This window comes from Lycium ferocissimum, chromosome 5, assembly GCF_029784015.1.
Source record: "Lycium ferocissimum isolate CSIRO_LF1 chromosome 5, AGI_CSIRO_Lferr_CH_V1, whole genome shotgun sequence".
Taxonomy (NCBI): domain Eukaryota; kingdom Viridiplantae; phylum Streptophyta; class Magnoliopsida; order Solanales; family Solanaceae; genus Lycium; species Lycium ferocissimum.
This window is the reverse complement of record NC_081346.1, coordinates 3380940-3451064: the sequence shown is the minus strand read 5'-3', so window position 1 is coordinate 3451064 and position 70125 is coordinate 3380940. Positions and strand designations below refer to the sequence as shown.

The 70125-nt window shown below is 35.3% G+C and overlaps 8 protein-coding genes and 1 pseudogene across 13 annotated transcripts in view; 7 read left to right on the top strand and 2 right to left on the bottom strand.

Annotated features, from left to right (window-relative positions):
• Positions 1 to 2806, top strand: part of LOC132055478 (periodic tryptophan protein 2) — a 7515-nt gene extending 4709 nt beyond the window's left edge. Inside the window, exons 6-9 of the mRNA XM_059447324.1 lie at positions 1050 to 1394; positions 1569 to 1796; positions 1891 to 2089; positions 2259 to 2806. Of these exons, the coding sequence (XP_059303307.1) occupies positions 1050 to 1394; positions 1569 to 1796; positions 1891 to 2061 (744 nt within the window). The 3' untranslated portion in view covers positions 2062 to 2089; positions 2259 to 2806. The remainder of the gene's footprint in view (positions 1 to 1049; positions 1395 to 1568; positions 1797 to 1890; positions 2090 to 2258) is intronic.
• A 977-nt stretch (positions 2807 to 3783) lies between these two features.
• LOC132055479 (pyridoxal 5'-phosphate synthase-like subunit PDX1.2) lies at positions 3784 to 5940 on the top strand. The gene is made up of 2 exons (XM_059447325.1): positions 3784 to 4569; positions 5264 to 5940. Exons 1-2 carry the CDS (start codon positions 4077 to 4079, stop codon positions 5689 to 5691), a joined length of 921 nt encoding a protein of 306 aa, XP_059303308.1. The 5' UTR covers positions 3784 to 4076; the 3' UTR covers positions 5692 to 5940.
• Positions 5941 to 8749: 2809 nt separating this feature from the next.
• On the bottom strand, positions 8750 to 12328 carry LOC132058090 (mitochondrial arginine transporter BAC2-like). Its single transcript, XM_059450655.1, has 2 exons — positions 11848 to 12328; positions 8750 to 9825 (listed from the first exon to the last, which is right to left on the bottom strand). The coding sequence occupies exons 1-2, from the start codon at positions 12079 to 12081 to the stop codon at positions 9145 to 9147; spliced, it is 915 nt and encodes a 304-aa protein (XP_059306638.1). The 5' UTR covers positions 12082 to 12328; the 3' UTR covers positions 8750 to 9144.
• Positions 12329 to 13048: 720 nt separating this feature from the next.
• Positions 13049 to 16572, bottom strand: LOC132055477 (G-type lectin S-receptor-like serine/threonine-protein kinase CES101; annotated as a pseudogene).
• Positions 16573 to 23838: 7266 nt separating this feature from the next.
• Positions 23839 to 27372, top strand: LOC132055476 (uncharacterized). The gene is made up of 6 exons (XM_059447323.1): positions 23839 to 24322; positions 24422 to 24554; positions 25128 to 25231; positions 25650 to 25794; positions 25890 to 26030; positions 26285 to 27372. The coding sequence occupies exons 1-6, from the start codon at positions 24282 to 24284 to the stop codon at positions 27176 to 27178; spliced, it is 1458 nt and encodes a 485-aa protein (XP_059303306.1). The 5' UTR covers positions 23839 to 24281; the 3' UTR covers positions 27179 to 27372.
• Positions 27373 to 28189: 817 nt separating this feature from the next.
• LOC132055475 (uncharacterized) lies at positions 28190 to 34435 on the top strand. Of its 3 annotated transcripts, XM_059447322.1 has the most exons (10): positions 28195 to 28354; positions 28412 to 28502; positions 29493 to 29603; positions 30238 to 30311; positions 30641 to 30743; positions 31723 to 31773; positions 32826 to 32976; positions 33125 to 33263; positions 33931 to 34036; positions 34133 to 34435. In XM_059447322.1, the coding sequence occupies exons 1-10, from the start codon at positions 28337 to 28339 to the stop codon at positions 34288 to 34290; spliced, it is 1002 nt and encodes a 333-aa protein (XP_059303305.1). In that variant the 5' UTR covers positions 28195 to 28336; the 3' UTR covers positions 34291 to 34435. The 3 variants fall into 3 exon arrangements, with proteins under 3 accessions (XP_059303303.1, XP_059303302.1, XP_059303305.1); XM_059447319.1 differs by having other exon boundaries at positions 28192 to 28502; XM_059447320.1 differs by lacking the exon at positions 31723 to 31773 and having other exon boundaries at positions 28190 to 28502.
• Positions 34436 to 36382: 1947 nt separating this feature from the next.
• Positions 36383 to 42608, top strand: LOC132055474 (protein ALTERED PHOSPHATE STARVATION RESPONSE 1). Of its 2 annotated transcripts, none has more exons than XM_059447318.1 (5): positions 36383 to 37046; positions 37463 to 38024; positions 38342 to 38517; positions 40807 to 41030; positions 41449 to 42608. In XM_059447318.1, the coding sequence occupies exons 1-5, from the start codon at positions 36519 to 36521 to the stop codon at positions 42239 to 42241; spliced, it is 2283 nt and encodes a 760-aa protein (XP_059303301.1). In that variant the 5' UTR covers positions 36383 to 36518; the 3' UTR covers positions 42242 to 42608. The 2 variants fall into 2 exon arrangements, with proteins under 2 accessions (XP_059303301.1, XP_059303300.1); XM_059447317.1 differs by having other exon boundaries at positions 37460 to 38024.
• A 1360-nt stretch (positions 42609 to 43968) lies between these two features.
• On the top strand, positions 43969 to 47320 carry LOC132055472 (uncharacterized). The gene is made up of 3 exons (XM_059447316.1): positions 43969 to 44541; positions 46666 to 46737; positions 47014 to 47320. The coding sequence occupies exons 1-3, from the start codon at positions 43984 to 43986 to the stop codon at positions 47014 to 47016; spliced, it is 633 nt and encodes a 210-aa protein (XP_059303299.1). The 5' UTR covers positions 43969 to 43983; the 3' UTR covers positions 47017 to 47320.
• Positions 47321 to 51007: 3687 nt separating this feature from the next.
• LOC132055471 (uncharacterized) lies at positions 51008 to 53262 on the top strand. Of its 3 annotated transcripts, none has more exons than XR_009414581.1 (3): positions 51008 to 51124; positions 51390 to 51451; positions 52138 to 52438. XR_009414581.1 is itself a non-coding variant. In XM_059447315.1 (3 exons), the coding sequence occupies exons 2-3, from the start codon at positions 52235 to 52237 to the stop codon at positions 53260 to 53262; spliced, it is 423 nt and encodes a 140-aa protein (XP_059303298.1). In that variant the 5' UTR covers positions 51014 to 51124; positions 52138 to 52234. The 3 variants fall into 3 exon arrangements, 1 of the variants encoding a protein (XP_059303298.1); XM_059447315.1 differs by lacking the exon at positions 51390 to 51451 and adding an exon at positions 52858 to 53262 and having other exon boundaries at positions 51014 to 51124; positions 52138 to 52252; XR_009414582.1 differs by lacking the exons at positions 51008 to 51124; positions 51390 to 51451 and adding an exon at positions 52858 to 53262 and having other exon boundaries at positions 52135 to 52202.
• The last annotated feature ends 16863 nt before the right edge of the window (positions 53263 to 70125 follow it).

Here is a 70125-nt window from a genome sequence, read left to right as displayed (position 1 = left end):
GACACCCAAAAAAATTATTGGGTGTAAAATGTGCTCAAATTCAAATACGTTGATTTGGTAGTGAGTTAGTGTGTTCTTCATCTCGTAAGTAGGTTCGTTTTACTTTGAGCTTGAACTCAAAAGTTTGTAAATTCTTTGATTATATGGGGCATGTATACTTGGTGTTTTTTAGTAAAATCTACCCTAGTTTGCTGACCTCCTGTAATTTTCCATGTCTCCCTGCTGCAGCTAGATTACAAAAGGTAGATAATTCCCCTATGAATCATTTTGGTATTGCTCCGAAATAATGAATAAGAGTACATGGGGATAGTTCTTTATATTTTTTTCTGGTCATTGAAAACTGGCAGACTGACCGAGATAAGCCCAATTGAAGAAAATGCATGCAGGGTCTTTAAAACATGTTCTCTCTGCAATGCCCCAAATAATGGTCCAGTGTACATGGGGCTATTTCCTTATCTCTTTTCTTTTAAAAAAGAGGCAGACTCCTCAAAATAAAGAAGAGGCAGACTGTCTAGTTTAAGAAGGCAGAATGTTACTGATCTTCTTCCCAGGACAAATTCTGGGGTTTGTAATTGTTTGATGGACTCGTGAATGAGTTTTTCAAGGACCCTGACCAACTTGAAACATTTCTTAGCTGTCGTCAGATTTAGCTTATTGTATAATTAAGAGTAATGGCCTCACTCGAAATAGTCTGTTTGTTATTTGAAATAATCTTTGGAACTTCATAAATTAGGATGATATAATGCAACAATATTTCTACAGATCTGTACTCAAAAATCAATTAGGTCCCTGAAATCATAAAGCTTGTGAATCATCACAATGTTCTGGTTGTTCATATTTTGTGTACAACTAATTTCCTTTCCCTTATTAAAAAAATGTAGTTTCCTTTCATTGATTAGAGATGGATGGAATGTTTCCTTATAAATTTCATTGATTGGTCCCGCTGTTCTCTTGCTGATTTGAGATTTTTGTGCCATGAAGCTGTAAAAGTTATTTTTTGCTTTAGACTGTTGTTTCTTGACCCAAATAAATAACCTATTACCTTGCAGGTGTTGCTGCGTCGCTTCCAGATAACCCACAATCTTTCCTTGGATGGGGTGCTGGACATTTTGAACTCTAAAAACATGACAGAGAGTGGTCCGCTCAATCTAATTGATGATGAAAATAGTGATACAGAAGAAGGCGTTGATAAGCAAGTGAGAAATAAATTGGCATATGACTTGCCCGGGTCAATGCCCAATCATGGAAGACCAGTTATTCGAACAAAATGCCTGAGAATTGCCCCAACTGGCAGGAGTTGGGCAGCTGCAACTACAGAAGGAGTCTTGATTTATTCTATGGATGAGTCTTTTATCTTCGACCCCACTGATCTAGACATTGATGTTACTCCAGAAGTAAGTCCTTGTTTAAAATAAAGTTCTGAAACCATCATTACATGGTTATGGAATGAGATTGAAGGAAATAAAGTTCAGATTTCTTGTATCTTGACTTTCCCAAATTTAAATACATCATGGCATCAGTGCATAGACACATTTCCATTACACTTATGTATGTACTTTGCTTTACAGGCTGTTGATGCAGCACTAAAGGAAAATCAGACTAGTCGAGCATTGATTCTCAGCCTACGCTTGAATGAAGATAGTTTGATTAAGAAGTGCATTACTGGTGTCAGTCCTGCAGATATACCAGCAGTAGCATCCTCAGTCCCTGTTAAATATATTCAGAGATTAGTTGAGGCATTAGCATATCTGCTGGAGAACTGCCCGTATTTGGAGTTCATTCTCAGATGGTGTCAGGTTTCCTATCAAATACGAACTCCTCTAGCTCTTTCTTACCTTGACTAGTGTTATACGCATTTGTCAGTTTTTAATCCTTTTGCATGTCTTGTAGGAACTTTGCAAAATCCATGGCCATTCTATTCAGCAAAATTCCAGAAAGTTGCTTCCTGCTCTAAAATCCTTGCAGAAGTCAATTACCAGGTTGCATCAAGATTTGGCTGATACATGTAACTCTAATGAATATTTGCTTCGATATTTGTGCTCTGCAAGTGATGCTAAGTGACAGTTCTTTTGGCATTGTTGGCTCTTTGGTAAGCTCTTTCTCGGATTTTTGCTTTTGTTTGTCAACTAGTATAGGACTGTTTGACATTTGTTTTTATGAGATACCATAGCTTTAGAAACTTAAATCCTGAGATGCTCACTAGTTTCAGGATATTTCAATAGCTAGCTTACATATGATTATTTTTGCCTCCGTTCCAGTTATTTGGCCAATCTCGATGCTTCCTGAATCTCTGTTGGTTTGAAACCATTGCGAACATGTTCTTGCGACCACTGCAGGATTAATATGGAAGTTTGGTTGTAACAATTTCATCATGCGTCCAAGAGTTGAGCGACACACTTATGAAGACAACTGATTCCGCACAGTCATCTTATACTGCTGACAGATGTATGTACTTGAGACAGTAATTGGGGCTAGCAATTCTTCAGCACTCATTAGCTATTGCAAAACCAAGCTTCAGACAATGAGATTACTAACGGTGAATAATTCATTGGACCTAGATGGTAAGAGCATTGCTTCTGTTTATGTCTTAAAAAGACGGTCTCTGTTATTACCGGCTTGCCAAAGCAGGCTACTATTTACATGTCATTTTAGGTTTTGGTTAGAAATGGAAGTTTTGGGCTTGTATTTGTATGTCATTTTTGGCTTTGGTTTAGATATGGAAGTTCTTGTTTCAAGTATAGGATGTGGAATGAGTCATTGTATCCTTGAATAGGACAGTTTTGAAATGCCTAATCCAATTCGTATTCATTCTCTCGTTAATAGTAATCTTATTTCTTTAAGGCAAATGACATCTATAATTCGTTCTCTTTTGTGAAGGACAATCTGAAATGTTGATTCCAAATTTGGGGTCCATAACTCATCACTGCTATTTTTATTGGAAACAAATGACTGAATCATCGAAATTGAAGCCTAAGGGTCATCGAAGGCCAGATGATGGGATACAAAGATGTAGCTCTAGAATACATGAATCACAGTCTATATATACTGATATATATAAGTTTCAGCTAAACTGTGATCTTCTATGTTCTTTAAAATTTGGACGGTACAAAATCCAAGGCAATTTTTAGTTGACATAGGGACCATCATGATGAAATTCTCACTAGGAAAAAAAATGTAGTAATAAATAGATTCAATATCAAAGAAAACAAACAATTAAATTTAACAAAAACTGCAGCACAGAATTGGAGTATATAATTTAGTTGATATCAAAATTTCGGACCCATTTTGATTGAAAAAATATATTGCGTATGTCATAGACATGGTAATTTTATCAAAAACTATTAAATTTTTAACCAATATTTTTCCAAAAGATAAGTGCTCCCATATAATGATTGGCAATCATTACTTTAAACTAAGAAACTTTGACACTCATTTAACTCTAGTTCATCATAATTCATAACTGCTCCATGGAGATCTTTTTCCTCAAAACAGCATTTGGTCATACATCAATTTCTTGATTTTTAAAAAAAATATAATTTTGACTAGATTTTCACGTAACTTTTCTTTCACACACAAAATTTTAATTTTTTCATAAATGCATGTCTACATAAAATTTCAATTTTTAATTCCACTTTTTTTTAAAATTTTTTTTTTAGTTGAAATAATATTTCTTTTAAAATTTTACATTTTTTTTTATGTCCAAATGCCTTTATACAATAAATTATTTTGAGTTCGATCCCAAACGTTATTTTCTTCTGCCCTTTTTCTCACGTCCCCTTTTTTCTCCTCTAGCGACATATTACAGCCTTTACCCCAACAAGACAAGTACCAAAATGCGTAAAACAGCCTAGATTTAATCCCCTGTAATCGAAACCATCAGAACTTTCTACATTTTCCACCAAAACACGATACAGACACAGCTCCTCGAAGTTTCTCGAACAATCTAAATCACACCGAAACTCCTCTTCTCCCCTTTATATCAACAATCTCCACCATCAATTCTCAATAGATTCAAATCTAGCCGTTCAAACCTTACATTTTTGGTTCAGGCATTTTCACAAACAGTTTGCAAACAAATGGAAGAAGACGGTGCCGTTACACTCTACAGTGGCAGCGCCACCATTACTGATACAAAGAAAAATCCGTTCTCAATCAAAGTAGGAATTGCTCAAATGCTACGTGGCGGTGCCATTGCTGACGTCACCACCGTCAATCAAGCAAAGATTTCTGAGTCAGCAGGCGCTTGTTGTATCGTAGTTTCGGATCCTAAAGGACCCGGAATCTCGCGAATGCCCGACCCGACTCTAATTAAAGAGATCAAACAGGGAGTTTCAATTCCTGTAATGGCGAAGACACGTGTCGGTCATTTTGTTGAAGCACAGATCCTTGAAGCTATTGGTGTTGATTATATAGATGAGAATGAGGTATTAGCCCTAGCTGATGAGGATAATTTCGTCAATAAACATAATTTTAGGGCGCCATTTGTATGTGGATGTAGAGATCTTGGAGAAGCTTTGAGAAGAGTTAGAGAAGGTGCTGCTATGATTAGGACACAAGGGGATCTATCAGGTATGTTGGAAAAATATTTCAAAGTTGTAGGAATCAAAATTGGTTATGATTTGATATTTTGATTCGCGTATAGTTAAGATTTATAGTCAAATTCATATAGAAATAATTTTTCCTGTTTTGAGGTAAAGTAAGTTTCATACTCCCTCCGTCCCAATTTAAAGGCTCGTTTGGTTGGGGAACAAGTTATTCAGGATTAATTATTCTGGGATTAGTTATCTTGGGATGTTTTTCCACTTTCATTGTGGGATAAAAATGACACTAAAATCTCAGGGTTAGTTATCTTGAGATTTTATCTAATCTCATCCCAAATTTTATCCCGAAATCAATTATCCCTCATAATCCCTCGTACCAAACGAGCAGTAAGTGTTTTGGTTTGAGTAGGCTTAGAGTTTAAGAAATAGCGAGATTTTTGGATCTTGTGGTCCTAAATTAAAAATGTGTTTAATGTACTAAATGTTTTTTGAATCTTGTGGTTTTAAACTTGTCAGGTATGATATTTGAATTGTCAGCTTACTAAACATATAATGAGGCACTCTTTTGGGACAGACCAAAGAGTAAGACACTTAAATTGGGATGGAGGGAGTATTATAAATAGAACTGCTGCTAGCTATTTTCATATAGTAGAGAGAGTTTAGGAGATTGTAGAGAGCATTTAGAGTGACCATTGAGTTTCTGAATAACATATTTCCTTCAGGTACTGGTGATATTGTTGAGACAGTTCGGAATGTGAGGAAAGTGATGGGAGGTATTAGAATTCTCTCAAACATGGATGATGATGAGGTTTTCACTTTCTCAAAAAAGATTGGTGCACCTTATGATATTGTTGCACAAACGAAGCAGATGGGTAGGCTTCCGGTAGTTCATTTTGCATCTGGTGGAATCGTTACCCCTGCAGATGCGGCGCTTATGATGCAGCTGGGTTGTGATGGTGTATTTATCGGATCGGATATATTCAATTGCTCTGATCCTTATAAAAAAGTTAGGGCAATTGTGCAGGCTGTTAGGAACTATAACGATCCCCATATTTTGGCTGCGGCGAGTAGTGGTTTGGAGGAAGCAATGGGTGGTCTAAATCTGAACGAAAACAGGGTCGAGCAATTTGTTAATGCAGAGACTTACTGATGATACCAAGCTGGCAAGCTTAGTCTGTTCTTTGTGTGTTGTTGATCATAGTATTATGTATTTTTGCAGTCGAGTATTTGTGAACAACGTTTATCTTTTCTTGGTTTACTTTTTGCAATAACATGATGATGGGTTAGCACTCCGTATGTTGTGGCGCCAAAAGAAAAATTTGTATGGGTAACTTGTACTCTAAACTTAAGTACTTGAGTAAATAAAAGTGTGATGCTAATTGAGCATATCTACAAACAACTTCATATTTTGGAGAATGAATCACTACGTGGGTATAATCCTCCTAATGTCCAATATCTTCAAGGGAAAGGTAAGCTGCAAATCCATACTTACGGCAGAGCTCATATTGAGCTGAACTTGTAATTTGGTGGTGGCCAAAACGCAAGGCGTAAAAGAACTAAAAAATTGTCCAGATAATCTAGCAGAATTTTAACCAATTGTTAAACGGGTGTTGGCACTGTATTAGCGCAGTGATTCATTTGAGCGGCACAAGTACAGATAACAAAATAGAGCGGCAGAACTTTTGAACTAATACTTGTTTAACAACCGGAGAAAGTTCTGCTAAATTATCTAGACAACATTTTGGTTCTTTTAGGTCTTGTTTTGGCTACCACCAAAAAGTTACCAGTTACAAGTTCCACTAAAAAATATGTTATCCGCCGTAAGCATGGGTTTGCAACCTACCTTTCCCTTGAAGAGATTGATTATATTATACCCGCGTAGTGATTCATTATCCAAAACATGAAGTTGTTCATAGGTTTCAATTAACATCACGCTTCTATTTACGTAAGTATTTAAGTTAAGAGCTCAAGTTACATCTACATGAAATGTCTTTGGCTGTTACATTGTGAAGGCACGTTGATCTATTTGTTTTCAGTTATGCTTTACATGTTTATAGCTGTGTGTAATCTTATATATATATATATATATATATATATATATATATATATATAAAAGCAGTACATCGGCCTACTAACGTAGCGCAACATAAATGTATGGTTTTTATTTATCTTTTTTCTCATAATTTTGGCCTTTTAATCCATTTTAACTTCTATTAATTAATTAGTTCAAAAAAAAAAAAAAAAGAAAAACCAGACATACATTTCGGCATATTTTTGTGATGTTTCCATACGCTGCCTTTTCAAAACAATAGTGTCAAAAATTTGCCTCTGTCTCTCACTTCATTATTACTCCCTCCGGATCAAAAAAAAAAAATTCACTTAATCATTTGCACATTTCTTAAGAAAATATTGACTCTTAGATAAAAATAGTAATTTAACTAAACTATCCCTAATTAAATAGTCATTGAGATTTAATCATATAACACTTAATAGGGAAAAATATGAAAAAATAAGATTAATTCTTTTCTGATTTGCTAAGTGATTTTTTTTTTTATTCAAGAAAAAGAAGGATAAGTGGACTCTTTTTTGTTCCGGAGGAAGTACTAAATAAACCCAGAGGCTACACCTCGTTCTTGTCGCCGTTCCTTTCTCCAATTAATATCCTTGGTATTTCTTACCTCTATAATGATCTGTTTCAATATACGTACAGTTGCTTTGCCTTTCTGATTTTACACTGTCATTTTTTTTTTTTTTTGCATTACTGAGATATTAATATAGAGTTTCTTCCCCTTTATTTATCCTTATTATTAATTTACTTTTTGAATTTTAACAGTACTCTAGCTTCTATTTTGGGGTATGCTTTAGTGTCTTTTAAAATTTTCTCTATTTTGCATATATGATGATGTCACTTAATTATTGTTTGCCCTCTTTAAATTTTTATAATTATTATAGGAAAGATCGGAAAGTTAACCGAGGAAAAAAAAAGGCATTTATCATAAGAATGACAATTTTACAAACGAGATTCGAGGAGGAAAACTGAGAATTTAATTGGTGCGGAGAGGAAAGTAAATGTTCTATTAATATGTTTTCTCCATTATTTTTAGAGAAATTTTCAACTGTAAAAACAGAAATCTTTATTATCTTTTACCTCAATGTTTTTGCTTTTTATTCCTTTTATTTGAACCCACTTATTTCCTATGATTAGCATTGTTGAAGATGATACATACCTTCACATAATTCCCCCAAAAATCACCCAACTCTTTAATTAAAGAGATAATGTATTCATTCAAAATTCTCTTATAAATCCATCTAATTTCCTTATTCTATGTTACTTTATCATTAATTACTTTTATTTTATCTCACTTTCTTTTAATTTTGTGAATAAATCATATACAATTGTGGGCAATTGAAAAGTGACGTGGCACCCATAAGACATTTAAAGCAAGTGTTTTTTTCTTTTATTTTTTTTTTAATTTTTTTTAATTTTATAGGGGGCAGGGGAAGGAGAAATGGGGAGAGAGAGAGAGAGAGAGAGAGAGAGAGAGACTCTCACCAACAAGCGTGAAAGTTCGAGGTCAACTAAGCTACTAGATCACTACCATTTAAAGCAAGCTTATGTTTGATAACCTTGAATTATAGTTCAAAAGAAACGTTGGAATCTCCACACATATATGTATTCCTTAGTAGTTTTTTTTTCTTTTTTTTTTCATTCAATTAATTTGAATATTGGTGCTTAGGTTTCATTCTTTTTTCTGAATTTCATTTTCTTATGTTTATGGGGACGGAATCTTAGAAGATGAAAGTGTATGAGAAATGGTTGAATGTATTTTGAAGGATGGTAGAGATAAGAAGATCAATGGAAGATTTAAGGAGAATGAAGAAAGATATATATTGAATGTTGTTGTAGTATTACAGCTTATTGGAAAATAGATTTAATTTTCATTGTTACATGTTCGTCTCAATTGGAAGTGTTTATCAAACAAAAGTGTATATAAATTTTTTTGTGCTTATTTCTCTTTTGTTGCTAGCTTTTTGTGTAGTTCTCTCCTTTCTGTTAATCTAAGGCTTATGCTTATTACCGCTTAGTTCAATTTTCATGCATAGTAGGATTGTATTATGCATTTTCTTTATTGAAAAAATTATTTAAGCTAAATGTAGGGATTAATTTCAAAATTTTAATAAGATTTTAACTACCGCGCGAAGCGCGAGTCAATTTGTTAGTGATGAATATAGAGACAACAAATGACAAAATTCAATACAGTCAATTCTTGCATTTGGATAGCAGTTTTTTTTTTTTAAAGAGTTCATTAGTCCTGTTTTATAGTAATGTATTAGTCTGCATTAGTCATTCTTTGATAAATGATCACTTACGAGTCAAATTCAATAGAACTTGATCAATCCTATTTTCTATCCGAAAGTCATTCGATGTGAATGTTACATGAAGAACATAAGTCAGATGACGGAATGGGAGATGTAGAAGATCATAACATGAATGATTCGGCATATTTGGATTCATATATATATCCACCTTCCTATATGTTTTTTCAAAACTGACCAAGTAATGTGAGCAGTACAAAGTTCATGATGCAGAATTCTGTTTGGTTCATCGATCATTGTCATTGTGACTGCAAAGGAGCCTCAGGGCAGTTTCATAGGCAGTGAATATAGCCCCATTCACTAGAAATGCTCTGCCAACTGTAGTTCCCACACCTCGCCAGAGCACACTGTGTCCCTCTTCTCTCACACTTCGCCTGAAACAATCAACAATACCACGATATTTTGCAGATTTAGACTGTGATTGAGCTTGGAGTCTTGTCTTAACAACATCTAAGGGATAACAGCTTATCCAGCTAACAGCTCCTGCAAGACCACCCGCTGCGAGCATTGTTTGGAAGCTCTCTTGACCGTTCTTGCGACAACCAGGGTGAAGTTTCTCCTTAGTGTATTCGTATACCCAGAAATATAGACCGTGAGAGTGTGCATCTCTGAGGACAGTAACGGTCAGTCCACGATAGATTCCTATCCAACCTTCCTGTCTGAATATTCTTCTTGTGACATCAATTGGACCATGGAGACTAGTTGTTTGATTGCTGCATTGCTTGGTTTTGCTTTGCAATTGAAGTTGGATTTTCACTAATTCTACAGGGCTGATAATTAGGCTCTGAATTGCTCCTGCTGCAGTGCCACCCAAAGCTACTCCTTTATATGAGGGTGGGTCGCTTGCTGGGATATTTTTGTCAAATGTTCGCGATAGCATTGCATAGATCTGAAATACCATGGCATTCTACAAGAGGGAGAAGAGCAATTTATTCATGCTGTAAGAACGAAAATTGAAACTCGATTGATTCAGATTTTGCCAGATTTGAAATCAAATTTATTCTTGCATAAGGAGAGACATCGGAGAGCTAGCTTCGGGTAGAAAATGTGTCAGAGATTCAGCAAAAACTTAGAGACTGTTTATAGAAGGAAAAATATTATTAAATATGACTATATAAGAATAATTGAATCCAGATAAAACCTCTGGACATAATCAATAATCTAGAGTCTAACGATATGTTCTTTTTATTATCGCAAATTACTTTTTGTTATTTTTGGGTCAGTACTCCATGTCTGAGGTTTGCAATTGTTACCAACTCTTTACGGAATCTCAAAACAAATGGATATATATTAGACCAGCTATATTCAATTAATGCACCCAACTACTAGCTGGTAAAATTTATTTAGCTGGTAAAATTTATTACTTTTATATTGTCTTTCTTTATTCTATTTCATCTTTTGTAGTTTGATTTCTCACTCAAATTCAATAATAATATTCTAAAATCTATTTTAGTTCAAACAAAATTTAAACTTTTTATAAATTGAATTTTGGTACTCTGTTTCATTGTTTTTAGTTACAACATGCAACTATACTCGTTGAAACTATATATAGCTTGTAGTTTATTTTAGTTTAATTAATTTTTATATTATTTTTGTTTTGTTTAAAACATTTTGGTATTGTCTTTCGTTCATAAATAACATTGATAATTATAAATGATTTTGTTTAATTACATAGAGCTATTAAATTTTAAATTCTTGTTGAAGTAATTTTTTTATGTTAGATAGATTTGTTTAATAATGAATGTAATTTTTATTTTATTTTTGTGATTCTTTTCAAAAATTATTTTTCAACTTTGTTAAATGAAAAAGGGTGGAGTTTAAATTAACTTTATTTTTATGTTGCATTACTAACAAAAAAGAACAAATAAAACAAATCGGGCAAATTCTATATATGACACGTTTACGTTATTAGTTATCACCATTGATCCTATTCATTAATTGACTTTATATAAAATCGCAGGGAGTATTTGATTTTTTATTATGCTTTGGTAGAAAATGTTGAGAGATTTGTCAGCAAAAACTTAAAGACTTGTTCTTGGCTCTATGGCTGTAAAGAAAATCAGTATTAAAATGTGGACATATCAAAATCTAGAGTCTGACGCATATGTTCTATTATGGTCATTATATTTCCTTCAATTTTTTCCCTCTAGACGGCCATTCTGATGGTTTGCCTTGTTAAACACTCTCTGTGAATCTCAAAACAAGTGGTTATATATCTAGTAACTTAGCATAGGTTTCGTGCATGCCAAATTTGTTTGTCATCTGCGATAATGCACAGAGCATACACCTTTTTATCTCCTACATTATTCAATTATTTGTGGCCCGTGTTTCGGACCAATGACTAAAGGGCTGCTGATGGACGAAGTGAGGATGCAGGTCAATATAATAAAAATGACATTTGTATTGGCAACCAAAATCACTTCAAAGGTTCAAAGCATACTGAATTACTTATCATCTTGATAGTATTTTACCCTTCTCTTCCTTCTAAATTAGTAATACTCGTGGAAATTAACATAACAGCAAGGGTAACTAACGATTGCCACTTCCAAGGAAGTATACGTATTAGCACGGTGACGACTGGAGATTTGCAGAATAAATTATGGCAATACTCAAATTTATGTATCAAGAAATCCCTTTACTAGGATAAGCAAAATTCATATGGGGCTCTTCTCGTGTCTCTCTTTTTTTGTTAGGTGACAATTAGCTGGATTGATGATTTCAACCTCATAAATCATCACTTTTGACATGATAAATGAAAATCATGTCCATATTAAAAGGGGTAATTAGAACATGTTATGCGGGGTTTTAAGTTAGACGAGGAATAGTGTTTATTCATACAAATTTTACCCGCATTTCAAAATTTTTTCAGCGTAACCCCGAACCCGATGACTTTTTTGTCGCAGCAAATTTTAGAGAAGCATAAACTGACCTGAAAGGTGACGGAGGCTAGAGGTGCAGCCATGCCCCTGTAGAGAGACAAGAGACCTTCCGTGGCGACTACATGCCGGAAAACGTTGAAAGCAGAGCCACTCTTAGAATTTTGCTGGCGAACTCTAATGCTGTCGAGTGGATAACCAGAAACAAGACCAGCTATTCCTCCAAATCCACCAGCCACAAATTCCTTACCCCAACTACTCGCAAGAAATTCTGGCCAAAAATCCATTCCCCCTTCATTCCCCAATCAATAAAACATTTTTTCCTGCTTTAATTCTCCACCTCATTACCTATTCCTATTTTATATCTATTCAAGATGTGTTTTTTGCCAACTTTTGCCATAAAAAATGACCTGCTTAAATATCTGTGATATAAAAAATGACCAGCTCCAGCATTGCACCTTTTGTTTGGTAGTTAAAGAAAGGAGGAAGTATGCACGGCCTTGAATCTTGAAAATGTGCGATACTGCAAACTAATTTTTCTTTCTTTTATTGCCCATAGAAGCCAAGAATGCTATTTTATTGGGAGGGAACTAATGTAAGAAACGTCCAACCAAACCGTCCAACTACCTCTTTCCTGGGAGCCACCCATATGCCATGTGGACCAATCAAAAGTTAGCAGTTACCAACAGTATACTGGGCTGTCTCGGGTCATTTATCAGCCCAACTTTTTGAGGAGAAATTTTCACACAGTTTAGCAAATGACCTTTTTTTAAACAACTTCTGGACCTTTTGGATTACGTCTAAAAATCTCTTTTGAGCGAACTTAAAATAATATGAGAAAGTGTATTGACACAAATTGCAGCGTTGAAGTTCCAGATCAAGAGGGGACAGAAGAATACGTCTATCTACAGGAAAATATAAATCATATTTATGACATTAGGTATGATAACTAAACTATGATTTCTGAATTCTGTTACATCTGATATTTGAATCTTCATTTGCGTCCAAAATAGATGATATAAAATGAATTAAGTTGCTGAAGGCGTAAAACTTGTTTAGACACAATATAATCTTTAAAGACGCTAACAAGCTTGCTTACTTTCTTTTGTCAAACAACTCATACTTAATATAGACACTTGGGTGCAATTAAAATTTAGGCAGCACCTAATAATCAGTAATCCTCTGGAAGGAGGATAATGAGGAGGAAGATATGTAAGAGGTAAAGGAGGAATATCTTGAAAAAGTAAATTCAGATGAAGGAGACAAGCAATAGTATTTATTTTGTTTCATTAAGGAGATTACATATCACCTTTTGACAATTGACAATTTGAGTTGTACAAGTTCGTGATACATGAGATCCATACAACAACACAATTCATCTAGCTACCATATCCGAAATTGTTAGCCCATTTGCGGAACAATTTCCAAGTTCTTCATGAATTTCAGTCTCTGCTGCCATAGCCGTGTCAATGAAGAATGCTGGTTGCTTAGGAATGGGTAGTTGCAAGTTATCATTAGCGAGCATCATAACCACATTTGACATTGATGGCCTGTCATTAGGATTAGCTTGAACACAGAGTAATCCTACATGAATGCATCTCATTACCTCGTTCGTTGGTGTTGATTCATTTGACAACACTGGATCCGTTAGTTCTTCAAGGACTCTGCCTGCTTTCCACAATTCCCATGCCTGAGACAAATTTTAACATATCAATCAAGTACGAAATTTCCATGTTCAACTCAGCGATCATGCCAGGGCGGATCCAAAAGAATGTAAAGTTGACAGGTTGAACATTTAAAGTTTTTAGCACTGGACTCATTGCACTTTAGAATTATGGGTTCAGAATTTTAAAATTCGAGTAATTTTCGTATTGGGCTTAGTTGAACCCATTGAATAAACGCTACATCTGCCTCTTGATCATGCTATATTGATTTTTAATGAGAGGAGCTTACATAGCCGATGAGGTTCAGTGGTCGTTCTAAGTGATAGCAACTGTTGTTTCTCATGCCACTCAAAATCTCGAGTACTAGAACTCCAAAACTGAAAACGTCTGTCTTCGTCGACACAATGCCATTCATGGCATATTCCGGAGACATGTAGCCACTGAAAAGGAAGCAACTTAGGACATAAAAAACGCGACACAATGAATCACCATTGTTAGATATTAAGGACTTACTAGGTACCAACAATCCGCTCCGTGTTAGCTTCAAATTCTTGCCTCCCAAATATCCTGGCCAAACCAAAATCTGAGATTTTGGGGTTCATATTGTCATCTAGTAAGATATTGCTGGCTTTTAGATCTCTGTGAATCACCCTCAGCCTTGAATACTTGTGGAGATAAAGTAGTCCTTGAGCAACTCCTTCAATAATGTTCAAACGGGTATTCCATTTTAGTGAATCCTTTCTGCTAGGATCTGTTCAATGACAAATGGGAAGGGGGTATTAGTTATCAAACAAAATTAATTAAGCAAATTAGGCATGAAAAGAAATCCATACCAAATAGGAAGAAGTCTAGGCTTTTGTTCATCATGTATTCATAAACTAATATCTTCTCTTCCTCTTCAATGCAACATCCTAAAAGCCTAACAAGATTAGTGTGCTGGAGTTTAGCAATCAGCATAATTTCATTTTGGAACTCAACCAATCCTTGCCCTGAACTTCTTGAAAGTCTCTTTATGGCTATCTCTTGCCCGTCAAGCAACATCCCCTGAAATTTTGGCTACTTAGCAAATCTAAAAATCAGCTTTAGCTAAAAAGCTTTTAAACTTTTACCTTATAAACGGGTCCATAGCCTCCCTGTCCTAACTTATTGGCAGACGAGAAATTGTTTGTGGCCATGTCTATAGTTTCAAGGCTGAAAATTTGTATATCATGCCTGAACTTCTTGCTTATTCTAGCAGTCTTCTTTTTATTATACTGGCGAGAAATGGCCTTAGGACCTCCTTGCTCATATAACACTTTCTCCATTTCTCTGACTTTGCCTAGTTGGCAAATGCAAAATTGAAGATCAGAGACAATAAGTATATCATTGTGGACTAGTGCTAGGGTGAATGTATTGCTCACCTCTTGCTCTGAGTTTTCTTTGTATCAGACAGAATAAGGAGCAAACAAATGCAAATACCATTAGGGACACAGGTATCGTCAGCCATATCCACCATCTTCGCTTCCCATCTGTCAAAACCTGTTAAGTCAATGCTTCTGACAAAAATTCCCCATAATTTTTGAGAATACACTAGGATGCTATCATTAATTATCGGTACTCTAGAAATCCAAAAAATTTAGTAGCCTTCAAATCAAGATTCTGTATGGTATGGTTGCATTTGCACGAGCGCATTTTTGAAATGAAGATGACGCTCTCTGAAATTAAATTCTGCAGCATCATGATCGGAGAAAATTGCTTGGTTCTAGTACTAGTAAATTTTGAAATGATGAGCAAATGAGACTAAAGAAGATAGGTGATATTAGTGTTGTGCCCTCTCAAAACAATATATCTTGAGCTGGATAAAGTAATCATAAAATAAGTTGCAACATGTCTTTTGATGCAAGGATAAGAAACCGCAAGTTTTTCTAAGTCTGTAACTGTATTGAATAATTTTGGTCTCAATAATTACCTTTACTCATAAGAAAGAACACCTATGCCTAGACTGTTTTCTGCTGGCACAAAACTCGTGCTGTTCCCCCAAATTTGACAGCCAGTCCCATCGTCCCTATCGACTGAGGCATAGGCAACACACGAGCAATTATTCTCACACTTGGCCTTGCAATCTGAGAGGCTCAAGGTATAGTTCTCATCAAAGTTAAAGCTGTATCCATAGCTGTAAACTTGTCTAAGCTCAAACCAATATTTTTTAGCTGCCCTGCACTGGGGCAAGACCTGTTTCATGCAGCGAGCATTGGGATTCTCATTATTGCAATTATCAAACACATCATTTTTGTCAAAACCACTATCTATGTCAAAACTATTCTGTATTAATCAAGATGGACTCACGGTGTACCTACCATAAGAAATATCATCAGTGTTATTGAAGTATTTCTCTTCCTCGTTTGAGACATATTCTAGAGTAGAATCGTTGGTGAGCCATGGGCCACTCTTCCAATAGACGTTGCCCATCCACAAGATTATCAGCTGATTTGTACCATTAGGGTCAGTACTTAAGGTAAAAGACCCTGAGGCAGGTGATTGATCGTTTACCCATGAAGTCAAAGACCATGTATGCCCAGTTCTCAAGTTAATCCCAAGCTTCATTCCAGGCATAAGTGTGTCGGTTGGATAATCAAAGCTTTGCCATAGTGTTCGATTAGTGTTCAGTTCCCTCAGCACAAGATTACCATTATCGAGTAGTATAGTAGTTAAGTTAGTTGCTGTTCTTGTTGGAGTAGCACTAAGAAAAATTACATTTCCTTGATTATCAGAAATCAGTAATCTGCCCTCAGGATCAATCATAAGACTTCCAGATGAATCGGCTAAAGGAGAGTCCCTGTTAGCTATCCACAGAGCCTTTTCATCTTCTCTTCCATTATTATTAGAGTACATATTACTTGACAGAGTGTAAAATATACCCAAGTAATGATTTCTTGACTTGCCGGGACTGAAAAATTGCAGTTTGAAGAAGCCATTATCCGAGAACAACTGTTGGTTATCAGTTCGATTTTGTCCCTGCAAGATTGTGTCAGCAAGGTTTGCACGTAAAAAGTGACAGAATAACACAAGGATGAAAATGTTCAGAACTTTTTTGTAGGTGGCCATGTGAAGGAAAGAAAATATACAGGCTGCAGCTCTTTAATCTACACTTGAATGATTACAGCTGCATATTTCTAATCCACACTGGAATAATTGGAGTTCAAAATGGACTGACCAAGACAGGGACAAGCATGTTTGTTGACTTTGATTTTTCTTGTTGACCTGGTTTTTCTATGTATGCTTAAAATTTCAAACATGCCACCTTTTCCAGTGGAAAATTAGTACTCTGATTAATTAATCCCAAGACATTACTAGTGGAAAATCAGAGAGCCAAGGGAAAACAATCCGCTTTTCTGCATCGTAAAGACGATGTGGCCTGAACTTGAATTGTGAAAAACAAACTTGAGGACACATTTTGCTTTATCAATCCCAAGACATATTTCCTCAAAGCCATTACTATAAGTTCAAACTTCAAGCTTGGTACCAAATGAACAACAACATACCCAGTGTAATCCCATAAGTGGGGTCTGGGGCTTGGTATGAAATGAACGAGTGATTATTTCTTTAAGTTATGTATTTACGCGATCATTGAATGTTAATGCGTGGGATCGGGGCGGAGCCGAAGAAGGGTCAAGGGGTCATCCGAACCCCCTTCGGCGAAAAATTACACTGTATATACAAGGTGTTTTTTATTTTATTATATATATATATATATATATATACAGTAGATGTTGAACTCCTTGGCTTCTTCGTTTGTCTACTTCTTTATATTTTTGAACTCTCTTATTTAAAATCCTGGCTCCGCCACTATCTGTGATAGTTGATAGTTATCATCTTTACCAATTACTAATTAATTAATGGCTATTACTCTTAAGAGATTTACTAGTAACTATTTATAAAGTGATATAATCTTATAAATATATTTTACACCGCCAATACATAAAACTTAAACGCCTTTTTTTCCTCCATAATAACTCAATACATAATAATGAACAAGTTAAGTTGTAAAAAATATTCATGCAAAGTTTATTCACAATTGACAATTGGACTTAATTTCACTTGCATTTTTCCTTTTGCTTAGAGGTTTAGAATTTGAAAATTATAGTTTCTGAAGTTTATCATATAAACATAATTAGTGAATTTTTTAATTAATATAAAAGGTTTAGATCAAAATTACTGAGTTCTGTCGAACCCCTACTTCTCATGCTAACTTTGTCCTTGTTTGCTTAGCCTACCGGGAAACTATTCTGACCAGCAAAATGAATTCATGGAAGCCATGATCAAGTTGTTGTGGACATCCACAATCGACAAAAGAGTGACCAAAATCACTTTGAACTGCTTTAAGCGCACATCGTTTAGCTAATTGATGGGACAGCGTTACTACTCATTTGTTATGCAAGTACCATCTTCTTTGTTTGTTTCTTAAAGACCTAATCTTACAGAGAACTCAGGTTAACAACTCTTTGAACCTCATCCAAGGCATGAACAAATTATGTGGCCAAATCCACCAGCATTTGTCATTTCTTTCACCCACAGTCGACCAATTCCTCATATGCATTATTGCCTTTTGACTTTGGTTTCACTAGAAAACCCTAGAAGTCGGTGTACTTATAATTTATTTGTCTCCCAAAAAATCCAGTGAAATTGGTTTAACCTCTCCATTGCCCTTCGGCCCACTATAACATATGGAGTAATAGGAGAAACAACAAGCTAAATGATAGTATTATTCTTTACTTTTAAATATTTGATATTCGAAATTTACTAGCCCGATTAATTCAAATTCATGTTACTAGGTGTACTGATACTCTTTACCATGAAGAGTTCCATTCTCAAGCTCGAACTTGAAATCTTTAATCTCAACCATTTCATTGCACCCCTTCGTGGTAAACTAAGCTAAGCATATTGAATCGATATATAACTAACCTAATTTTAGATGTATTTTTGTATTGTAGTGAGTAATATTCAACCTTATTGTATATGTTGTGTATATTTCCCCGCTTATTAGTATTTCAGGGATCTAACAAAACCAACTTCTATTTTCAATTTCCTGGAAAGGATATCAACTCTTTACTTTTCCTCTTTTCTTTTTCTTTGCTTAAAAAAAAAAAAATAAGAAGAAGAAGAAGCAAGCAAGGAGTTTGGAAATTACATATATCCACAAAGAATCTCATGCCTTTTTAATTACTTTTGTTTTTTTCTGTCTTTTTCTTTTGTGGAGTCAGATTATATATCCTTTATTTCTTTCGTTCTTTATTCCTTATAATCTCAAAGCACATGTGCTTTGGTTAGGTAGATGTCAATGCATTATTAGCAATCAACTACAAGCAAACGACATTATACTGTATTAAGTATAAATGATTGTGCTAAATAGAGGGAGAAGAGGGCACGTGACAGGGAATGCATGAATGTTGCATTAAGGGGAGGCCAACATAATTCACATGGGTGACGAATAGATCAATGGTGTCTCTTAAGATCGAATTGGAGATTTTAGTTTTTTTTTTTTTTCTCCATTTGGAGTTCGATTTTAGTATTAGGGCCCAACTAATCTAAATTCACATCAATATTTGAGTCAGCCTCTTTTATTTTAAAAATTGAGGTTAAATAGAATTGAACACTACACCTCTTCTAGCTTAAGGTTCAACTAAATCAATGGGCAAATTAAAAAGTCTCCATGTTTACAAAAGTAGTATCTTTTCAATTTATTTTTAACTTGTAATTTCGAATTAGAGTCTTGGGAATATAGAACTACTAATAAGAAATATTTCCTTTCTAGTCGACCTAATGCGACACAAATTCAAATAATCAGGTATTGAGTGGTTAAAAAAATGCACCAAAACAAAAAAAGAAAAGAGAAAAACAAAAAAATTGATCGTAGCTCCAATTTCATGCATAGTGATGAATAATAGCTAAGTACAACGAACATTCTGCTCACAGTTAATTTCTTAGCAAAAAGATTTAAAACGCGTAAGATAATACGACGATGACTCTCCAACAAAACCTCCTATTCTGACACTTCGATAAAACCAGTTCCTTATTCTCCCTAGCAAAAAAGTAAATTATTTTCTTGGGTGGATTAGTTTGATTATTTAATTAAAACAAATACTATACTATATATTTTAATTTGCTTTGGTGCTTAAAGCTAATGGTTGCCAGTCATAATTCTCACTTTAACACGCACTAGAAAGAGTTGGCGTTGAAGGAATAAATTGGACTTCTCAATTTAGTTACTTTTCCGTTATATATCTTTTCCCCCCTACCTTTTAGAGAGATTTAATGAATCCAGAATTTTAAGTTTATTGATTCCTATAACGATTTTAACTTGATATATAATAATATCTGACCGACAGACTGAGTTTTGACCTATATACTATAAATACATGATCTAGGCAAAAGTTACTAGTAGGGTCACCTAAAAAGTAGCCATTGCATTCGATCCGCCGCTGAGATTTGGGGTAGGACGTGAATTAGTTAAATGGTTATGGTGGAGAATTTAGGTAGATCCCATTGTATGATCAGCATTAACTAGAAAAATACAATATATTTAAAATTGGGAAAAAAAATGAATGCGGACTATATATCCTTATGGGATTACAGGACTTTCTACTTGTATATTTTAATTTGCTTTTGGACTAAATGTTAATGGTCGCCAATACTGATAATTATAACAATTCTATCATGCGAAGATAGAATCATCACTTTAGCAACACAATGAACGGTTGGCGTTTAAGGAATAGATTGGACTAATTAAGGAGATCCCCTAATCCATGCTTATATTTCTTGCTAATAGCTGGTTGGCCAAGCATTAAGGAAGCCAAAAATGTTTATTTTGAAAGTAAAGGTATTTTGCCAACCTTTTTGGAAAAAAATAAGTGATTTTCAGTAGTAGTAAAAATTATTTTTCAAAAGCTGGAAAAAAAAAAAAAAAACCTTTTCCTAAAAGCATTTTGGAAACCTTGACCAAGCATAAATTGTAGTATTTAAATTGATTAGTCAAACACAAATTGTGATTCTCTAAAAGTACTTTTTTAAAAATATACAGAAAACACTTTTCCTAATAAATAGAGATTTTGAAAATTTGGCAAACAAACGATAGATCTTCATTACTACTCGAATTTTTAAGTGAACAAGCAGTGCTCATGGACATCTACTAACCACTGAGCACTTTAAAACAAGTGATGCGTGTAGTGTAGGGAAGGTTGGATTTTGAATAAAGAAAATTACAAGTTGACTAATTGACTACAAAAAGATTGTGTCCATCAAGAATGAATATCATGTTACTTTGCCACATAGAGTCAAACAAACGAATGTATTCAGTCATCGCTGTTTTCAATTAAACTCGTGATTTGATTTGTGACTTAAACAAGAGGATTGGTAATAAAAACATATTACCTTCAAATAGAATGTTATAAATCTTAAAGATATTAGGATGTGGGCTAGTAATCAATGAAGTGAGTTAAAAATCACAAGATTTCAAATTCTATTTCCAGCGAAAACAAAACTACTAAGTAGTTTTTTAAATTTGTTCACCAAGTAGAAAAGGGATGGACAACAATTTTCATTTGTTCTTATTTTTATAATTATAATAATGTAAGGGTCACACTTTTTGTAAAGTTGAAGGAAATTAAATCTAACACGGGAAACAACTGTATTTAGGTACAGCTCAGTGAATCACATACGTGATACAGCTGTGTTTTAACAAGCAAATATTGAACACTTTTTTATTTGGCTAAATCATAAATAGTCAGTGACTAAGTTAAGGAAGGCCGTTTTGGCAGCGGTGTTAGTTGCTTTACATGCAAGGCAATTTGGGGTGCGCCACTTGTACATTGCAGTTGGGAATAACCGAATAATCCGCATATTCTGCATTTATTTTGTTGATGCCTTTTGTTTGTTACATTTTCTAAGCACCCACACAAACCCAACTGATTACACTTATTTCAATACAACAAGCGAATTCATAAGTTAAATTTGATGGATCTAATTTTTGGATTTTCATTACTACATCCTTCAAAATTATGTTTATATAACCTACTAATATTAATGATATTTTAATAATTTTTCATATATGTATTTATACTCGGGCTTAAAGACAAAAATGATGGATTTAGTTCGACCCATCCGTCTATAGTGATGTCTCTGTGTGTGTGTGTGTTTTAAAAGATAGCAGCAGCAAGATTGAAAATACAATATGGATGAAAATCTGTCTATTAAATTTCATTACTTATAGGGCTTTAGATAGCCACATCAATAAAGTGGTAAACTCCTCTTATAACTAGTATATTAGATTCTTACTATAACTAAAAATTGAATATTCTATTATATCAAATATTAAGCTCCTCTTACAACTAAATAACTGAATACTTTAAAAAAATTGTAATAGTAGTAACACTCTTAGTACAACTAAAACTAAATATTCTACTAAATCAAATATTAAACTCCTCTTACAACTAAATAACTGAGCATCACCGAACAATCTATTCCCAACTTCTACAGTAAACCACGATTGGTACTGAAATTATGTGATGACATTTCATAATATCATATATACTTTGATTAAAGTCACTTTGAAAAATTTATTGATAAAATTATTGAGAATAAGAAGAGTTAATCCTTTTTCACAAAAGAAAAATAACTAAGAGCCCGTTTGGATTGGCTATAAGTTCTTTGAAAAAGAGCTTATGTTCGTTTTCTACTTTTTGGAGTATTTAATAAAAATTTAGTTTATAAGCCATTTTGTGTTTAAAATAAGCCCAAAAAAATAATTGGGCCCGTTTGACTTAGGCCCCCTTTGTCCATAGATACCAAAAAAAATTTCACTTTTTGTGGAATTTTGGAGTTGTGTTTGGCTATAGTTTTTGAAATTGTAGTTTTTGATGAAATGTAGTTGTAAAAAAGTGAAAAAAAATGATTTTTTTTGAAAAACAAGTTTTTAAGTTTTTGGTATTCCGGAATACAACTTCAAAGTTGTATTCGGAATTCCCATGGCCAAATGCTGATTCGGGAAAAAAGCGAAAAAAAAATTTCGGAATAAAGTGAAAAATTCTTATGGCCAAACGGTTGCTTAGCTCATCTAAAGCAGCTTATAAACTGAAAACAATTTATAAATTGCTTTTTTTAAGCCCATCCAAACCGGCTCTAAATATGACTGCAAGCAGTGAGCAGTACTTACATTTGGTAACTGAGCAATTTCAACTTAGCTGATGAATACTTCTCGAACATTCAAACCAGCTCAACATTAGGTGTTTTTGGGAGGACAATATAGCCATTTTAGGTCTAGCTTAGGACTTAAGCTAGTAAACAGCGGGACAGCAAGACCACTTTCTTCCACAATTTTGCACCTTAAAACAAGGAACATCTTTATTTTCTCCTAAAATAGTACTATTTTAATTTATATGAACCTATTTAACTGGATATGATATTTAAAAAAGAATGAAAACTTTTAAAATTTGTGATTCAAAATAAGTCTTAAATATTTGTGTGGCTGTAAATCATTTCATAAAGTGAATTTATTTTCAAATTAAGAAAGAGATTATTTATTTTGATACGAATTAAAAAAAATAGGTTCACATAAATTGAAATAGAAGGAGCAGACAAAATCTTTGACGACTAATAAATTAAAGCCCCTATTCCCCTACATCTCCGAGGCGCCTATGAGCTAGGCTATGACCCTTTCTTTATCTAATTCCTTCTCAGTAGACATCTACCGCGAAAGGCCAAAACTACCGTCACATGTTTATTTACGTGGCGAAATCATAAATTTTCTAAAAGCATTTAAAATTTTAATATTTAACCTATATATATATATATAAAATTTAATTTTGTGGTAAAATTGTGTTCAACCGACCAATCTTGAACGAGCTGTGGATTCGCCCATGATTCATTTATCCCTCCATATTCTTAAAGAAGGAAATTTAACGTCCTTTTGACTAGCAACTTCACCAACATTAACTTAACTGTTATTGCAAAAAAAAAAAAAAAGTAAATAACGTTTACACCTAACTATATAAATTAACTATATTTAAGTGATTTAATGAGGTGAAAATGCAGAATAGGTAACTATGATTAAGTGTTAGAGGTACGTAGGAACCCATATTATACTTCTGTCAGTTTTGTGTAAACATTCATTGTGAGTAAGTTTTTATCATAAAAAAAAAATACTAGAAACATGTGACAACAAAAATAATAATTAAGGTGAAAATAAAGAGGTGGATCCACTCCTCATGTCTCCCCTTTTTTACTCCCAGTATTTCATGAAGACCCGCCAACTTCGTATTCTATAAGCGCATGTTATGGCCTCAAACGTTTCTCCACTTCTCATATTACACCTTATTTTCAGCTCCAAACTACCCGGACAGTAAAAAATTACAGCACTTTTACTGTTAACAGACCCGCTTATTACTGACAGTAAAATTCCAACGTGGCACCAAAACATTCTCACTAGACAACTACTACCCCTACTAATAACTCTTTTATTTCTCCTCCATAAATATAGTTCTCTTGTGTGTACATTTACGGTCATTGATCTTCATGGTTTTTGTGCTAACTTTTTCTTAAAGCTGCTAAATTTTTGTTTCTGTTTCAACTCTTTTTCATGTCTATTTAATTAGATTCTGGATAAGCAGGAACTTGTGTTAGACTCGACCTAATCAGTTATTGTCTCCTCCATAAAGGCTTCTTTTCTTTTCTTTACCTTTTCACCTCAAAAAAGTTCGAAATTGATTCCTATCGTGAATTAAGTTGCATTTTTCCATCTTATATAAATTGGTTGATCCCTTTCATTTTGTTACTCCAAGAAAATATTCAAGATGTTAGATGCATGGCTCAAAAGCAAATTCTTCGCCAAAAGGTAATAATAAATACATAATTCTGCAGGGCTCTCTGTTTTTCTTTTTATTTTCTGTAATTTTTTTTTGCGTGGGGTTTTCATTTTTTTTTTCTGGTACAGTAAGTCCACAATAAGGCACACAAAGACTCGAATCGAGATGGTAAAAAGGAAGAGGAATGCAATGTTAAAGTATTTGAAGAATGATGTAGCTGACCTGCTTAAAACTGGTTTGGATATTAACGCTTATAGCAGGGTAATTTTTCTTTTCTTTTCTTTAATTTATGGGATTTTTAAATCTTGAAATTCTATCTTGTTTCAGCTAGAAAGCATCCCCAAGTCTGCCTTTTTTTGTTACTTATTTTTTCTCTGTGATTTATTTGTGGATATGTTATATGCTCATGGATCATAAAATGCTTCAATAAAATTCTCATTCATGCTCTTTCGACGTAATGGGTTTTGCTGGCTAGTTAAATTTTGATATCTCATCAAATATTATATGAAGATCTCTGTCCAGAAAATAATGCATTTCTGCATAAACTTGATTTCAAGCGTTAATGCTATGACTTGGCATCTATAAATTGAAATGAGAATCTGCTCTGGGCTTTATATATATGCTAAAATAAATTTTGGAAGGAAAATTAGTTGGTGATAATTAGCATGCTAGACTGAACATGTTTGTATAGTATCAGTAGGTGCAGAGCTAAATTTATTTTCTGTAATCGTGAGTCTAGAAATTTAAGTGGCTAGTAATTGTTAATTGTTTCTTCTTCCCAAAGTGTGGATAGCTCAATTTATTCTAATTTGGGATTTGGATTGTTTTCAACAGGCTGAAGGACTTCTGGTTGAGCTCAATCTCTCTAGATGTTATGATCTCTTGGAGCAATATTGTGAGCACATCTCAAATAATCTCTCAGTGATGTACAAACAGAAGTATGTTCTTATCAATTATTATTTTCTTGCTTTTTTCTGTGTGTTGTGGTCTCAAAACTATAAGATACTTAGGTTTGTATTCCTAGTATTTTGTGAACTGGCTTGTTAGGATTGCTTAATTAGGTTCATTGAGTAGGATTCAGTTGTTTGAACACCTTTATCTATGTTGTTAAGACTCTTCAAAAATGGTGTTTGGTGCGTGTTGGATCTTCCAAAATATAGTGCATTTTTTGGATGATCCCACACGAGTGGAGCAACATTTTTGGAGAGTTTGGAGCAATATAACATTTTATTGTTTCATAGATGTTATAATTGTGAGATGAGATGAAACATTGCAAATAGTTTCCTTCAACTTTTCTGAGCTGATTTGGGTGATCAAATGAATGTTCCTCAATTTCTGGGTAATTTTTGCTTATAGGGACTGCCCCGAGGAATGCAGAGAAGCTGTGGCATCTTTGATTTTTGCAGCAGCAAGATTCGCGGACGTGCCAGAATTACGCGAACTAAGAAGTGTATTTACTGATAGATATGGAAACTCTATTGAATGTTATGTCAGTAAAGAGGTAGTCACTCATGTTTTCTCCATCAGATACAAATGAATGCAACTTTAGTTTTTCTATCTCGATATGGAAGATAAACGTGTTTTCTTTCTTGACAGTTTCTCCAGAACTTAAAGTCAGTGCCACCGACAAAGGAGATGAAGCTTCAGTTGATGAAAGATATAGCATCAGAATCTGGTATAGAATGGAATTCAAAGACTTTGGAGCAGAAGCTATTCAATCCACTAGTGCCAGAACAAGTAAGCCTTACAATAGAACCTCATAATCTCCTCTTTTATTGCATCTAAGCCAACTTAAATTGCCGTTTAAAAGTAAGTTTGATCTGTGAAGAATTGAAAGTAGTTTAATTTTTGACATATTGTTTCCTGTTTAGTAGTTTAATTTTTGACATATTGTTTCCTGTTTATCTGTTTCTATACTGGTCTATACATTTTAAAAATGTTTTTCCATGTCTAATTAGACTTCATCTGCGTCTTGTTCGTTTCTTTTGCAGGAATGGACCAAGAGTCGGAATGATCAGAAGCACAATCTACACAATAAGATGGATGAACCAGCTCAGAAGAAAGAATCTGAGGTTGCAAAGTTGAATAGTGAGAAAGCGAGGCAACTTACAACTAAGGATAAATTGGAGCATAATTCATTCGGCGGAAAGGTAGTGCCGGATGATGAACATAGCTCGCCAAGGAGGAGGAGAGAGAGAAGTTACAGAAGGGAAAGAGATAGCCTTAGCAGAAAATCAGACGACTCGCCTCCAGTCAAAGATATTGAAGTGGATAGAACAGTCATTGAAAGGCCACAAACTAAACCAGAGATTGAGATGGTTCCTGAAGAAGAATCTGATGAGAAGAAGCCATTCAATTATAGGTCAATTCTCCCTCCTTATATCAGATCAAGAGTGAGCTTAACAAAAAACACTTCGGATGCCTCTCCCACTAGTTCCACCGCGAACGCGGCCAATGATGAAGAAAATTTCAAGGATAATATATCTGAAAAAGCCAAGGACAAGCCAAGATCAGCTAGGACTAGCCACACAAAAGTCACAGTTGTCGATGATAAGGAACAAAAGGATGAAGAGGAAAAACTGATGGATAGGCAATTGATGCACCTCAGCAGGAAAAAGTTCCAAAGATCAGTTAACAAACCTAAAGAACCTGCAGTTGACAGTACTAGTGAAGTGTCAAGGCGGAGAAGTATGGGCAACAGGGCGACATCCCTTCCAGTAGAACTGGAACAAACAAGTCCAAGGGAACTAAGTAAAGGGCACCATCGAACAAATTCATTTCAACCTGATATGTTGGGTTCAAATAGGCATGTCCATCCTAAGCTACCAGACTATGATGACTTTGTGGCTCGACTGGCGTCTCTTAGAGAGCAATCAAGAGAATAGATATTTAGTTAGATGAACTCATATTCCTTCATACTACGTTTCACATTTCTTCATTTATATGTTAGGATTGTTGTCTGTAAGCAGTATAAAATAGCTTATCTCATGCTATTGTAAATAAACTAGCTAAATAAAGTTTACGTGTGTACTGTCCTTTTATAGAATTCTAGAGTATTTACGTCCCATTAGTTCAAGTATCAGAGTTTGTTCTACACCTCAAGCTGTTGCTTTTATGATGCATCTTAAGGTAGTTAACTTGCAAATAGCATAAACTAATCTATGCACTGTAAAATCTTATTCTTTGGTGGAAGGGAATGCGGGAATATATGGAAGATTAAAATATGCACCAAAAAAAAAAATGTTGTCAATGATTCAATCCTTAGTAACAAATGCAGAGAGAAATTTGGTGGCGTTAAACTTTTGAAAATGTTCTGTTTAAGAAAAATTTTGCTCAAAACAAAATTTTGGAGAATTGTGATTATTGAATTTTCTTTGGAAGGTGTTTTCACATTTGAGAACTCCCAAGTATTTAAAAATAAGACAAACATGTTCTTTTAAAATATATACGTACAAAGTATCTAGAGTAAATTACACTAAACACATTTTATAATTTGATTCGTAATAGATACACCTTTTGTATCTTAAAATGAGATACTGGAAATCATAAGCGGATTTGCATGTCATTTTCCTTATATAAAAGGTGTGATATGTTTTTTTTGGAAAATTGAAAGGTGTTATATCTGTTATTAGTAAATTAAAATAAATAGAAGTGAAATAATCAAAAGGAACAATAAAATAAAAATAAAAATAATTCTTTTCATCCATTTAAATGTAGGCAAATAATGTATGTGTTGAATTTCTATTGCCTTCCGTCTCAATTTAAGTGTCTTAAATTAACTGAACACAGAATTTAAAAATAAAGTGAGACTATTAAATTTTATGATCCTACTCTAAAATATGTATAATGTATTAAAATATCATTTTAATTTTGCCGAGTAAGTTAACCAAAATAGGAAAGTAACATAGTAGTATTTTACATTTTCTCTACGAATTAATACATTAATCGTGTTACCTAATTAATTTTGGAAAACCCAAGTGAGCAAGGTGGCCGGAAAAAAACTAAGGGAGGTCAGAGCCGGTTACATGTAAAGGTTTGATTGGATGGAGAGCGAAGACGGTGTTCAAGAGCCACGTACATCGTCGTCGTCGGCGGTGGTGAGGTGGAGGGACGAGGAGCAAGTGATGAGTGAAGTTCACCTTGGCTGCCCTCCTAACCACTCCGGTCCCCATCTCTCCCTTTTTACCATCTCCTTACCACCTCCCCACGGTAATTCTAATTTCCCTATTTACCTTCACTGTAATATCTCTTACTTAAGCAACGACCAACATTTCATTGCACCAAAATTTCTGGTCCCTCCTTCCCAAATTACGTGCTACCTTCAAGATTCAAACATGGTTTTTTTTTTTTTTTTTTTTTTTTGGTAAAAAAGAGGGTCCGCTTAACAAATCAACGAAGAATTGCTATGTGATCAAATTTTAATACCTATTTAATTAGGGATAATTTAGTTAAATTACCTATTTTTGCTGGGAGTTACTACTTTCTTTTTTAAAGGGCGTGCACATGGCTAAGTGGACACTCTTTTTGATCTGGATAGAGTATCTTTTAAATATTTTGAATTATCAATCATTGTGACTTAGAATACTGTTTACATAGTTTTTAAATATGTAAATTTTATTTTAAAAAATTTAAAGATTTCATGCTCGAATGCACTATCAAAATTAAACTGTTTGACTCTCGAAATCCAAACTGTGCCACATAAATTGGGACAGAGGGAGTACTATTTTGTTATAATTTTGGGTAAGTCATGATAATTGCACGAATGAAAGATATTCTCAGTGAACACTCAACAGTGATGTTAGTACTGAGGTTAGATTATTGAGATTTATTTGATCGGAACTCGTATTTCCAATCTTCAAGTCCGCGCAATTAAGCACCCCATCAGTACAAGTGTGAATGGTAATTTTGTTTTCCTCTATCATCATAATTACTATGAAATTGTTTTTCTCTACTTGTTCTTTACCTTTTTTTCTTCTTACTTTCTTTTGATATATCATCCAAGTCATACGTACTTTGCAAATTAGAGAGACTATTGAGGTGGCCTCTTATAGGACTGGAAAAGCCAGAAGCACCGTTAGTTTGTTGTTAGTGTAGCCTAAAAGTCTGAAGCAATTACAGAAGCTTGCTGGAGTGTATGTACATGTTCGGACTACTCTCTGTGTAATAAGGATCTTGATTGTGTTATTTTCAACTTTGTAGAGAACTCCACTGTGAGGGAACACACTGATGCAGTTAAGGATACATCAGTTTCTACATCTACCATGTTTGACTTAGATGAAGATGGTGATCTTATTTTAACACGTCGCAAAAGTAAGTTGTCTGCACCTCAAAAGTAAGGCTCTTATCAAGAAATCTCCTTTGTGTGCATAATTTTGTCCACCATATATTACAAGTGACATAATGCACCCGTCTTTTGTTTCACCTACTCTTTAATTTAGTCATGTCGAAAAGAATGACTTCTTTTACTCAATCTCAAAATGTACAATCTGGATAAGGTTTGATATGAAATAATACTACTTCTAAAATTTAATGGGATGACGTGTCATTACACTGCTTTCATGTAGTCCACCAATACTTTATAATATCACAAACTAATGCAAATACCAAACAGCACATGCTTTCTTCTCTTGATATCCTCAATATTCAACCTAGCTCTGCTCAGTTAATTCAGGGGAAATTGTTCCGAGAAAGCACAAATATTACCTCGATGAGAAGCGCATTTTCTCTTACTGATTTTGGAATAAAATAGGGTATATTGGTTGAATTTTCTAAATTTACTTCAGATGAATACTCTTAAGAAAGATTTGCATATGCTTGGTTTGAAACTTTGAATAATAAGATGGAGTCACTGATTATGTACCCAAGCTTCTCATCACTCCCTCCACCAACCATTTTCATATCAGATAGCCGTAGACGTTATATGTCATTTTCCTTTTACTTGCAGAATCACCTAGCCATCATCTTGCCTTGACCATCCAGCATAATATCACTTCATCGATTCCTAGAGTTGGTTTGCAGGTAATCCAAAAATTTCAGAGTCCGTTGGTCCTTATGTCTTGTCTTGTCCTCATCTACCATTCCTCCGTTCAGCTTCTCTCCCCCTATTTAAAGAGAGGATGTTACAAGCCTATGACATTTCCCATATTTTGTATCTCCTCAATTGGTACTAGGGAATACAATGACTGAAAACTGTGTGAGCACATCTTCTCTTGATAAAAAAAATGTATATTTCTAAATGTCAGTAATTGCTATTGTCCTCATTAAGTTATCTCCTATTGTCCTCATTAAGTTATCTCAAGATTCGATTGCTTTACGTGCTATTCATTTAGTTGTTTTTTCCTAATCAGGTTTGGAGAGCAGAACTAGTACTTGCTGATTTTGTGGTGCATGTGATTTCTATGTCATCTGATTTTGATGAAGTTATTGCATTGGAGCTTGGTGCTGGTACAGGTTAGTTTTAACACCTTTGATTTGTTTTGTTCTGTTTATACTTTATAGTATCAGTGTTGGTACCTCTACTCATTGCAAACTTCCCCATTCGCTGGATAGTGATGCCAAGATGGGTTACTTGCCTGATACAGGTTACCTAAAACCATAATAATTTTAAAATTGAATGGAAAAGACAAAAATATATTATCAGTATTGCTCTTCAAAAACTCTAGGAGAAAAAAGAAAACTAAAATTTTCCGACCATATTTTTAAAAAAAGACATTATTCTGATGACCAAGAATTATGCTGTTTCAAGTTGAAACTTGAGGATAATCATCCCACCCTTCTACCGTTCTCCACTCGAATACCTAGATTGATGCAGTAACCTGGTTTCGAACATGCCGCGTGTACTATATCTGACGTGGTGTAATCTCTCTGGAGTTGGATCAAAGCCTTGGATTTTGGGGGCATTTTTTTTTTCTTCTAAAACTTACAACAATAGCAATTACTATTACACTTCAATCCCCAACTTGTTGAGGTGGGCAACATGTATCTTTTACATTTCTTAGCCTTGTTTACCTTTTATTAATGGACACCTAATCATATAGTATGCACTCCCATTTAGCAAACAATTATCAACAACCCATGCTTAAATTTCTATTTATTATACGGTATAAAATACCTCTTATATGGGTCGTGATAAAAAAGGGTGCCTATGTGGGTATGGTTGCAGTACCCTGGTGTTAAATCCCAGAGCTTATCAGGTACCTCTTATCGGAAACCCTATCAGGATCAATAAACAGTATCCTATTGGGTCTGTAAACATTGTGATCCTCTTGGTATCCTTGTGTACCACTGAATAACTAAAATTGTAGTCTCAAGGTTTTCTTTTGCTTGTAACTGAATAATTTGCAGATTGAGCTGAAGTATCTAGATTTATTCAAATTTAAAGCATTAGTATCTGCTGTATGACAATATATTCTTTCAATGTTTTTATCAGGGTTAGTTGGTATTTTGCTTGCCCGTGTTGCTAAAACTGTCTTCATAACAGGTATTCTAGATTGAAATGCATAAGTTCAAATGTTTTCACCTGATATCCCTTTATTCAATGTGCTATGGTCTTTGGTCTCTCATACACGGCATATTGCTTTTCTCCAGTGGCTTTGTAGATTCATTTTTTTTTTTCATACATTTTTTTCAATCGCTTCAGAAGCTTTTCCATTTCATTTCTTTTTCAAATATATTACTTGGATTCCCATATATAATTTCTTGGGATTTTGGTAACTTATTTTTTAATCTACTTTCTTTGGTTGAGTTTACATTTTTCTTTTTATCATGAGAGGAAATATGGTCTCTTAACCAAGGGAAAATAAAAGAAAGAAAGATATTCCACTGCTGGTCATGAGACGCGCTATATTCTCCAAGTACCGACAGCTCTATGTACCGAAAGCTCCACTTTCACAAATGTTATCTGGCTAGTGTACACCCTTTATGGCTAAGTCCTCTGCTTAGTATTACCAGTGCTTCATTTCACATATTTGGAAGTTTGCAGTAGTAACCATCAAGGTTATGGTATTGTCATCCTTGTCTCTGTGGCTGTTGCTGTGTTTATACCTAATTGTCTATCATAACTTTAAAATATAGTTTGCCATGCTTTTGTCACATCTTTTATTTGAGCCTAACTTGTATGTTAGCACTGTGGTGATGAAGTACTTGGCAACTGTGGGGAGTGGATCTTGTTGCTGCTTTAGGTGCCTGCTTATTATTACACCCTTTTCTGCTATTAGTTAAATGAGGCTGCATTTGTTCTCTAGAAATTGGCACTTCATTTCAATATATTTAGGTGGTGACAGCTCCATGCTAGAAATGTTATTTGGTTAGTGTAGGTCCGTATGCTAGGCCATCTGCTTAGTATTATTGGTGCTTCATTTAACATATGTTGGAGTTTAAACCAGCCACCACCAGTTTTATGGCTGTCTTTTTTTTTTTTTTTTTTTTTTTTTTTCTGTGGCTGCTGCTATGAACTGTATCCTTAAGTTAGAGCCCTAAGGTTGGCAAGCTTTTGTCACATTTTCTGTTTAAGCCCTAAGTTGTATGTGACAGACCATGGCGACAAGGTACTTGAGAACTGTGAGAAAAATGTGGATCTTAATGCTGAAATATTCCATGGGAAGGATTCTGTTCACGTACGTGAACTTGATTGGAAAGATTCATGGCCTCCTCAAGAGTCGAATGCTTCACCATCTAAACGAAGGTAATTGATCGATCTGTACTATAAGAGATAGCTAGAATTGCATCTCAAAAGAGTTCTTTAACTGCCTTCTGCTAACCTTTTTTGGTGGTTCTAGCAATGTTAAACATTTGAATATAAGTACTAAAGCAGGTCAGCCATATTTGCTCAGGTACAGCTGTACCCAATCAGAAATTGAAGAACTCAAGAAAGCTTCTCTGCTTCTAGCTGCTGATGTCATTTACAGCGATGACCTGACTGATGCATTCTTCAGTATCCTAAAGAAATTAATGTCAGACAACCCGGATAAGGTACCATTAATGAAACTTGAGTACTCCATACTTTTTTTAGGTGACAGTGATTACCTCGAGTATTCCATCGAGGATCATACTACAACCCACAAGCACCACCACAAATTGTGATATGTTCTCTACTTCATTTCGCACCCTAACATATGACCAAGATTAAACAGATTATAACAAAAAATTGGAATTAATAATAGAAAAGCTTGTTGAAAATGAAATCTCAACCTGTTGCTTCAAAAAATGATGAAAATCTTCATGAAGTTTGGACTGAGATTCATGAATTTAGCTTGGCAGCATGATATATAGATTGCTAGCAGGTCATTATGTGAGATCAAAGAAAAGGGTTGAGCCTGTTCATATTTCTCTGATGTTCCATAATTTTGAAACCTTGGAAGGCGTTGAATGTGCATTAAGACTAGAGTAAAATATCCTTAGTGGCAATTGAGGCAACAGAATATTGTTTTTTGCCATTTTGCCATTTATTTCCTGCATTTTGGATCTTCTGTTCTTTATTGTTACCTGCAGGTAGTCAATTGCATTAGAAATTGCTGCATTTTTTGTTTTCATATTGGGTCTCCAATACCTTTATTGCATTATGTTGTTGGCACCTTTAAGAGTGAGAGATCATAAAATCATAGTGGTTGATTGGTTCTGGTATTGCCCTTTACTTCAGGTGCTATACTTGGCTCTTGAAAAGCGTTACAACTTCACCCTTGATGATCTTGATGTTGTTGCAAATGGATATTCACACTTCCGCAGTTACATGATCACTGGAGAAGGTAGCAGGGAGTTGCAAATAGATAAAAAAAAACTTTTCACTTCTTATTAGCAGTTCGTCGCCCCTATATGTTTACGATATCCTACTACTGTGGCAGATGATGCAGGATGTAAGCAGCTTGATTGTGCACCCGAGCCCTTCTTTGTTGGCGAGCAGATTGATTTGAGTCACATTCCATGTTATGTAAGGGATTACAATAGAGGGCATGATGTTGAACTTTGGAAAATTAAGTTAAATCATAGAGCACTCTTCTGAATTTTGATAGTAACATTTCTCTTCAGTAACTTACCTTAAGGTTTGTCTTTAAGAGTAAACGTCAATACTTACTGAAAAGGTCTTCTGACTGCAGTTGCTAATTGCTATCAACTTCAAATTCATTTTCATGCTCTATTAGCATCAACTGTCACTTTTGCAAAACAGATTAAACGTCAATACCAAAAAGGTCTTCTGACTGCAGTTGCTAATTGCTATCAACTTCAAATTCATTTTCATGCTCTGTTAGCATCAACTGTCTCTTTTGCAAAACATATTCGTAGACTGCAAGTGGCGTGTTCATGTGGAGAAAAGGAAAAAAGCGGCAAGCAAGCAATTTGCAGGTATATAAATAACTAAGAATAGTAGAGGTTTGAGAAATTTGGTTTCTGACTTTTTGTAAAGAGCCAAAGATGCGTCACATGCAATATTAGAATCTTTGAAATGGTGCTGTTTCCATTTGAGAACCCATGCAATATTAGAATCTTTGAAATGGTGCTGTTTCCATTTGAGAACCCACTTTATACTTTAGCTGTGCAAAAGCTAGCAAAAAGTCTTCCAGTCCTCGCCTTTCTGTTCTGTCTTGTCGTTACTTACTAGCTAAGGGAAGTTCTTTTCGTTTTCTTTTAAAAAAATGTGGTGGGCCTCGATTATAGTATCATGTATTTTTTATGTATCTCTCACTGATACAAATACTGGATAAATCTGTCAAATAAGGGTTAGGCAAATGAGAAAAAAACTACCTAGAGCTTTTTGTTTTTTGCTGGGATTTAAATCATGATTTTCAAAGCTTGAACGTACTTCGCTGATTAAGACACCCCCTTGAGTCACTAATAAGGAAAGTGAATTCCGTATTTCCAACTATATAAACAAAACAACTGGATGCAAACACTGGAATTTCTGCTTTTAATAAGTGCACTATTATTCATTCCTACCTAAACTTGTATTGAAAGCTTCTGCTCAACCCCTCCCAACACAAAAAAATAATTAAAGGGAAAAGGGAAGAGAACAAAGATTTGCTCCTACATTTGTTGAACAACTGTAACAACAGGAAGTGAAAGATCATTATACTTAAGTGCCTTTTGTAGTGAGTTCTAGGTTCGAAAACATTGATGCGTACTTGACTACTTCAGCTCGGACAATTTCTTGAATACTCCGAAGAAACCCTTTTCTTTGAGGTTGAAAATAAATTAAGCCTGATAATGTAATATTTTTCGTAATCTTATATTAAAAGAACATTTAGTTGAAAAAAGGTTTCACTGACAAGAAAACAATTTTATTGTCCCTTTTTTTTCAAAAAGACGAAACGAATTACTGATACGTCACGTCGCTGTTGAAGAAGTAGACGGTGCCATTAAACCTGAAATTTTCATTTTTTCCTTTTGTAGTTTTCCTAATTGGATTCCCATTTTCTTTAGGAAACAAAAAGCAAAAGAGAGTAGTCTCTCTCAACCTCTCTCTGACTGTACAGAATTTCCCAGTTTGCGGCTACTCTCTCCTCAATTCTACACAATTCAAAGCTGATTCCATCTCAGCTCTTAGTAAAATCTCGTTTGATGTAAATTTATGAACATATATAGACTGTTAGCTTTGCGTGAATTAGGAAAAAGGTAAAAAACAATGGGGGTACACAATCGAAGATCGAGAATAATCAATCTTCTACTGTTTCTATATGGTTGATGATGAAAAAGAAGTGTTGGTCTTTTAAATTGGATTAATAATAAGTTGGATTGTGAAATATTTTGGGTCTAATTATACGTGAACCAACAAAAATAATACCACATATTTAATTTAAAAAGTCATATATTTCATATCAACTTTTGTTAAAAAAAAAAAAGGGGGCACTTTCACGTACAAATTTAACTTCAGGGTAGTTTTGATCCAAATAAGTGAAAGAAATGACATTTTTGATCTAATACAGGGGGGAGGAAGACAATTTTTTAGCCATTTGTAATATTTTAAAGGTCGTTTTTGACCCTTTTCCGTTTTCATTTTTTTTCTTTTGTAGTTTTCCTTCTGGATTCCCCTTTTCTTTACAAACAAAAAGCAAAAAAGTATTCTCTCTCTGACTCTGTACAGAAATTTCCCAGTTCGCTGCTACTCTCTTCTCAATTCTCCACAATTCTGCAAAGCTGATCCCATCTCAATACTCTCCAACTTAAAATCCCTTCTTCTGTAAATTTATGCACATATATAGACTCTCACCGTTGTTTGTCAACTAAAAAAAAAAAATGGGTTGTACACAATCAAAGATCGAAAACGAAGAAACAGTGACTAGATGCAAAGAGAGAAAACACTTTATGAAAGAAGCCGTATCATCTCGCAACGCTTTCGCTGCAGCTCACTCATCTTACACTATGTCCTTAAAAAACACTGGCGCCGCCCTAAGCGATTACGCTCACGGCGAAGTTCAATTCCCTTCCACCGTCGCCGACACCGGCGCCGCCGTCAACGCCGTCAACCCCGCCGTTGCTCCGCCGTTATCTTCCGCACCGTTAGATATGCCGCCACCACCTCCACTACCTTTTACTAATCCTACGAATTTCCCACTTTCTCCTTTACAGCGTGCTGCTACTATGCCTGAAATTCCTATCCCTAAAACCGAGCCGAAACGATCCGATATTATTGAGGAGGAGGAGGATGAAGATGAGGATATGGATACTGAAAGTACGCATAATTTAAAGCATCGGAGTAGTAAGAGTAGCGGCGGCGGTGGTGGTGGTGGAATTGGTGGCAGAGGTTCAGCATCTCATAGACAGGTGAGGTGTTGGGAAATTACGGTTTATGTCTATTTTTTGAAAATATTTACGCCTCGTAACCCATACTTTGTGTATAAACAAACTCCGGATTTTCAACATATTTGTGTATAAACACCTTTTATACACTTTATACATTGTGTATAATGCTTTTTCCCAGGTATAATGTTGTATAATACTATTGTATATTGGGCTATGTGGCGTAAAGTCCTGGAAAGTAATTCATTGGTATTTGAATTCATGTCTAGTTAGGATTTATAGTCAAATTTATACATGGTTTTCCTGTTTTGAGTTAAAGTAGGTTTCGTACTATTATTTGAAATAGGGATGCTGCTGGCTATTTTCATGTAGTGCAGAATTATTTGTAGAGAGCATTCAATGATTTATTAGTTTAAGAATAGAATATTTTCCTTCAGCAGGGTATCGAGGATGATGAATTGCCTATGCCTACACCTCCTTCTCTACCTCGGCCGCAGCAGAATAATCGGACGCCGCCTCCACCACCACCATCAGATAGCAAGGGGATGGCCTCCATGTCGTGGGATTTTTTCTTCCCTTCAATGGAAAACGTACCAGGGTCGACACTAGCAGAGGAGGACGAGAGTAGGATTCAAAGAGATGAATTGGAGCGGAGAATGATGCAGGAAAGGACCAACAGAAATGAAAACGATGTACGTGCTGATGAAACTGAAAGAGTGAGGAAAAATGAGATGCCAGAGGTGGCAGGGGTGGTGGAAACGGTAGCAGAGCCGCCGTCACAGCCACCTCCTCCGCCTCAGGCTGCTACGAAGGTTGGGAAAGGAGTGAAAAATGTTGTTCCAGGAGAGAGTAAAAAGAAAGGGGGAGGTCAATTTAACCTTCTTCAGATATTTTCTGAGCTGGATGATTGTTTCCTTAAGGCATCTGAGAGTGCTCATGGAATATCTAAGATGCTCGAGGCAAATCGATTGCATTATCACTCAAATTTTGCCGATAATAGAGGTACATTCAAGAGTTCTCTATAAGAATTATGCAGGATTATCTTCATTGTTATTCAAGTGTTCCTTAAGTTTCAAGCCTTGATCAAATTATGGTTAATTGATGGGCTATGTTTTTAGTGTGATTTTAGACACAAATATTGAGATTTTACTTTCTGGTCAATGGTGCAGTGGTTGTCAACACAAAATTTGCATTGACGGATCATGTCAATGACAGTGTTATATGAGAGAAACTCTTTAAATAAACTTTTGTTCCTGGAGTTTGAATTGTCTGTAGATTTAATGACAATGTTTAAATCTCTGTGATTTTTTGCTTTTTAGGACACATTGATCATTCTGCGAGGGTCATGCGTGTCATAACATGGAATAGGTCCTTCAGAGGTTTGCAAAATGCCGATGATGGGGTGGACGACTTCGATTCAGAAGAACATGAAACTCATGCAACAGTGTTAGACAAGATGCTTGCATGGGAGAAAAAACTGTATGATGAAGTGAAGGTTTGTTTATTTATCACTTTCTTGTTTGAGTCTAATCATCAAAGAATTGGTTCTGTGTAGTTCTCGTATCTTCTCTGTTGCATTATACTATGGATTCAGTAATATCCGTTAGGTGCACTTCTCTTTCTTCAGCATTTTTCCTAACAAGTGGTTTCTCTCCTTATAATAAAATCATTTTGAATGATTATTTCAATTTTGATGTTCTGCTTATTCAAATAAATCTCCTTTTGCTGAATAGAACAACAACAACATACCCAGTGTAGTGTTTTAGGGTAGTATTTGCCTACCAAGGGTTGTAAGATTATACCTCATCACCCCTATGATGAGTTTTTTGTGTGAATACAAAGTTACCCTTTACTCAAAAAAAAAAAACAACATACCCAGTGTAGTCCCGGAAGTGGGGTCTGGCTTTGGGGGTTTTGTGTTTTGGGGTGGGGGGGGGGGGGGGGTGTTGAGTGTACGCAGCCAGACCTTACCCCAACAAATCTCCTTTTGCTGAGTGTTCTTTTCTGTTTAGTTGGAAGGGTCACCGTTCCACTTCTGTTGCAGCAAATCTTCTAGTTTTTATGTCTTCTTTTGCTATTACTGATTTTCCTTTTTAGATTCCTTCTATCCACTTCTTTTCTTCTTGTTTTATTCTTTCCCTCTTTTCTATTATGTTCTCTCTCCTTTCTATATGAGGTTTTTTTTTTTTTTTGTTGTTTTGTGTGTTTTGGTGGGTGGGGGGGGGGGGGGTGTTTGCAATGTCAGAATACATTGGATCCTTTTCTCTTTTTTTCTCCCAGCTCCAGATGGCTTCATCTATGAGATTTTAGGAGCATTTTTTCTAATGTTTCATGTAGGAGTCGATACACACTTGTAAGCACCTCAAAATGATAATTTAACTGAAAGGCCTCTGACTCAAAAACATAGGTCTTATAATGTGTTGCATCAATATTGATGTATGAGTTACGCCATGATGTTGATAAGTGCCAAATGGAGCATCCATGTAGCATAGAATTCCTGGTAAACTAAGGTGTCCAAATAGAAGATCTGAAGGTGCAACTCCACTTAAATGTATTCTTATCTGTTATATTGAGGTTGAACATGCCAGGTCAGCATGATGCTTTGGCCTCTAGTAAAGATACCCAATATAAAGAGTGCTTTATCGGGGTTTTCAAGACCATAGAGTTCATGTTGTGGGGGTGGGGGTGGGGGTGGGGGTATAAAATGGGAGGGTGGCAACACTTAGGCAGGAGAGAATGAGTTAAGTCAACCTATAATCTTAAAAAAGAAAAAACCGTCCTTCTAATACAACACAGATTGAACTCCAATCGCAGTTATCCTACTGTTTAACTATATCGAGACACTAATCTTAAGTGTGCTGCTCCTTTAACCAGTCAAAACCTAATTGGCTGTGCAATTCAATTGTTGAAGAAGAAGAGTTGACTTCTGCTACCAAACTTTTCAAAGAAAATAGCTCAGGTTTTTATCAAGAAGATGAAGAGAGGCAAAAGAAGGAGCCATCAGAGGAGTTCGAGAAGAGAGATAGAGACTGCATGAGAAAGCATTGGCTGTGCTCTGAAGAATAATGGGAAGAACTGAAGGAGAGAACATTGGGTCTGGGTGGTTGGTTAACCCATAGGGTTTGAGCTGGTTTTTAATCCCTGGTTTACAATTGCTTAGCCATTAAAACCCAATAGTTTGACGGTCATTTTGAGTTCACTCATTTTGATCCGTCTACTTTATAATTTCTAGCTCAACCCGCGCTAGTTTGGACGGGTTGGGAGGGTCACAAAATTATGGGCTAGGAAGCAACCACTAGTGTGTGTTTCCTTATGTTAGCAACTCGGTCATCAAGGATGTATCGCCTTATGTGTCATGTTCCCATTTCTGTTTTGGAACTCTTCTTTTGGTGTATTAAAGGTGCTTTATAGTCTTAAGTGATTTAGTATGCCAAGTTTCGCGCCAGGGGTCTGTGTCCCTGATTATTGGCCATTGTTTTTTCGAAAGTTAGTAAGTCAAGTTTCATTGTTTCAATTAGAGCATTTTAAATTATATTATGAAGTTAAAGGAAATTACATAATGCTATTTGGGTTTTGAACTTTGGTATCTTTTTTTTAAAAAGAAAAAAAAAGAAAAATTGGGGTAAGGGGAAGGGGAAATAGGGGAGGGGATTACAAGATGGGGAATCGAACCCTCACCAATAAGGTGAAAATTCAGGTAGCCAACCAACTGAGCTACTAAGATTCCCCTGAACTTTGGTATCTGATATGCTGTTTCTCATGGATTTCTGGTGATCCTCCACAGGCAGGAGAACAAATGAAACTTGAATATCAGAGAAAGGTCGCTTCATTGAATAAGCTCAAGAAACGCGGTACAAATACAGAAAGCTTAGAGAGAGTGAAAGCTACAGTAAGTCATCTACACACAAGATACATTGTTGACATGCAGTCGATGGATTCTACTGTTTCAGAGATAAATCGGTTACGTGATGAGCAACTTTATCCAAAATTGGTTGCTCTTGTTGAAGGGTAAGTCTTTTAGATGTGTGCATAGGCCAAGCCATATTGCAATCTGTTCTAGATGGAACTCTGCCTGTTTGACAGCTGTTTCCTAAAGCAAAATTTTCTTCCGTAACTTTTTTCTAATTTAAAAAATAAAATAAAAAGCTCTTTCATCTGAGCTAGTTCTCTGAGTCAAGGTCTATATCCCTTCCCACAGGGGTTGTCCCCAAACGTCTGTAAAATGTTTCGATAAGAATGAGACATTGACAAGGTCAAGTTGTTGCAGCTGTTCTTTTGTGAAAGTAAGTTGAATAATACCAAACACACCTAGGCAGCAAGTATGTTTGAATATTCGTTCATTTCTCCACCTTGGCCACTTAAAGGTGCCAACTCATAGATTTCAATCCCAAGGTTTTATCCTGAAAATTTTTGTTATCAATTGCAGGATGGCTATAATGTGGGAGAGCATGAGAGGATATCATGTAAGTCAGTCTAAGATTGTGCAAGCGCTGACGTATTTGGATGTATCTCAATCCCCTAAAGAAACAACTGAGCACCATCATGAACGAACTTGGCAGTTGTATGTTGTTGTCCAAGAGTGGCATTCACAGTTTGACAAATTGGTTATCTACCAAAAACAGTATATCAAAGCTCTTAACAATTGGTTAAAGCTAAATCTCATCCCTATAGACACAAATCTGAAAGAAAAGGTTTCGTCGCCACAAAGACCCCAAAATCCGCCAATTTTGGCACTAATACATGCCTGGCATGATTATCTGGAGAAGCTTCCTGATGAGTTGGCTAGAACTGCTATTTATAACTTTTCAGCTGTCATACATACAATCTTTGAATACCAAAAGGAGGAGATTAAGCTGAAGGACAGGTGTGAGGAAACTCGGAGAGAGCTTAACAAGAAGACTAGGCAATATGAGGATTGGTATCATAAGCATATGCAGCGTAAAATGCCCTCAGATGAAATGGATCCAGAGGGGCTGCAGGACGATAGTCTTGTGGTTGATCGGCAGCTACAGTTAGAGGCGCTGAGGAAGAGGCTGGAAGACGAGGAGGATGCATACCAGAGGCAATGTCGTCAGGTGAGAGATAAGTCTTTGACAAGTCTGAGAAGCCGCTTGCCTGAGCTTTTCGCGGCAATGTCAGAATATTCTCTTGCCTGTGCTGATATGTACAGGGACTTGAGGTCTATCTCAAAGCATCGTAATAGAAATGGCAACACATGATTGATGATACTGTATACAAGTAGTTGTAGTGTAAACTGTTTATCTGTTGCATTGCCCTTTTTATGGCACAACTGTGAGAGGTGTGATTTATTTCATTACTTGTAGTGTTCTCGTATATGGGATCAAAGAAGATTAAAGTTTCTGGCAGAATATGTCAAGAAGCCAGCAAGTTCAGAATATGTGCTCCCCGTGGATTTGTTGTGTCAATTCAAGTCTGACATATGAACTTGAAAGAGCAATGGGAACTTCCGCAACATTTTCTCGTCTATAAATGACATTGGCCTAAAAGTGCCTGATATATATCATCTCAAGGAGGTGCATGTTATCGAAATTAGAGTTCCAAATAAATGCTTGAGAATTTTGAATAGCTGATGTATGATTACAGAGCACAGAGGTTTCTAATTAAATATCAGATGGAAAAAACGTGTATAGCCAAAAATTGAAAATCATGCTCCTCCCGTCTCATATTGGTTGTCAAGGTTACTAAGAATACTTATCTCGAAATACTTGTCATTAAACAAAATCAAGACAAAATTAATTAATTTTATCCCTGATATTAAGTGTTCTTGAAAGTAACTAATATTAATGACATATCATATGGAAATTATAGATGTAAAGATTTCAAATAAGTGATTATTGGTTGGGTATTACTCCCTCCGTTCACTTTTACTTATCTATAATAGACTTTGCACTCCTTATAAGAAACAATATATGAAGTGTTTGTTTTACTATAATATTCATATTAATTAATGTATAGTCAAAGAATTGTGAAATAATTTGGGAAATAAATAGGTAATGTTAAAAGTAAAACAAACAAAAAAATTATCTTTCTTTTAATATGCACAAATGAACAATTAAAAGCGAAATAACTTAGCCTCAGTACATGGAGTAGGAGTTGCAGACCAACAAAGAAGGCAAATTAATTCCAATCGGTAATGTTAAAAGTAAAACAAACAAAAAAATGATCTTTCTTTTAATATGCACAAATGAACAATTAAAAGCGAAATAACTTAGCCTCAGTACATGGAGTAGGAGTTGCAGACCAACAAAGAAGGCAAATTAATTCCAATCGCAGCAAACCTTAAAGACATCAATCATTATCATGATGAGTAAAATAGAAGAGTCCTAATCCGACAGAAACACTTGATCTCTGACGGTGACGGACGCACGACTCCCCTCACCTTCCTCCTCATCGTCTTCTTCTCTTCCTTATATCTCCATTCCCAATCCCCCTTCATTCCCTAAACCCCCCACCAAATTACCACAATGACTTCTCTAACAAAAAAAAATAATTAAAATAAACTAAAAAATAAAATGTATCACATAAATTGTGACAGAAAAGAGTACACAAAGATGGACGGAGAAAATAGTTAAGTTAGTTAGTTTTGAATGATTTAAGAAGAAAAATAAATGGTATAGAAAAATCATCTTATACTCCCTACTAGATGTAAACGCAAATTATTTCCTCCCCCTTGGCACCACCTACGTTTTATTTAATACACATAAGAGTAATAAGAGACCAAAAAACCACAAATTAATTCCAATTGCAGCACCAAGCCATCAACCAATCATTAAACACGCAACAACATGAGTAAACTAAAAGAGTCTTAATCCGACAATTAACACCCAATTTCTAACCCACCTTCCTCCTCCTCGTCTTCTTCTTCTCCTTCCTTATATCTCCATTCCCCAATCCCCCCTCTTCATCCCTTAAACCCCACCAATAAATTAAAATTACCACAATGACCTCAAAATTCCCCGATCCACCCCCCACCCCCTACCACCCCCTCCCTACGCAACCCCAATACATCATCGTTCTACCTCATTACTACCGTAACCCTAACCACCTCTTCCTCCGCCGTTACATTTACATCGCTGCCGCACTCCTCCTCATCGGCGTCGCAATCTTCTTCCTCTACCCATCCGATCCAGAACTCTCCTTTTCCCGTCTCCGTCTCCGTCACTTCAAAATCCACTCATTCCCTAAAATCGCATTCGACGTTACCTTAGACGTCACTGTCAAAATTCGTAATAGAGACTTCTATTCCGTCAATTTTAAATCAGTTGTGATTTCTATAGCTTACAGGGGAAAGCAACTAGGACATGTTATATCTGATTATGGTCGTATTAAAGCTAGGGCATCTTCGTATATTAATGCTACGCTTGAGTTGACTGATGTTTGTTTGATTACTGATATAATACCGTTGATTGAGGATTTGGCTAGAGGTTCTATTACTTTTGATACTGTTACTCAGATTGGTGGTGAGCTTGGTTTGGTCCTCTTTAATATTCCCATAAAGGTACAGTCTTTCAACTCTCTGATATATAATAATTGCATTACTTAATTGAGTTTTTCTTCCATCTTTTTTTCTGGGATTCCATTAATTTGGCTGATGTATTAACTTGCTTGCTAAATGATACTCCCTCCGTGGCTCCGTCCCATATTAACTTTTGTTTTAGTTTTTTCTGACGCCCATTAAAAAATTAATAAATACCAAGGTGTAGTTTACTAAGTTACCCTTATTTAGTAAAAGGTAGATTGATTTTTTCCACGTAAATATTGTGCATACTTCTTTAATGTTACGGATATACTCCCTCCGTTCACTTTTACTTGTCACTTTTGACTATGCACACCTCTTAAAAAATAATAAATGAAGTGCATAATTTACCGATGTATCCATATTAATTGGTGCATATTTTTATTGGATTTGAAAAATGATTTGAAGTGAGTATTTAATACTATGGGTAAAATAGGAAAAAAGAATTGATATGCTAAAAGTGACAAGTAAAAGTGAAAATCTATTTTTGGAATACTGGACAAGTAAAAGTGAACGGAGGGAGTAGTTGGAAACTATTGTCAATTTTAGTCTTGAATTCCTAAAGTGACAATTATTTTGGGATAAATTTTTTGAGCTGAAACGACAATTAAAATGGGACGGAGGAAGTATCTGAACTGAGCAATACAACTGCTTAGCTTCAAAGAATCTAGGAACAGTGTTAGGGAGGAGCAAATGTAATTTGTGCTAACGGCATTTGAAGTTCATTATGTGTAGATATGCATGGATAAGCTGTAATACGTAGTTTACATTGGAGAACTAGGTCAACACGTGATTTTCTTTTCGGTTAGGATATCTGAGGTATCTCTTTAGATTGGCAAATGTTCACTTTTCTGAAGTCTGATAAAAGTGTATTATGTCTTCTAAAAGATCCCTTGTTCCTGTATGCTCTCTTCATCCCATAATGTTGTCTACTTTTGTTAAAAGAAAAGTTTTTGCATATTCAAGTACCAGAAAGAGAATGTTTCAAGAGCCTCATATTTACAGTGCTCCACACAAGGTCATTCTTTTCTACAGTTTTACAACATGAATCGTGATTCACCCTTATGTGTTTCTCAACTAGTACCAAAGTTTTCATACCTTTAACCCGTCTCCTAATAATCATGCGTAATGGAAGTGCACGACCTATTTGCACCAAAAGACATAATTTGATGTTGATATTACATGATAGCACTTTTGATCATTTCCTTGTATGACGTATTGATTTTTAAGATTTCTCATTTCCCATGGTTACTGGCGTTATTGTTTAGAGATACTTTAGTGAACCCGCATTTTATCCTTGTATATCTACTATGAAAAATTGTTACCAGTAGAATGAACTTTGGTTTTGATTGTAGAAGTACTGGGTACAAGAAGATTTCGGTCTTCCGTGAATCTGATTCTAACAATTTTAATGGTGGATCTTGATATTATCCTCTGCTTGATTCAGTTTGGTAGTTCTATATCATTTTGGTGCTATTGGCTCGATTTGTCATTCAGAAATCTCATCTTAAATGATAAACTCTATCTAGATCACCATTATATTGATAGGTCTATCTAGTTCACCATTAATTGATGATCTTGAAACTGTCTTTGATGGGCTTTCTGCTCTCTAGTACGAGTAAGGGAGAATTTTCATCTTGGACATGAACTCTATCTAGATCACCAATTAAATTGATGATCTTGAAAACTCCGTCTGTGATGGGCTTTCTGCTCTTTAGTGCAAGTAAGGGGAAATTTCCTTCATTTCATTTCGTAACAGTACTAATCTAGTTCCAGCATAAGTACCTAACGAAATTCAAGGGTGATAGACTTCTCCACATTCTTTCAACGCTAACAGTCATGTTGGTGAAAAGAAAAAAAAAATTATCTAGATCTTCGCTAATCAGAAGCTCCTAACTTGATGATTTTGCAATATTCTCACCACTTAAATTTGTTTCTGGGATTCGTTTGTGTTGGAACCCAAGTTTCCAAAGAATCCTTACTATGCATTATTTATGTGGTGGGCAGTTGGATGCCGGAAAAGGAATACGTTAAATCTGTTCGTTCAGATATTCTGGTCTGCAAATCATAATATGATTTTTAATTATTTTAATCGTGTTTTTGCAGGGGAAGGTGTCATGTGAAATTGTTGTGGATACACGCAATGAAACGATTTCTCATCAGAACTGCTACCCTGAGGTATGATATTTTGTTCTGTGTCTTAATATCTAGCTTAGTGGTATTCGTTTTGTTATAGACCAACCAAAAATAGGAGCATTACTGTTAAATTGTTAGATACTTCTCAGAAGTTTCTGCTCAAGTACTCTTTGTCCAAGTTATAAAATCAGTAGCGTCAATCACCCAAAACCCCCGCAGTGTTATGTGAAGCCAAAATGTACAATAGCTGTTGCTGGTTTACCATATTGATAACGTAAAATACACTCGGTGGTAAACTTTGTTGTCTTTGGCTAACAGTGACTCGGTTCGTGATGGAATTGTGAATTATGGAAATGGATAGAGGGCAAGTATCCAACTCTGCTCGAGGCCGTGTAAATGCTCTATGGTCATATTCATGTTGTGCATTTGATTACGTTTCAAAGGTTTTGGATATTTTGTGAACTGCATATTTGGCTCCCCATTAATGTAATTATGAAGGCTTTCGTGTTTGTGGGGAACAATATTTAACACGTCTGACGTGTTCTTTCTGTAATAGTAGCATTTATCATTGTTCTAGGAAAACCATAGTAATGTAACGACATAAAGTATTTTCACGTGCAGCTAATGATCTGTCTCTGTTCTACACGCACGCACGCGCACACACACACACACATTCTCTCTTTCCATTTCTTTTCTTTTTTTTTTTTTTTTTTTTTTTTGCAGTAGGTTCACCAGTGCAAAGTGATGAGCTGAAGGTTGGGGTTGGGATCCCCTCCAGTAAGGCTCAATACAGTGCTTAAATAAAGCCACGTGTCTTAACTACAAAATTAAAGGTCAAGATTGTTATTCATTCTACATCACCTTTGGTTTTCCACAATCAGTCCACGTCTCTAACAGCCCATAGACTCCATTTTTTAACCCTGTTTCTTTACTATCACCCACTACTTAACACTCTTGTTCTTAATGTGAATATGTAAATATACTCAATTCCTCTCTATATTACAGTATTAATTCAGACCGTACTCTTCAAAAGTTATAAACTTTAGGTTGAAATTTTCATAGCTCCGTCGGTTGCAACTGACATGAGGATGTGTATTCGGTTTGGATAGCTTGGTTGTACACTCGGTTGATGAGATAAAAAGCTTTGTACTCTTTCTTTCTAAGAGATTTCACTACCCAAACTCTCTATATTTTGTAGTGTAATTTAAAAAAGTTCCATTTTCTCCATACATATTATAATATTTCTAATTTCTATAAAGAGAAAGAGTGTTGGGAGTAAGTAATAGAATTGAAATTACGGTTTCTACTGTAAATTACATATTTAAAATGAATAAAGGGTAACAATCTGGACCATTAATTTAGTAGATGGACACGTGGCTATATTTAAGCACCGCATTGAGCATTACTGGAGGATCCTCTATTGGAGGGGATGCCAACCCTCAACATTGTCCCTACCTTTTTAAATGCCTTCACGTTATTCCATGAGGCCCCTCTCCTATTGGAATTTTCTATGTGAGACAAAGGTACATAACACTAATCCACATGTCACAACAAAATCTTGCAATCTCTATGGAGAGACGCTTTGTGAATCAATTCTTACATAACCTCAATTCAATAATTCAGAAAAAAAAAGTTAAAAAGTGATTGTCCAAGATGCTGGATCGTGTAACTAGCACCACAACAAGGAATATCCTCAGCTCGGATGTAAAAGAGAAAAACCGCTGTGTCAAACTATTGATCTTTGAGATGGTATGAACAAGATGATAAAGTTATTTAGAAGGCACACCATTACAAGAACAAAACACAAACAAACAAACAAAAAAAAAGTACAGCGGAATTGTCATAGAGCCTCGGCGAGAGAAGCACCTAATTAAATAGGCTTGTTTCCCTGTCGAGCAACCCATTTATAATCAGCATGATGGTGCCTGCATCTGAATGAGCCTGGATGGATTGTGGGGGAACAAACACACTGAACCTTCCTCAATCCAGCACCATCAGCTCCTCCTATCCTTCCAATTGATACTGCATTTACCTGTGCCCGTACGACAGGAAGAAATCTTCCTCGACATCCTCTTTTTTCATGGTTACCAGCCCAATTAGGAACTTCTGAGTAGCACATTTGAATTGTGGAGAATAATTCACCGGCACCAATATATAACTGAGCTGGTCGGTATTGCAAATCGCAAGGAAGGGATGGAGGGTAAGAAAAGTAAAAAAGTGGAAACGTATAACTAAAAAGAAGCTTTAGATTGATTCGTAAGAACTTATTTCGTGAAGTCTGTTGTTTCTTTGCTTGATTAGAAGCTCCCCAAATTTGAAGAAATTGAAATTGAGGTTTGGAATAACTATGTTGACTTTCTCCTTTTCTTTTTGTTTACTCTTGTTGTATGTTGTAGATTATGTCTTCTAATTTTCCCCATTAAATGCTGAAGGAGAGCAGCTTCCAACTGCTCAAGAATTTTTGGAAGCCCAATACTACTCGGACATAAAGTTGTATCAACTTAGGAAGTTAAGTTGAAAGAAATTAGTAACAAAAGACCTGAGATAGAACTGATCAAGCTTCTATTGGCCAAGTCTCCGAGACAATACTAGTTCAGCCTTGCAACAACAACAAAAAAAAAAATCACCAAGCATGTATCTACCCAACCACTAATCGACATAATGAAACAGGTTACAAAATTTGGGAGGGCATCACCTCGAGCAAAAGTCATCTTTTAAGATGGAAATATTATTCCAGATCTTTCTATGTAATAGTAGCAAAACCATGGTAATATAACAACATAATATTATCACGTGCTGATAGTCTCAGTCTCTGTTTTATACACACACACTCTGTTTTACCATTTGTCTATGCTAAAAATGGACAAATGATCATTGAGATGTTATGAACAAGACGATACATTTTATTCAGAAGGCAAACTAATACAAAAACTAAAAACAGGCAAATTTGTACAGCGGAATTGTCATAAAGCTTTGCTGACAGAAGAACCTAAGTGATTAGGGTTGTTTCCCCGTCGAGCAACCCATTTATAATCAGAATGATGGTGCCTGCATCTGAACGAGCCTGGATGGTGTGTTGGGGAACAAACACACTGAACCTTCCTCGGTCCACCACCACCAGCTCCTTTGCTTCCAGTTGATGCTACACTTACCTGTGCCGGAACTTGTTCCCTTGCAAGATGAATATATCGTCCTCGACGTTCTCTTTTATCATGCCAATAAGGAACCCCAGAGTAGCACATCTTTTATTCGATGGAGGACATTGACATTAAACTACAACGTAATATATACTTAAAGAGTATCGCAAAGGAAGGGAGGGAAGAGAAAAGTAGAAAAGTGGAAACGTATATTTTTTATTAGTAAAAAGAAGCTTTAGATTGATTCATATTTATCACGGATAAGGACTGGCAGTTTTGCTTTTTATCTTTAGCTTTTGCAAGTGGGAAATATGGTTTTACTTTTGTGCATAAAATACCCCGCTGGAGGAGAATTAATGGGTGGAGATGGAAAAAGACTATATATGGGAATCAAGTGGCTTTTCTTTCCTGGTAAGAAGACTTATCTGTTAAGAGTACACATGGCTTGGCTTGGGTTGTTTGGACTAATAGTTTTAGTGACGCGGCTGCCGGAGATTCCAACCACTTGTTGTTTATTCGTTTGTGTTCTGTTTATAGTAAGTTGGCTGAAGCAAAATTTTGCTGTTCGTTGGCCCAGATAGTACCTGAATTCTGATTTTGGAAGTTTTTGTTATTTATACTTGCTGAAAATAATTCGAGAAACTGCGAAAGTGAGTGAGTTGTAGAACAAGGTTCCAGAAGCCTTATCGACAACTTCCCATAAGGCGTGCTTACCTTAAATCGGGTTTGCATATAGTAAGTTGAAATTATGACAAAACTGTGGGAGCAGCTTTTTATCAAATCTTTCTGCTTGTGACTTTCATTTGCTTAGGAAGAATTTTAAGTAATTTATTTAATCTTTTTAATAGTATAATTTTTTTTTAAATGACACAAATGGGGTCACTTGTAGATTGTTCAAGTTTGATGGAGAAATTTGGCTTCTTCAATGAAAAGAGCATATATATATATATATATATATATACTAGTATAACAATCTGAAATATTGGGCCTTGGCCCATCTAAGTTACTTAGGTATTAAGTCTTGGCCCATACTACTTCAATCATAAGCTATTTATTAATTACTTCTCTAGAACCTACTTGATAACTTAAACATAAAAAAAAATTTAAAAAAAAAACAATAAAAGAATAAAAACGGAGAGAAGTAACAGCATAGTTCCAATAAGAAGCAAAAAAAAAAAAAAAAAAAAAAACAAGAGCTACAGGGAAAGGAAGTGAAGAAAAGGAGCTAGAGACTTAGAACCAGATAAGAAAAATTCAAGATCCAACTATTTTCTCCATTCTTGACTTTGCAAGTAAGTTCTTTCATCACTAAATTCATCCTTGTGTTGGGTAGGGAGCAATAACAACTAAGATTTAGAATTAAATAAATTGAAATTCTCTTCTAGAGTTCTAAATTTGGGGAATAAAAGCGAAAAAATGTTGTTGGTATGCTCAAGCCGGACAAAGAATAGCGATAGCTAGAAATCAAACTTTAGTATCCGATGAGCGAGCTTAAGCGGGGCAAATTAGCATCTGATAAGCCCATATGTGACTCGAATATTGCTTTATATATTTTAGATAACTGATACTTCAAGGGGACAATTGCCGGAAGCGAATTGGAGTTACTCAGCAAGAGTACAGTGAGTGATAATTCCTTCATAGTTGCTTTTCTTTTTCGGTAGCATGTTTTAAAGTCGTTTTCTTGCATAGAATTGGTCGTCTAACGAAAGAGATTATTTGCAAGCGGACAAGCAACAACATGGCCTTGCATATAAAAACACATCAATTCACTTTCACACACCGGACGTTCTTGCACTATGCCATTTATGAGTTGTTATAAATTCTTCTTTTTGATCAGGATGAGTTGATATATCTTTGTTGGATTTAAATTCTTGAAACGGAAAGAATCCATTTGTATTATGAAAAAGGAACTTTCGGAAAAACTATTGCCGGAATCGCCGTTATCTAACGTCGGGATCGTTAGACACAGTGCACCTTGTAAGTGAACTCGTATTGTACAAAGGCCTCAGAAGGGAACCTAGTCGACGGGGTAGTCGACGGCTATGGTAAATCCATAGCGTCGAATGTATATTTCGATACTGGCATAGGGACCTCCCAATAAATAAGAAAGTGATTATTTAACTAGTTTAAACATAGTTTTCATAGATGTATTGTTCTGTTGGTTTAAAGGAGATATCTTTTGATGATTTTATATGTTGCATGATTTCTTATACACATGCTTGTCCGGAACAAAACGCTATGGTTGATATTATTACTCACTCAGTCGGTGTGACTGACCCCACTTCCTTGTTCTATTTTCCTACAGATAATTTAGCCGAATGTGACATTCTGACTCAAACGGAGCGATAGATAGAGCTGACAACGAATCCAGTAAGCCCCGCACTTGTTTCGCGAGGGCAACCATGTTGCTAACTACTATAGTATATTAGTTTTCTTTTTTTTTCTTTCTAATCCTAGAGTTTTGCTCCTTAAGTCGGCCTTGTATATCTTATTTTGGCTTGTGTTAGTAAAGTATAGCTTGGGACTTATAAGTTTTGCGGAAGCCCATGGCTTGGGATTCTGATGCTCTATGACACTTAATATGTTGGTATTGTAGTTCGTTGGATCATTTTACTGGGTGTTGACGACTGTGTTTTGATTTTTTTGGATTTTCTCCCCAAAGTTGGTACGGAAACTGATTTTTAAACACCAAACCGCCGAAATTTTTACTAATAAGAAGTGATTCGAGGCTTGTTCGGTTGGCTTAGGCTGCTTCAAATAAAATAACCGAGCGCCTAATAAAATCGGTCATGACCTAGGTGGGCGGGTCGTGACAAAGTTGGTATCAGAGCTGTCGGTTTAGGATATGACTTAAGGAGCACCGGTTTAGCGGAGACTTAATTGTGTATATGTTGTGCACCATATGCACGATCGGGACCCCGCAGAAACCGAGTAGGACTTGTCTTTCTCATTCTTTGTTAAATCTGAAAATGTTATAAGCGGTCTAGAGCCAAGTTAGGATCTAACACCCTTGATATGATTACAGATGGCAGATAGAGTTATGCTTCCACCAAACTTAAGATGGGGTCGAAGGAGAGGTCGGGGCCTATCGGCTAGGCAGACGATCGACCCAGTTGAAGAAGCTGAAGAGACACCTCCGTCGCAACCTCAGACTGGTACTACTGCTGACGCGATAGCTGCAATGTTTCAGCAGGCGATGGAGAGTTTGGTAGAAAGGATCCAGACACAACCTCGAGCCGGTATGATGCCCGGAGGGTATAATGGACATAACCAACCCGATGAACCGCTCCGCAGGTCCATTCGAGAGTTTCTGGATATGAAACCTCCGGTGTTTACGGGGGCTAGTGAGACTGAAGACCCCTTGCTGTTTTTGGATGGTATTCAGAAAGCATTAGATGCGCTTGAATGTTCCAAAGACACGATCGGTTGAGTTGGCGCATATTGTTTGCAGGATATAGCTGAAGACTGGTTTAAATCTCTTAAGGCAAGGCGGCCACCTAACTCACGTCCTTTGACCTGAAAGGAGTTCACTAATGCATTTATTGATCGATTTCTGCCTATGAGCCTAAGGGATGCTCTGGCGATACAGTTTGAGGGATTAAGGCAGACCCCACAAATGTCAGTGAACGAATATAATATCCAGTTCACTCGGTTGTCCCGACATGCGCAATATGTGATGAATGACTCTATGCGAGCTAAGAGGTTCATTCGCGGTCTAATTGACCCACTGTTCAAACCATTGGCATCACACTTGACAAAGGGAGATATAACTTACTCGCAAGCAGTGGACGTGGCGAGAGAAGTAAAGACTAGATGGAGAGACGAGAGGACAACAAAAGCACAGGATAAGAGAGCAAGGATTACAGGGTCTTTCGGAACGAGTATTGGTACAAGTCGAGGCTCAGGATCCCAGGGCCAACCGAGGACCGCACAGACTGGAGGTACATCTGTTGTCCAATCATCTAATAATGCTTCCACCTCTAGACAGAGCCATAGAGATTCAACACCATCAAATGGACAAGCCAGCAACACTACAGTTACCTGCTCTAGTTGCCGCAAAGCTCACTCAGGCCAATGTTGGAAGGACATCGGTGCATGCCTTAGATGTGGGCAGATGGGACATTTCAAGAGAGATTGCCCCGCAACAGAGGATCTAGTCAGGCATCGACACTGACTCATGGAACACCACCAAGTTCTAATGCATACGCCGTCAGGGAAAATTCCAGGCCAGCAGGAAGAGGCGCCGGGAACAAAAGTACTAACGATGGAGGGCCAAGAGCGGTCGGGAGAGGTCAATCCCGAGTGTTTGCCCTGACGAGGCAGGATGCTGAGGCTTCAAATGCGGTTGTCACAGGTACACTATCAACCTGCTCACTTAAGGAAGTTATCTAAGCAATCTGAAAATGACCTACCCGTATGTGTTAACTAATTGCGGAAAAAAAAATTTGACGTATAACCCGATAATTACAGGTATACTTTCGGTGTGTTCATTTGATGCTTTGGCTTTAATGGATCCTGGGTCTAACTATTCATATGTATCGTTATATTTTGCAATAAGATTTGATAGACCACCAGAGTTGTTGACAAACCCTTTTGTGGTTGCCACACCGGTTGGGGAATCCTTACTAGTTAAGCGAGTATATCACTCTTGTCAACTCAGTGTTGAGGGGAAAGACACGTTAGCAGACTTGTATGAGTTAGACATGGTAGATTTTGATGTGATCATGGGTATGGACTGGTTAGCTTCATGTCACGCAACCGTTGATTGCTACTCTAAAACGGTCCACTTCAACGTACCAGGTGAGCCAAGTTTTGTTGTACAATGCGAGCAAGGATCACCTCCCAATCAACTGATTTCATTCATCGGTGCAAAACGGATACTAAGCAAAGGTTGCCAGGGCTTCTTGGCACATGTCAAGGATACAAAGCCTACAGTACCAAAATTAGAGACTGTTCCTGTGGTTAGAGAATTTCCAGACGTGTTCCCAGAAGATCTATCTGGGTTACCTCCTGTTAGAGAAATTGATTTTGGCATAGATCTAGTACCTGGGACGCAGCCCATATCGATACCTCCGTATCGAATGGCACCAGCAGAATTGAAGGAACTGAAGGAACAGTTGGACGACCTTAAAAAGAAGGGATTTATTAGACCAAGTACTTCGCCATGGGGTGCACCAGTCTTGTTTGTGAAGAAAAAGGATGGGTCCATGAGGTTATGCATAGATTATCGCCAATTAAATAAGGTCACCGTGCGCAATAAGTACCCGCTGCCACGCATTGATGATTTATTTGATCAACTTCAGGGTGCAAAAAGATTCTCCAAAATCGACTTGAGATCCGGATACCATCAGCTACGTATTAAAAGTGAGGACATCTCAAAGACTGCTTTCCGAACCAGGTACGGACATTATGAATTCTTAGTGATGCCTTTTGGGCTAACAAATGCACCTGCGGCATTTATGGACATGATGAACAGGGTGTTCAAACCGTATTTGGACAAATTTGTCATCGTGTTCATCGATGATATCCTGGTGTACTCAAAGACGTGTGAGGAGCATGAACAACACTTGAGGACGGTATTGCAAACATTTAGGGAACATAAGCTATATGCTAAGTTCTCAAAGTGTGAATTTTGGTTGAATCAAGTTTCCTTCCTAGGTCATATTGTATCCGATGAAGGGATCTTAGTTGATCCAATTAAAGTGGAAGCTGTACAGAAGTGGCCACGACCAACCACCGCAATCGAGATCCGAAGCTTCTTGGGTCTCGCGGGCTACTACAGGCGTTTTGTGCAGAATTTCTCAAAGATAGCTGCACCTTTGACGAAGCTAACGCAAAAGAATGTGAAATTTCAATGGTCAGATGCATGCGAAAAAAGTTTTCAAGAACTTAAAGAACGTTTAACAACGGCTCCAGTATTGGTACTGCCCACAGGAACCGGAGGATTTTTAGTCTATTGTGATGCTTCCCGAGTGGGACTCGGGTGTGTGCTTATGCAAAATGGACGGGTCATAGCTTATGCTTCGAGGCAGTTGAAGAAGCACGAACAAAACTATCCTACACATGACCTAGAAATAGCCGCGGTTGTCTTTGCTCTCAAGATTTGGCGGCATTATTTATATGGAGATAAATGTGAGATATACACAGATCACAAGAGTCTCCAATATATCTTCCAGCAAAAAAATTTGAACCTTCGGCAACGAAGATGGGTAGAGCTACTAAAGGACTACGACTGCACGATCTCCTATCATCCAGGCAAAGCTAATGTGGTGGCCGATGCATTAAGCCGGAAGTCTATGGGCAGTTTGGCACATCTTAGCCTAACCAAGAGACCTCTAGCAGGAGAGATCTAGAAATTGAAGGAAAGTGGAGTAGTTTTCAGTTTGGGGCATACAGGCTCATTATTAGTACGTATCCAAGCCAAGTCGTCATTGATGGAGGACATAAAGGCAAAGCAATACCAAGATTCGCGGTTGTGCAAAATTAGAGATGAAAGTACTGCCGGCAAGAACAAAGATTTTACCCTGGATGGTGATGGAGTATTACGACTTGGTGATCGCATTTGTGTACCAGATGTCGATGGTCTGAGGCAAACGGTGCTGGAAGAAGCACATGGCTCCAAGTATTCGGTTCATCCCGGGTCCACAAAAATGTATCAGGACCTTCGTCAATTATACTGGTGGGAAGGTATGAAGAAAGATGTTGCGAACTATGTCACCCGATGTTTGACTTGCCAACAAGTTAAGGCGGAGCATCAAAGACCTGCAGGGTTAATGCAACGGCTTGAGATACCAGAGTGGAAATGGGAATAGATCACTATGGATTTCGTAACTGGATTACCACGGACTCTTAAGGGTCATGATTCTATATGGGTGGTTGTGGATCGACTGACGAAATCGGCACACTTCTTACCAGTAAAAACTACCTATAATGGAGCGCGTTATGCACAGATCTATATGGATGAAATTGTTAGACTACATGGGGTTCCGGTGTCTATCATATCAGATAGAGGGTCCCAGTTCACCTCACACTTCTGGAAGGCATTCCAAGAAGCGTTGGGAACGCGAGTAGATCTAAGTACCGCATTTCACCCGCAGACGGATGGACAATCCGAGCGAACCATACAAACATTAGAAGATATGCTGAGATCTTGTGTCTTGATTTTGGTGGTAGTTGGGACAAATATCTACCTTTAGCCGAATTTGCTTATAATAATAGCTTTCAAGCAAGTATACAGATGGCACCTATGAGGCTTTATACGGGAGACGATGTCGATCACCCATTGGTTGGTTTGAGGCCGTGAGGCAAAGGTATTAGGCCCGGACTTGGTAAAGGCAAAGACCTTTGGACAAGGTTAAACTAATTAGCGAGAGATTATTAGCACCCCGAGTAGGCAAAAGGCTTATGCTGATAAGAGACATCGAGAGTTGGAGTTTTCAATAGGAGATCACGTATTCTTACGAGTATCACCCATGAAAGGCATTTTGAGATTTGGGAAGAAGGGTAAATTGAGCCCAACATACATTGGACCATATAAGATCCTTGATAAAATAGGCGCAGTTGTTTATCGTTTAGCACTCCCACCAGAATTGTCGACCGCACATTCAGTATTTCATGTATCTATGTTACGAAAGTATATACCAGACCCATCCCATGCACTCGAAGCATCAAATATTCAGTTAGATGAGAATCTAACCTATGAAGAGGAACCAATGGTTATAATCGACAGACAAATAAGAAAGCTGCGGTCGAAAGAGATCGCGACAGTGAAAGTGGTATGGAAAAATCATAGTAGTGAAGAGGCGACATGGGAAGATGAGGAAATGATGCGAGCCAAGTATCCTCACTTGTTCATATCCGTAGGTACGTATATCTTTAAAATTCGGGGACCGAATTTCCATAAGGGGGGAAGAATATAACAATCTGAAATATTGGGCCTTGGCCCATCTAAGTTACTTAGGTATTAAGTCTTGGCCCATACTACTTCAATCATAAGTTGTTTATTAATTACTTCTCTAGAACCTACTTGATAACTTACAAAAAAAAAAAAAAAAAACAATAAAAGAATAAAAACGGAGAGAAGTATCAGCATAGTTCCAATAAGAAGCAAAAAAAAAAAAAAAAAAAAAAAAAAACAAGGGCTACAGGGAAAGGAAGTGAAGAAAAGGAGCTAGAGACTTAGAACCAGATAAGAAAAATTCAAGATCCAACTAGTTTCTCCATTCTTGACTTTGCAAGTAAGTTCTTTCATCACTAAATTCATCCTTGTGTTGGGTAGGGAGCAATAACAACTAAGATTTAGAATTAAATAAATTGAAATTCTCTTCTAGAGTTCTAAATTTAGGGAATAAAACTGAAAACCTATTGTTGGTATGCTCAAGCCAGACAGAGAATAGCAGTAGCTAGAAATCAAACTTTAGTATCCTGATGAGCAGAGCTTAACTGGGGCAAATTAGCATCTGATAAGCCCATATGTGACTCGAATATTGCTTTATATATTTTAGATAACTGATACTTCAAGGGGACAATTGCCGGAAGCGAATTGGAGTTACTCAGCAAGAGTACAGTGAGTGATAATTCCTTCATAGTTGCTTTTCTTTTTCTGTAGCATGTTTTAAAGTCGTTTTCTTGCATAGAATTGGTCGTCTAACGAAAGAGATTATTTGCAAGCGGACAAGCAACAACATGGCCTTGCATATAAAAACACATCAATTCACTTTCACACACCGGACGTTCTTGCACTATGCCATTTATGAGTTGTTATAAATTCTTCTTTTTGATCAGGATGAGTTGATATATCTTTGTTGGATTTAAATTCTTGACACGGAAAGAATCCATTTGTATTATGAAAAAGGAACTTTCGGAAAAACTATTGCCAGAATCGCCGTTATCTAACGTCGGGATCGTTAGACCTGGTGCACCTTGTAAGTGAACTCGTATTGTACAAAGGCCCTCTAGAAGGGAACCTAGCTGACGGGGTAGTCAGACGGCTATGGTAAATCCATAGCGTCAGAATGTATATTTCGATACTGGCATAGGGACCTCCCAATAAATAAGAATGTGATTATTTAACTAGTTTAAACATAGTTTTCATAGATGTATTGTTCTGTTGGTTTAAAGGAGATAACTTTTGATGATTTTATATGTTGCATGATTTCTTATACACATGCTTGTCCGGAACAAAACGCTATGGTTGATATTATTACTCACTCAGTCGGTGTGACTGACCCCACTCCCTTGTTCTATTTTCCTACAGATAATTTAGCCGAAGGTGACATTCTGACTCAGACGGAGCGATAGATAGAGCTGACAACGAATCCAGTAAGCCCCGCACTTGTTTCGCGAGGGCAACCATGTTGCTAACTACTATAGTATATTAGTTTTTTTTTTTTTTTTTTTTTCTTTCTAATCCTAGAGTTTTGCTCCTTAAGTCGGCCTTGTATATCTTATTTTGGCTTGTGTTAGTAAAGTATAGCTTGGGACTTATAAGTTTTGCGGAAGCCCATGGCTTGGGATTCTGATGCTCTATGACACTTAATATGTTGGTATTGTAGTTCGTTGGATCATTTTACTGGGTGTTGACAGGTTTTGATTTTTTTTGGATTTTCTCCCGGTACAGAGGAAACTCTGCCGAAATTTTTACTAACAAGAAGTGATTCAGGCTTGTTCAGTTGGCTTAGGCTAACTGAGCGCCGGTCATGACCTAGGTGGGCGGGTCGTGACAACTAGTTCCGTGAGGTCCGTGCTAAGCCCGAGCCCAAACTCTTAACATTTTAACTTTCGTTGTTAATGAAATTATTCACTTCAATTCAGATGCAGAGCCGAAATTTGGAGTTTGAGTTCTGAATTCTAATTTTTTTAGTTTATTCGATACTAAATCAATAATCTATAGATAAATACAAAGTTTGTGAACCTAAGCTATCAGATTCGATTGAAACTGTCCGACACTCTAGCTCCACCCTACTTCTAACTCATTGTGCGCTAAACTAAACTCATTTAAGATTTTAATAATGTATTTTATTTTCACCAGTATTAACAAAACTTATGTTTTTGTCTTCTAGATTCATCTAACACAACAAAAGAAATTTCAATAACTTCAAATCTATACTACAATAAATATAGCCTTAATTTAGAATCTTTACAAAAATTAACCTAACGATCCTACAAGAATATTAGTAAATAATAAGTAAAGTACATTAATAAAATAAAATATCTTAAATTATATTTGAAAATAATTTTAGGATAATAAGTGTATATGAGCTTACTAAAGAAATAAAATTTTGGACGTTTTACGGATAAAAGATATTGTAATACCTAATAAACACTTCAGTTGTAAAATAATAAAATTTGGCTCCAAAGTTACCCTAATTTTACCAGAACGTATAAGGAAAGATAACATATTCTCTCCGTCCCAAAATATAAAGGTAGTTTGACTAATTTCAAAGCTAAATTGAGTTAGATTTTCAATAATTTAAAATTAAAATTTAGATATTCGAAAAATATACGGAAAATATTATAAATTGCAATTCTCCTATCAATATAGTGAAAAGAGTCTTAAAATATTTGTTAAATTTTATGTAATTTGACCACTGAGAAGCGAAATGTAACAAATATTTCTATTATATATAAGTGGCTAAGGAGGACCAACACAGCATCACCAACTTGTACCAAAAGCTTTACAAATTGTACACGTAATGAATGCTTGTATCATAAGCTATATAACTTGTACGCTTTACCCAGCTATTTTTTTATCCCACATGGACATATGTCATAGTACTTAATATTTATTCCCTTCTCATGTATAGATGTATGCAGTTCAATTTTAATTCTCCTACACAAATTTATTTTCTCCTTGCACTTTTACTTGTTCACTTTTGACTTTTCACGTTGTTTAAGAATTAATAAATCCTACGTGGATATGTCATAGTACTGAATATTTATTCTCTTCTCATGTATACACGTATGCACTTCAATTTTAATTTTCCGACACATATTTATTTCCTCCGTGCACTTTTACTTGTTCACTTTTGACTTTTCACGTTCTTGCTGAATATTTATTCTTTTCTCATGTATATATGTATGCACTTCAATTTTAATTCTCCGACACATATTTATTTCCTCCGTGCACTTTTACTTGTTCACTTTTGACTTTTCACGTTATTTAAGAATTAATAAATGAAGTACTCCCTACGTCCCATATTACTTGGCCACATTAATTGACTTTTCACGTTCTTTAAGAATTAATAAATGAAGTACTCCCTTCGTCCCATATTACTTGGCCACATTACTATACTTGACTTTTCACGTTCTTTAAGAATTAATAAAAATGAAGTACTCCCTTCGTCCCATATTACTTGGCCACATTACTAAAAATATATGTCTATTTTTCTATTATATATTTTTCTTCTTCTTATATATAAACGCTCAAGGTGGACGAACACAACAACAATAAGTTGTACAAAAAGCAACTGAAATTGTACTCTAAGCAGGGACAAACATTTGTACATTTCAGAAGTTGAACATTAATTCTACCTCTTGCGTGTTTACTTTTTAAGTCCCCACAGGTCCCAATGAGTGTCTTAATTGTCCTTTCATTTCCTTCATTTGGCATGTAGTCCCTCTGTCTCAATTTAACTATTTAAGTGTCTACGTTTGACTAGACATGGAGTTTAAGAAATAAAGATAAACTTTCAAATCTTGTGGTTTTAAATTAAAAATGTGTATAATATAATAAAATATCCTTTGAATCTTGTGATTATAAACTTGACATGTAGGATATTTGAATTGTCAACTTATATTACTAAATATAAAAAGAGGCGGACATAACCAAAATAAGACAATTTTTTATTTTTATTTTTTAACAATAAACGCCCAAGTGGACGAACACAGCAACAATAGGTTGTACAAAAAACAACTGAAATTGTACTCTAAGCCAGGACTAACATGTATACATTTCAGAAGTTTAACATTAATACTACCTCTTGTGTGTTTACTCTTTAAGTCCCCACGTGTCCGCAGTATCTCAATTGTCCTTTCATTTCCTTCATTTGGCATATACTCCCTCTGTCTCAATTTAAGTGTTTACATTTGACTAGACACAGAATTTAAGAAATAAAGATAGACTATCTTGTGGTTCTAAATTAAAAATGTGTATAATATAATAAATATCATTTCAATCTTGTGATTATAAACTTGACATGTAAGATATTTGAATTGTCAACTTACTAAATATAAAAAGAGGCGGATATAACCAAAATAAGACAAATTTTAACAACAATTGAGAAATTAAGGGGAAAAATAAGCCAAAAAAAAAATATGGAGACTCACCAAGGAGAATCGCGATATCCTTTGCAAAATATACAAAGCATAAAGACTAACTAAATTGAGTAACCAAATTAATCATGTTGGGCCCCGTGCATCGCACGAGCATAGTTTGCTAGTTTTTAGATAAAGGAGTAACAAATAATTTAATAAGGAGTAAAAGAAAATTCACAAAAAGTCACTATAATATTGACCAATTACAAAGGCCCAAATGGGATATCATAAGAAAAGAATAATGGTAAAAGTGAGAATATATGGAAAAATAATAGCAACACCAATTATAAAGTTCCCATGGATTGTCTTAGAAAATAAATAAGGGCAAAAATGAGAACAAGAGAAAAAACCAAAGCCACATGTAGAAGCCTCATAAGATGAAAGGTAAATGTGAGGACTACAAAACTCTTTGATTCCCTCTTATATATAGTAATAATATGTGAGCAAATTTAGACGGAGGAGTTTATTCTATTTTCATAGTTGAGAAGCAAATTTGAGTCAATCCATCAATATGGTCAAAATTTTGGTGATCCGTTAAGATTTTATGACCAAATTCTGGTAACTCGTCAAAATTTGTGGTCAAAATTCTGACGATCTATCAAAATCTGATCACAAATTTTAGTGAACCGTTAAGATTTATCATAAGTCAAGCTTTACCACCAATTGAAATCCTAGGGATTTGTGGCCAAATTCTGACAATTCGTATAGATTTTTCTAATTCTTTTTTTTTTTGAAAAAAGAAAATTACAGTAGTCAAAATTTAAACGGTGGTCATTCGCACAAATATCCCTATTCGGGGTGGCCTTTAATTTTTGGCCCAACTTGAAATAGAAAGGGTTCAATTTGGTAAGGGTAATTTCATGAAAAAATTCATTAAAACATGCGGAAGGTCAAAATTTAAAGACCACGTATTAGAGGGATAAAAATTAATGGAGAGGTTTGACTGTATGTGGGTATATTCACAGAACCTGACGATACTTTTCAGTTTAAAAATATATCAATAAATTTATTACAAAATCTATAAATTAAAAGGAATCAAATAAAACACAGTAAATAAGTAAACTGCTTCCCTTATTTTATCCACTTATCTCTCCCCATTCAAAATTAAGAGATATTGTTCCATGATTTTCTTCAACTTTTGCTCCCTTATTTCATCACTTTTCTTTCTCAATTCAAATTAAGAGATATTATTCCCTAATTTTCTCCAACTTTTGCTTAAAAAGTCCTTCTAATCATGGTAGATGGTAGAAGACAATTCAAGCATGGTAGATGGTTGGATATTGTATGTGATTTTATCTCATTGTTGTGTCATACACCAGAAAACAAATATATATAAATTTCGTACGCAATATGTATAACTGTATAAATTCGTTATAATTTTTATGTATGAAATATGTATAAAAGTGGTATGTATATTTTGATTATGATAAAGTACATATAAATTGTATAAAATCTGATCAAAGTATGTATAATATATTTGTAATTGATACAAACCAGATTCCATACAAAGTTCATACATTAGAAAATAAATAGTATGTATAAATTTTTGTATGCAGTATGTATAACTGTATAAATTTGTTATGATTTTTATGTATGAAATATATATAAAAGTTATATGTATATTTTGATTATGATAAAGTACATATAAATTGTATAAAATCTGATCAAAGTATGTATAGATTATGAGAAAGTATATATGTATAATAAATTCTTTAATTGATACAAACCAGATTCCACACACATCTCATGCACGTATCAGTTTACACATTTTTAAGACTAATTGGTCTCTATAAACGGGCAGTTATTTCCAATCAATCTCAATCATAGTAAAATATATTAAATAATATTATTTGTAATTGTATATAGATTGTAAGAGCCCAATTTCTCTTGTTTTACTTTTAATTTTTTTGTTATATGTTTCTCCATTTTGTTATAATGATAGCAAATGGATATAATTATTTAACACGTGATATTTCGTGTAAGGCACGTTCATACAAATTTAAGTAAATCGTAAAAGTAAAATACAATATTTAAAAAGGAAAAATCAAGTTCTCCCATTGCCGTAAATTTTTATGACTTCATGGTAGTTTTCGTGTATTTTCTTTCAATTAGACATTTTATATCTTATGACTTGCAAAAGATAACCAAAAACTATGATAGATATTCTTGTTTTTTTCTCATCCTCCTAATTTGTTTAAGCATAGCCGTATTGATTCTCATAAAAATATCTGGTTGCCATTCAACGTTGAGTTTATCATACAAAAGTCATTAATCTGGCATTTACATAAATGTGGTTCAGCTTAAAGTTTATCACACAAAAACACACTTTTCCCATTTTTTCTTTGCGCATAAGTCATCCAACTTAAAGTTTATCACTCAAAAAAACACTTTTCTCTTTTTTGTTACGTAAAAGTCATCCAACTTAAAGTTTATCACACAAAATTACTGGTTATCTTTTATTGCGTAAATGTCATTCAGCTTTGGCCAAGTTAACTAAAAAGTAAATCTCACCTGAATTTTATATTTGATGTTGAAAATATGACATGGCACTGCAAAATAGAAAAGTAAACTTTCTGTGATAAACTCAAAGTTAAATAACCACCAGTGAAATTTACTCGTCTATCGTCTATGCCTGAAAATTCTGTAAATTGTATTATTTTTATATTGAGCTAATACTTGAATACAAAAATACAAAAATTCCTTTATTATCTATAAGTATTAATGGAGATAACTAATTTATCAATATGATTTTAGTCTAATTTAGTAATATTCTATTATTAGTTAATTTCAAATTTAAAGTCCTAGATGTTGGATAAAAATTTTAGGATTATAATTTTATCCAACATTTACTATACTCTGTGTCTCAAAATAAATACTTTTACTTTAATAGAATAAACTCTTCTTCAATCTTAAAAAACAAAACGTATGAGGTAATGTAATACCTAAGCCTATTAAAATATGATTTACTAATAATCTAATCATTTTCTATGTTAACTTTTTTAGTTTTAATACGGACAGCGCTTACTTTCGATCACAAAGTTAATCCTAAGCCAATAAGGTTACTGGTTGGATATATCCTTATTTGAACACGATAGTAAAACTCTTTAATAATTCGATTAGGAACAAAATTCAGAAGTAGTATTTGTTTTAAATTCTACTTTCAATTATGATATTTTATGTTTACCAAAATAGCCAATACAAACATGGTTGAATTAGAATAAAAGGGTATATAAGTCGTTCAATATTTGAAGGATATTTCGGTCAACCAACATTTATATTCATGCTTTTAAAATAGTATAGATGAAGTTTTTTCCAAAAAAAAACTTAGTTCTTTTGTTTTCAACTTCTTGAAAATACCTAAAATGAGAACTGAATGAAATCATAGGTGAAGTTCATACACCAAGAAATTTGTGGGTTGATGAAGATGAATTTGTGGTTGAAGTTAAGTGAGTGATGGAAAAATCACACCTTGAAACAAAAAAAAGAAATTTTGATGAAGAAGAAAACTGAAATCAGGTTCCAAAAATCGTGGGGCTCATAAATTAATTTTTCTCTTCCTTAAGTTAAGCCCAAAATTGTGGGTATGTTGAAAACTCAAATCCGTTATGCTTTGTAAATTTATTGGTATGTTTTGTAAATAAGAAAAATAACTTTTCTTATATTTATATTTATACTGTCACTTATTCCACTAAAATTAGGATCATTAAAATATCACTAATATTATTAGATCATTTTTTCAAATTAAAGACCAGCGCGTTTGAAGGATAATCCGGGCAAAAAAAAGTGCAAATCTTACCGTGGCCCATATACTCATAATGGGCCTGGATACACAGAAGAGAAAGAAGGTTGGAGAAAGCCTATTAAATTCATTTGGGGCCACCTCTCACCAGCCCGTAAAAACTACATTCTTTTTCTACTGTTATTCTGCCTCTGGAAGACCATGTCCGCTGGCGCGTTCAATTTTCAACTGTAATTGATTAAGGTTTCTTCTCCTTTTTGTCTCCCTCTTCCACCAGGCCCCGGCAAAACAGAAGAGACCAGTTTCTCGACTCTTTGTAAATGATTTCCACTCCGCTTTTTGCCCTTTCGTTTTCTTTTTTCTTTTTTAGGCTAAACAGAAACAGAGAAAATATAAGATAACATCAAGTACTAAGAGGACATGAATAAAACAAAGATGAATGCAAGATCCAATTTCTCAAATATTTTAGACCGTGAAATTTTAGAGCTACATAGATTGTGAAAATTCATATAGTCGACTACATAAATAATTGTTGTTGTTAACATAGATATGAGCTCAAGTAAAATCGAGAAAATATTAGAACTTATACAACTAATTTTGATGTTTTTGAGATTGAGACGTAGTTATTGTTATCGGTATAACCATAAATATTTGCTCGGGTAAAATCCAGCATTCAGGTAAGAACTAAGGTTCATAATCTGAGTTGTCTAAATTAATTAAGGCCATGTGAGCTCATCAAATGTTCTAGTCAAACATCTCAATTTAATTGCATGATATCTGCATGATTAATGATAATAGATTTATTTAAGCTCAACAACTTAAAAATCGTAGCAACTAATCATCCATTCATCACAACAAATTTTAATATAATTTCTCCTAAGGGGCCGTTTGTTTGGAGGGGTTAAGTGGGTTCTCCCGATATTAAACTTGAGATAAATCCATCCTGTAAATGGTTCAGTGTATTAGCTAAAAGCAGGATCAATTTTATGTCATAATCATGGAATTATCTAACCTATATAGAAGGTCGGTCAACTTATTTCGGTTATAATTTCTCGTAATCATAGTTATAATCTCAGAACAACGTGGTTTTGAACCAAACGATACCTAAAATCATAGTAGAACCTATCAAAATGACAATTTTACCCCTGAACATGTCACGTGCTATTTCTGAGCTGGACCATTTTATACAACAACCACACAGTTGGACTGTAGAGATACATCGTTTTCCTCTTTATAAATAGTCCACTCTGTTTCCTCACTTTGCAATTTACCCTCTTTATAAGACATAAAAAAAACCTTAGTCACTCATAAATCACAAAAACCTTCAAATTCACACACAAAAACACACACTCTGTTTTGTCTACTCCTATGGATTTCGGGTCATGGAGCGATTTCAGCAAAGACTACGACCCCTTCGTTTCCTATAAATTGCCAGTTAACAGATCGAACAAAGGACCTATATGGAGATTTTTATGGAGGAAAATCAGAAAAGAGAGGAGACGAGTTTTCGATTGTTCGAATTCAATGCGGTTTACTTATGATCCTCATTCTTATTCTCAGAATTTTGACGATCAGAGTTCTATTTTTGCTGATGAAGATGACCTTTCTCGATCATTTTCTGCTCGTTTTGCTGTTCCTTCAAGAATCTTCCCAAAAATGACTTAGTGGCTTAATGGAGGAAAAAAGAAAGACGGAATGGTTTGGGAGACCCTTGTACTTGTTCAAATTTGTCATCATGGTTTCAGACACCTCAACTCGATTAGAACGACCATTGCTGAAAGGAGAAAAACAATTGAAGCAGCTTTAGTTTTGGCGTTATTGCCATTCAGCTGTAACTGTAATGTAATTCTTCCTTCATTTTGGTGTTAATGGAAATATTCTAGAAAATGTGTTTGACTTTGTTTTAATTGTTTACGTTGTGTTTTTGTGGGGAACTTCATACACAAGTAAAGGAAGATGCTTTACATATAAAATCTTCTTTTGATTTCTCTTTTTTTGTCTTCATGCGATACCAGATGCGCTTTCACACTTGCATTTGACTTGTTCCTCTTATCTTTTAACTCTTTTCTCTCAATTTTCGGTTACTTTAATTTTTTTAATCTGATTAATTCACTTTTTAGAGCCAATTAAAAGAAAAAAGCACTCAGTTTTTCATTTCCATAATTTAGATTTTAGTTATCCGACTAAGGTAAGGCGATCATGTTGTTACATTTTCTGATATCAATTGATGCTAAGGTACCAACCAACTATAATAATGAGAATCTTCAAAGTTTACGATTCCTGCTATATGACCTCAAGTTAATACTCTCTCTGTTTCAATTTATTATGATTATTTGGGCGAAGTTTAAATATAAAATTTTTAAATATTAACTAATAAATATATATTACTTTTGTGTGATTATAAAAGTTCGTAAAGGTAAATTGTTCGAGAATATAGAAAAAGGTTATTCTTTTTTCGAACTTAAATAAATTTTGAAATTAAACGGAGGGAGTATATGATAATAACTAGACCAATAGAAAAATATTTGTATGTATATATATATATATATATATATTATTCAACAAGATTGGGTGATGATGGAATCTTTCGTTCACGAGTCGTGGCCATTGAATTTGTATTTAATCTAAGCTATTTCTTTAGTATTATCTCATAGTCATAGGGTAGAGCCCAATTTAATTAATCGACTAATTAAGAGGGGAATGAATTCTTCTGGTCAAATGGTTTAGGATTTAATTATAGGAATATAGGAAATACTAGCACATAGGAAGTTAATGGACTTGGGACAAGGTGGGTCCTCCAAGCCGCAGATTCATCCCAAACAAGAGCTTGTATGCATGTGAGGGGCTTATGGAAGGATGAAAAAAATTCAACAATTTGGAATGTATGATGGTCACCTTTAACTAATTAAATGACTTTCCTCTTTATTTTTATAGTCTTAGCATATTACTAATTAACTGCGCGTTTGAAAGATTTATGACGTTTCTGGTGATTTCCATTTCACGAAGATAAACTCGTAGATTAGTTAAGATTATAAAAAAATGAAATAGAAAGATACACATCGGCTAAAATAACTAGTTGACATTGAAGCTTAATTATTGTTGTTAATTACACTCATATTAATCCTAGTATCTTGCAAAAGTCTTTTTGATTTTGTTAGAAAATTGTATTTCAGTGTAAGGATAACTGTAAAACTTAAAGAATATTTAGCTTTAGAGAACTTTTAATCTGCATTAAAGGTCCACCACCTAAATAGAGTGAAATGGTAACAGAAAATAGTTTGGACTTACAGCTTAATTAATTGATTGAACGAACGCTCATGATTTTACATGTCACATATACAGGACAGTATGTTGAAAACTTCTTGAACATATTTTCTTTCAAGTTAAATTAGACGAAAGTTCTTTAAAAGCTTTAACTTTGTGATTGATTGTTTGGACGACGGTTACGATAAAGAGTCATCTGGCCCGATTCTCTCTTTTTATCCTTGTATTCTAGTTGTTCATGTCGCATTCTTTTACTTTTTTCAAATAAGAAATAGGCTAGTTATTAAAATACATAACGAAATCATAATGAAAAGTGTTCATTGTCTAAGGACAGATTTTCTAAATCGTTGGTATAGGTTAGGTTCCAAGTCCTCTACTCTCCAAATCCATGAATTGGTTGCTGTAGTTGAGATGTCAAATCACAAAGATGGTCAATTTGAGAAATTTGGAGTATATGGAAGGGACAAAAACATAAGTAAAATATGAGAAGGGCTATTCACGATATAGCAAGGGACCGGACCAACAGGCAACAAACCATGTTCAGTGAACTTGACGTTTTCCTTAAAGAGTAGGGCTATTTACTCTTTAGGCATTAGGCCTAAACCGGTGTTGCTTCTTGTGAGAAAATTCTTATATTTAATCATTTGTCAACCTACTAGGTAACAGCTTGATAAGATTTGACATCCTGAATCTCATTATGCAATGCATTTGAACCTGCCAAAAGACTAATCTTTGCTTAACCAGAAAAGCCATCATTAATGGCTACTAAATTCTAACACTTTGTATTGAAAGAATATGGCCTAAACACCAATCATCTGATACAGACTTTAGGCATTAGGCCTAAACCGGTGTTGCTTCTTGTGAGAAAATTCTTATATTTAATCATTTGTCAACCTACTAGGTAACAACTTGATAAGATTTGACATCCTGAATCTCATTATGCAATGCATTTGAACCTGCCAAAAGACTAATCTT

Coding starts and splice junctions, on each gene's coding strand:
- LOC132055476 (XM_059447323.1), top strand. CDS start 24,282: ATGTTAGATGCATGGCTCAAAAGCAAATTCTTCGCCAAAAG. Junction 24,323..24,421: donor AGCAAATTCTTCGCCAAAAG/GTAATAATAAAT, acceptor TTTCTGGTACAG/TAAGTCCACAATAAGGCACA. Junction 26,031..26,284: donor ATCCACTAGTGCCAGAACAA/GTAAGCCTTACA, acceptor TTTCTTTTGCAG/GAATGGACCAAGAGTCGGAA.
- LOC132055479 (XM_059447325.1), top strand. CDS start 4,077: ATGGAAGAAGACGGTGCCGTTACACTCTACAGTGGCAGCGCCACCATT. Junction 4,570..5,263: donor GACACAAGGGGATCTATCAG/GTATGTTGGAAA, acceptor TATTTCCTTCAG/GTACTGGTGATATTGTTGAG.
- LOC132058090 (XM_059450655.1), bottom strand. CDS start 12,081: ATGGATTTTTGGCCAGAATTTCTTGCGAGTAGTTGGGGTAAGGAATTT. Junction 9,826..11,847: donor TAGCCTCCGTCACCTTTCAG/GTCAGTTTATGC, acceptor TCCCTCTTGTAG/AATGCCATGGTATTTCAGAT.
- LOC132055475 (XM_059447319.1), top strand. CDS start 28,337: ATGGAGAGCGAAGACGGTGTTCAAGAGCCACGTACATCGTCGTCGTCG. Junction 29,604..30,237: donor TATTTTAACACGTCGCAAAA/GTAAGTTGTCTG, acceptor TTTTACTTGCAG/AATCACCTAGCCATCATCTT. Junction 31,774..32,825: donor TAAAACTGTCTTCATAACAG/GTATTCTAGATT, acceptor TGTATGTGACAG/ACCATGGCGACAAGGTACTT.
- LOC132055474 (XM_059447317.1), top strand. CDS start 36,519: ATGGGTTGTACACAATCAAAGATCGAAAACGAAGAAACAGTGACTAGA. Junction 38,518..40,806: donor AACTGTATGATGAAGTGAAG/GTTTGTTTATTT, acceptor GATCCTCCACAG/GCAGGAGAACAAATGAAACT. Junction 41,031..41,448: donor TTGGTTGCTCTTGTTGAAGG/GTAAGTCTTTTA, acceptor TATCAATTGCAG/GATGGCTATAATGTGGGAGA.
- LOC132055472 (XM_059447316.1), top strand. CDS start 43,984: ATGACCTCAAAATTCCCCGATCCACCCCCCACCCCCTACCACCCCCTC. Junction 44,542..46,665: donor TCTTTAATATTCCCATAAAG/GTACAGTCTTTC, acceptor GTGTTTTTGCAG/GGGAAGGTGTCATGTGAAAT.